The sequence below is a fragment of the Phoenix dactylifera genome, chromosome 11 (genome assembly GCF_009389715.1).
Source record: "Phoenix dactylifera cultivar Barhee BC4 chromosome 11, palm_55x_up_171113_PBpolish2nd_filt_p, whole genome shotgun sequence".
Classification (NCBI taxonomy): Eukaryota; Viridiplantae; Streptophyta; class Magnoliopsida; order Arecales; family Arecaceae; genus Phoenix; species Phoenix dactylifera.
In genome coordinates, this window is record NC_052402.1 from 26,812,135 (window position 1) to 26,870,957 (window position 58,823).

Here is a 58,823-nt window from a genome sequence, read left to right on the forward strand (position 1 = left end):
CTTGTCTCACTGCCCCAGGGACATAGATCCTCACGAAAATTGAAGGCTGAAGCTATCTACATCCTCCGCATTCGATGAAGGGCCCGACGACCAAGAGAGGCCAGAAGAAGTAGTGTCGCTTCTATTGAGACAGTGGTCACAACACTGAGGAGTACGTTCAGCTCAAGAATAAAATTGAAGCACTCATTCGACATAGGTGACTGGACCGATACGTGCGCCCTCTATAGGACCGAGAAGTGCTCGCTTTGGCCTCTGATTTGTTGCCCCTAGAGCCTAACGACAATTGCTCGACAGCAGGCGTCATCAACACCATCGCTGGCGGGCTTGTCAAGTATGGAATGGAGTATAAGGTGCTCATCATTAGACTTAAGCATTCAAAGGAACTCAAGATCCAATAACTAGAGGTCTTCAGCATGCAAGTTGGGGCACTTTAACGGCGCCCCAATCCAACGAACTTGAAACTCTGGCAACCCTCACACCCATCATTAGTGAGGTCCATTGTAGCCGAATTTATCTTTAATAAAAAAACTTCATCTCGTATTTCTCTTTCAAATTGGATGACGATGACAAACGTATTCAACTTGGGTCACCTTGGGGACACCTAGACCCCAACAAGGGAGACACCGGGGCCTCCTCAAGATTGAGCCTGCTCAGAATTTATCTAGGATAGTCTAGAGATGAGAAGACCGGCTCTCGTACCAAAGTCTTGGCATGCCACTCGACCTCCCCAGGTCGTAAATGGCCCAAGTAGAAGACTGGCCCCCGCGTCGAAGGCTTGGCATGCTACTCGACCTCTTTAGATTGTAAATGGCCCAAGTAGAAGATCATCCCCTGCACCAAAGGCTTGGCATGCCACTCGATCTCCTCAGGTCGTGAATGGCCCAAGCAGAAGACCGGCCCCCACTCCAAAAGCTTTGGCATGCTACTTGACCTCCTTAAGTCATATTTGGCCCAAGTTGAAGATTGGCCCTCGTGCTGAAGGCTTGGAATGCCACTCGACCTTCTTAGATCATAAATAGCCCAAGCAGAAAATCGGCCCCCATGCCAAAGGCTTGGCATGCCACTTGACCTCCTTAGGTTGTAAATGGCCCAAACAAAAGACTGGCTCCTGTGCTAAAGGCTTGGCATGCCACTTGACCTTCTGTAAAGGGGGTCACCCTTATATAGAGGTGCAGATGGCCCTAATCAAGGCATTGATTCAGCTACTCGAGCAGATTAGGCCATGTGTCAACATAGGGCATGACAGGGGGCGATCCACCGGATCATTGCATTAATAGCATCCGGAGTCGCCCCACAATGATGTTATCTTGGGATGGCCTAGATCTATTGATGCTTTGGGAAGACATATCAGCTCATTTATTGCCCATGACAAAAGTCTCACCCCCGATCGAAGTGACAACTTGACTTTCATCATTCGAACTAAGATGCGGCTCGGCTTCGGAAGTGGAGGGCAAATGTTGGGATAAATAGTGGATATCTCGACCTCGGGCCAAACCTTCCTCCTTGACCTTGGACATAAACCAAGGTTAACAACTCCGGCCATAATTGAGCAGCCAACTAACCTAGGTGAATGACTTCAGGCCAGACCGAGGAGCCGATCAACCTAAGAGCCATCAGTCAAGAAGAACAATTAACACATGTCAACAAGAACTGACATTTCTAACAACCGACTACCCTAATGGTCGGTAGTCGTGGCAGCACCACAGCTTGTGCCCCACTGGCACTATCTGCCGCCCACGCGGACTGGCACCCACGCTTTGGTCATACTACCAGCCATTGTCTGACCATCATTACATACCACGTCAGTTTAGGTAACGACAAAATGGGCTCCCCTATATAAAGGGCAGCCTGGGGGATCTCAGGTACATACGTTATATTACTCACAGAGACTGCACTCTACTGGAATTCTCTCTCTTCCACACTGTTGCATCTCTATTCTGACAGGTATCAGAGGGTTTTCTGCTGGAAACTCTTTGGTAAATGAACTTTTTGCAGACCATCTCTAGAGAAAATCCACCCCCCGCACCTCAACTGGCCTACTCAGCTCGTCTCCAGCCAACATTAGGGTCATCCGAGCTGCTCTCCAACCTCAGCCTGGATTTGGCGGCAACATGGCCATTTATTCATATAAACAAGTAATAGTTCTGATTTCTTGATTCTCATATTTTACAACATATTTTTGTTAGTTTACTTTTTGATAAATGTAATAGTTTGATGTAATAGTTTGGCTTGCTTGGTTATCAATTCTTTCCAAATCTCATGGCCATTTCATGTTTTCTTATATACTTGTTTGATCATTGTTGGATTCTTGGATTGTTTTAAGTGTTCAGTTGTTCTTGAGCAATGAATTATGTTCCTTCGATGTGCACATTTTTGGAAAAAGGAGCTGATCGACTACGCAGTTAAGGTCAGTGGCATTGAGACATCTTCATATCCAATTGAACCAGGCGAACCAGCTACATTCACTAACTCAGCATACACTGGTAAAAGCATATTCTTCTTCTATAGCTTGTTTATTCATTCGTTCCTCATCTTCTCTTTGCACATCCATAGTAATCTCGCTTTGCTTGTCATTCATTTTAATCCCTGCAATAAGCATAGCTAGTGAGCTTCATTTGAAAGGAGAATCAGGCATAATACTTGTTGGGGAAAAAATGGATCGCCCCGAAACACGTAACGCATCACCAGCACGTGACTAGAGGCGCCTGACCTAGAGACGCCCGACTTGGAGGTGCCTGACCCCGAGGCGTCTGACCTGGAGGTGTCTGACCTCGAGGTGCCCGACCTCGAGGTGCCCGACCTGGAGGTGCCCGACCTGGTGCCCGACCAGGCGTTCAACTTCGAGGCGTCCGACCTGGGCACCCGACCTCAGCATTCTTGACCTCGAAAGCCCGACCTTACCGTCCACCCGCTGCGGTCACATCCTTCTGTAGCTCAACCAGGGACCATGCCTTGCTACCGCTGTCAACAATTAATGCGCATGGCCTTCGCAGACCTCCGGCTCACTCAACAGTTAATGTGCATGGCCTCCGCAAATCTCTGGCTCACTCAACAATTAATGCGCATGCTATCCACGGATCTCAGGCCCTCCACAACAACCAGTTGACTCATTCAACTACGTCTGATCACCCACGACGACTTATTGGCTCCGCACTGATCTTCCACGGTAATGCATTAATTTACACGATCGTGCTCAATCATGACGGTAATTCATTTGCCCCGTCACATCATAGGTAACCCTGTACCCCCTATAAAAGGAAAACCTCTCCCTCTTAGAAGGGGTCCGAACTCTGAAAACTTCAGGAGATAATCTCTCTCCCTCTTCACAATAGTCCTCTCTGACTTAAGCATCGGAGGGCCGGCGCCGAAAATCCCGGCCACCAGCTTCTTGCAAGTTTCCCAGAGGACGCAGCCCGCCGACGGACCGCCACCCGCCACTCTTGCTGGAGCTCCTCCTTCTCAACCAGTGGTCGCCCCGGGATCCAATTTCCAGCAACAATTGGAGCTAGAGGAAGGGCCCGAGTCGCGGCCATGAAGCTCAGGAGCAAAGGAGCTTCCAACGCCTCCCAGCATTCTGCATTAAGTTTCGGACACCTAGTCCAGAATTCGCCGCCAAGACCTCCGGCGGACCTAGTCCCCCAAGTCCAACTGGAGCAATTCAATGTTCTGGTACAACAAGTTCAGACTTTGGCCACAGTAGTCCAAGGCCTGCAGTGTATGGAGGCTCTCCCTATGCCGCCTCCACAGGTCCAGGCCCAGCCGGTTCATCCTCCAGACGGATCAGTGGCCAACAATGGAGAACAGCACTGCTATCAAGGCTCAACCCGAGCGTCTCCCCGGAGAGAACCGCTAGGGAGGAGCCTAGACAAAAAGCCATAGCCCTCGGAGGCGAAATTAGCTCCAGGCGAACCAACGTCGGAGCAGACCACCGTGGCAGTCCCCCAAGGTAGGGAACTCGACAAGAATGTCGAGAGGCTCGAGCGGCAGATCAAGGCGCTCCACAATCAGAAGACAAGGTGCGAGGGTGACTTTGAGTTTTCCACCAGGTCACCTTTCTTCCGCCAGATTGAGGAGGAACCGGTCCCACCACGATTCAAAATACCCCAAGTAGAGCCCTACAATGGGACTACTGACCCTCTCGACCACCTGAAGAGCTATCAGGCCCTCATGGCACTCCAAGGGTCCTCAGAGGCCGTGCTCTGCAAGACCTTTTCCGCGACACTTCGAGGAACGTCTCGACTTTGGTTCTCCGGGCTGAAGCCGAGCACCATATCCTCCTTTGAACAGCTCGACAGGCAGTTTGCCACCAACTTTGCTGCTAGCCGACGTCAAACTCCCTCCTTGATATCAAGCAAAAGGAGGGAGAGTTCCTCAAAGACTATCTCGACCACTTTACCGCCGCAACCTGGGAGGTCCGCAAGCTCGACCAGTCAATAGTCATGTCAGCGCTAAAGACTAGAACTCAGTCCTACAGGTTCCTCTTCTCTATTGAGAAGAACTTTTCCGCCGACTTTACTGAGATATTGGCCCGAGCTCGAAAGTATGCGAAGGCCGAGGAGGTCATCGTCTCCAAGCGGGGTGCAGTCGAACAGGCCCCGAAGAGGCAGAAAAAGCGCCGCGAGGAACGTGGCCGTCCGAGAAGCCAGTCTCCTTGCCGAGACAAGAACTTTCCTCGGCTGAGAAGTCCACCTCGACAGTGGCCGCAACCCCGACCGAGGTCCCTACCTCGGCCGCGGGCACCCCCGGGGAAGTACGAGAATTACACATCCCTCAATACACCCCGGGCAGAGAACCTCATGGAGATAGAAGGACGAGACTACCTCCGACCTCCACCCCCGATGCGGAAGACGGAAGCTCGGCGCAACCCCAAAAAATATTGCCGCTTCCACCTAGACCACGGCCACAACATGGAGGAGTGCTTCCAGCTTTGAGATGAGATCAAGGCGCTCATTGCCTAGAGCATTCAACCAGTTTGTGCAGAACCGGCGCGAGGAATGGAGGCTGCTAGAAAATGCTGTACCGCCCGAAAATCAAAATGACAACAGACCCATCGCCGGCACCATCAACACCATTGTGAGAGGCCCGACCGAAGGAGGCTCGGTTGAAGAGCCAACCGGGGGAGAAACCCCTCTGAAGCTCCCACGTACTTCCGAATCTATGTCGTTCTCGGACGAGAACTTAGAAGGGATTGAGACTCCCCATGATGACGCTGTGGTCATCTCTATGATCTTGAACAAATTTGATGTAAAGCATGTCTTGGTTGATAATGGAAGCTCGGCAAATGTTTTGAATTATGATGCTTTCCAAAAAATGAGGATGACAGAAAGCCAGCTCTGGAGAATGAATGCTCCGCTGGTCGGATTCACCGAAGATTCGGTCCCGATTGAGGGCGAGATCAGCCTTCTTGTCACGGTCGGGCTCGCCCCTCGAGAAAGCACTATGAGGATGGATTTTCTTGTGGTCCGCCTGTCCTCGGCCTACAACGCCATTCTTGGACGGCCAGGGCTTAACGCCCTCCGAGCTGTGGTCTCGACCTACCACCTGCTCATGCGGTTTCCAATCGACCGAGGAGTAGGTGAGGTTTGTGGAGACCAGTCAATAGCTAAGCGATGCTATATGGCGACTCACAAAGCAAAGAAACCGGCTGAAGCACCAAGCCAAGTGGAGTAACCGGCCAAGGCGCCAACCCAAACGTTAGATCAGGCGCTGCCCATCGAAATCCTGGAAGTGCAGGACGCCCCCCGGAAAGAACGGGTAGAACCTGGTGAGCTTCTTACCCAAATCCCCTTAAAAGAAAACTGCCCAGAGCTAACCGTGCAGGTCGGCTCCGGCCTGAGCTCCCACGAAAGAGACCACCTGATCGAGTTCCTCCGGTCTAATATGGACGTCTTCGCCTAGTCACCCGTGGACATGCCGGGATAGACCCCAAGGTCATAGTTCACCGACTCCAGGTGAAACCGATCTGTAAACCTGTGAGGCAGAAGAAACGGGGCTCCGTGCCAGAAGAAGGAGTGGACAAACTTCTCGAGGCCGGCTTCATTCGGGAGGTTTCCTATCCAGATTGGCTCGCCAATATGGTCCTCATGAAGAAAGCTAACGAAAAATGGCGCATGTGCGTGGACTACACCGACTTGAACAAAGTCTGCCCAAAGAACAGCTTTTCTCTCCCCAGCATCGACTAGCACGTTGACTCCACCTCGGGACATCAGTTGCTGACCTTCATGGATGCCTTCTCAGGATATAATCAAATCTGAATGGTGCCGGAAGACGAGGAGAAGACGACCTTCATCACCGACAAGGGCCTTTATTGCTACAAAGTAATACCATTCGAGTTGAAGAATGCTAGAGCAACACATCAAAGGCTGGTCAGCCAGATCTTTAAAAATCAAATAGGTCGAAACATGGAGGTCTATGTGGACGATATGCTGGTGAAGAGCCGAACGGCAGAGCACCATGCAGCTGACCTCAATGAGACATTCTCCACACTCAGAAAGTATCAAATGAAGCTCAACCCCATCAAGTGCGCATTCGGAGTCACCTCGGATAAATTTTTCGGCTTCGTAGTAACCCAGCGTGGAATCGAAGCAAACCCTGAGAAGCTCCAAGCGCTGCAAGAGATGGTGCCACTAAAGACAGTTAAGAAGGTACAGCGGCTCATTGGGCGGGTCGCAGCTCTGAGAAGATTTATTTTCACATCGGTCGAGCGGTGCCTCCCATTCTTCAAAATCCTCAAGCGACCGAAGAACTTTCTATGGTCGGAGGAATGTCAGTAAGCTTTTGAAGAGCTTAGGCATGTTCTTGCTTCCCCTCCATTACTTACAAAACCCCAGTAGGATGAGCTCCTCTATTTGTACCTGGCCGTCTTCCCGGTCGCGGTAAGCTCGGCCAAGCTCGGATGCCCCAGCCAAGTTTGGGATGCTTTGCTACGCTGACGTCGAGCTCGATCTCGATCTTCCTCAAAGACCCCGACCAAGATTGGGATGCTCCGTTGTTCGATAGGTCGGGATGCCCTGCTGAGTCGACAGCGAGCCCAAGCTCCTTCGACCTCGAAAAGCGTCGCGGGGTCGATAGCGAGCCCAAGCTCCCTCGACCTCGTGCTTGGTCCCCCGACTAAGGTCGGGAAGCCCCGTTGTTCGATAGCAAGCCCAAGCTTCCTCGACCTCGGAAAGCATCGCGGGGTCAACAGCGAGCCCAAGCTCCCTCGACCTCGTGCTCGATCCTCCGACTAAGGTCGGAATGCCCCGCTGAGTCGACAGCGAGCCCAAGCTCTCTCAACCTCAAAAAGCGTCGCGAGGTCGACAGCGAGCCCAAGCTCCCTCGACCTTGTGCTCGATCCCTCGATTAAGGTCGGGATACCCCGTTGAGTCGACAACGAGCCCAAGCTCCCTCGACCTTGGGAAGCGTCGCGAGGTCGACAGCGAGCCCAAGCTCTCTTGACCTCGTGCTCGATCCTTCGACTAAGGTTGGGATATCCCACTGAGTCGACAGTGAGCCCAAGCTCCCTCGACCTCGAAAAGCGTCGCCGGGTCGACAGCGAGCCCAAGCTCCCTCGACCCCGGAAAACCCTGCCGAACAACGCCAAGTCGTCAGCAGACCAAGCCTCCCTCAACCTCGCGCATAATCTTCCGACCAAGCTCGGGGAGCTCCATACCACCAATCTCCAGCTCGATCTACACCTACTCCAGACTCCTCCGGACGAAGGCCCAGCTAAGTCCAAACATCGACTTAAGCCGAGACGGCCAGCAATGATGACCTCGAGCTCTGCCCGGTGATTCCCTGGCTGAGCTCGGAAATGCTAAGTCACTAGCCATGAGCTCAAGTTCTGCCTGATGACACTTCGACCGAGTTCGAAACCAAAGAGCATGAAAGCTCCAACGATAGCCCAACCTCAGCCTATGTTGTCATCGAGCCCAAGCTTGAAGCTTCAACAAGCACCTTCTGGAAGCCGAGCCCAAGGACTTGGCGAAATCTTTCCAGAGGATAGGCCTAAAGGCTAAGCAGGACTTCTTCGAAGCCCGAGCACAAGGACTTAGCGAATCCTCCTAAAATCTAGGCCTAGAGCCTTAGCATAATTCCTCCAGAAGCGGAGTTTGAAGATTTAGCGAATTCTACCGAATTCTACCAGAGTCTAGGTCTAAAAACTTAGTCGAGCTCGAAGATTTGGTAAAATGCGCCAGACGGAAATCCAACTCAAGCAGCCAAAATAAAAGTTTATCTACTATGCAAACAGAAGCAGGCATAAACACTCGCAGAGTCTGAAAAGAGGATATTTTCATTAATAAAAGCTCGAGGGCTGAATACAAAACTTGACCTTGCGGTCGACTCACCTGGCCGGACAGTGGCCGCAGAGGTCGACCTCGTTTACAAAAAAACAAAGAAAAAGAAAGAAAAAAAAGAGGCTAAGTCCTAAGGGGCAGCGGCTGCTTCAGCATCGACCTCGGGGTCGTCCACAATGATCACTTGGGGGTCCTCGGCAAAAACTGTCTCGAGACCATCTTCGACGGCCTCGGACTGGGCTTCGCCAGTGGCCTCGGGAGTGCCCCCAGTGGCTTCCCCAGAGGGAATCTCCTGCGCCGCTTGCTCGGTCGCATCAGCCTCGGCCTCAGTAGCCTCCTACTCAGCCTCGAGAATTGCGGGAACGTCGAAGGTCCAGTTGTCGGAGCTTCCAAGCTCGCTCCCTACGCCGACTCCCATTCTTGGCCGAATACCCTTGAGGTCGAGCTGGGGGCAAAACCGTTGCATTTACCTCCGAAAGTTCTCGAAGCCGCGGAGGAACCCGTCCACGGCCTCCTCCTCCATCAGATCGCGGAACTCTTCCGGCTTCTTAAAGAGTACCACCGCATCTTGGGCCTGCTCCAGCGCCCCCTTTTTCTCGAGCTTCGAGCTGCTCGACCTTCAGGCGGAGAACCCCGCCCTCATATTTGTAGCAGGCGGCCTCGGAGCTGACCTCGGCTAGACTCACTTCGGAGGCGCGCAACTCCGACCTCGCCAAAGTGTGCGAGGCTTTTTTCTCTTCGAGCTGGTCGACCACCGATCGCCGCTCAGCTTCGGCAGCCTCCATCCGCGCGACCTTAGAGTCGGCAAGCCTCTTCTCGGCTTCTTCTTGTTGCCTTTGGCTCCTTCGAGCCTTATTCTGGCACTCCGACGCGATGAGCACCAACATGTCGAGCTGATGAAGGTGCTGTAAAAAAAAGAAGAGAGGGAGAGCAAGGAGAAAATGAAAGTCAGTAAAGATCAACGAGATGTCAACGATCAAGACCAGAGAGCAAAAGCAACAAGTGTGGCTTACTCGAACCGCAATGCAGTAAGTCTGGTCGACAAGGCTCCCGGGATCGATGGCCTCGAACTTGGCCCGATCAGCTGGAAGCAACGTGCGGCGAAATACCCCGCACGCGACATCGCTATTATAAAGGGCCGAACCACCCTCATCTTTCGAGGACTCCGGACCCCCAGGCACCCTCTCGGAACGGCCTCCGACCGCGGACGAGCTTAGGACATTGGCCCTTGACGAGCTCGGCCTGCCCGAGCTTGGAGCTGCGAGACGAGAAGAGCTTGGGATCCCGAGACCACTACCCAGTTCGGGATCCGAATGCCGCAAGCGGATGATCGGGCGGCTCGACTGCTGGGAATTAGGGACCGGGCAAGGCGGGGTCGCCGAGTCCCTCGCCCCCTGGAACTCGGGCTCGTACGTTCGGCAGGAAGGGCTTCCCTCTGAACGACCTCGGAGGTCCTGGCCCCAGAAACCGCCGCCTCGGTGGAAGTAGAAGTAGAGGCCGACTTGGCCTTCTTCCTGGGCTCGGGATGAGCCCCACTGACCTCGGCGGAAGTAGAAGTAGAGGCCGACTTGGCCTTCTTCCTGGGCTCGGGATGAGCCATGCGAAGAGTACCATGTTGCTGGTCACCATGTTAGCAACGTCTGAAGAAAAAAAAATTTCAAGTGTCAGATTGGCACCAAAAAAAGAAGGAAAGAAACAAGTAAGACAAAAGACAGCAAAACAAAGAAAGAGCAGTGCGACTGCTCTTACCCTCGGGGCGCGCCGAGCTCAAGCCATCGTTCACCAAGGCCTCCTCGCTCAGGAGATCGGTCAGAAGGATATTTTTCCCGAGGCCATGCAGAGCGTTGAGAACCCTCTGATCGTCCGCCGAAAGCTGGGGGAGCCTATTAAGGGCCTTCAGCCGGGGGTGCCCCCACCTCGGGTCAAATCTGTTGAGAATTGTATCCTAAATGTCAATCGTCAGCATGTTGATGATTGAATTTTGTAAATAAATTGACAAATCAATAAAGTATTTTTTGGCATTATTCATCATTTTACATCTTCAAATGAACTCTTATATGATGAAGTCCTTAGAATTTATTAATGATAAAGAAGGATTTATCTTCGAGTCCTTAAACTAGTGCGCGACCAAATGATATGTTGTTACTAGGACGACAACATTATCAGGATTAGATCGTTGTGTGACATATACGTTGGTTGTCCTCTTAACCAAGGAGTGTGGAGACACTGGTATGCCACACAGGTGAAGTGTAGAAGTACATTTCACCGAACGTGACCAATTTCAGAACGCTCTACTGTCAACAGATGTTCCAAGTGGATATGGGTATAAGTTTGGCCCTCTGACCTGAGATCGCAACCTGTGACTAGCAAGCAACTCACTGTACTTTGGTACCGGACTACCTGAATTTCTAATTCAGTGATGGAAGGTCACTGGGTGCAGTCAGGTACTTGCGTAGTCAGTTGTGAGTCGAGATAGAATTGACCCCTCCTGAAAATAGGAGATAATGTCTTGTGATTAATTTAGCAAAACCTTGGCCAGGGTAATCCCAGTGAGGAGTCACGGAATATCTAAAGTTAATCACATAATAGATGTACTAATTATAGGGTTGACAGTGAGCTCTAAGTCATCATGGTATTAGGAGTCAAAGGGATTGAATTATACAGTAACCATAGTCCAGGGTTCCAGAATATTTGCTTCGCATATATTCGGCCTATCCGAACGTCGGGTACCATTGCTAGATGGTCACATCGATTAGTACAGGAAGACGTTCTTATACTACCGGCTTAGGTTCGAACCTATGAGGTCACACGCATAGAAGTTTCTAGGTTGATCAAATGGTTGATTGATGATTAAGAATCATTCAGGGATAATTTGGTCAATTCCATTGACAAATTATCCAAAACAAAAGTTACATTAAAATAATTACTAAATTATTAGAGGATTAATTAGCAATTAGATTACTAATGAACTCAATTTGATTGAGTAATTGGACTTAGGTTGAGCCAAATTGAATAGGATTCAATTTGGGCTGCATCAGGGTTTGATCTAATTGGATTGGGTTCAACCCAAGTAGATTGAGCTTGACCCAATTGATGAAACTTGACCCAATTGGATTGGGCTTGATCCAAATCAATTAGAAGACCTTATTTGATGAGGATTATGAGTCCAAATAATCAAAATTGGATAAGAAGAAGAATTCCTAAATTTTAGGAACCCATCCTTATCTTCTTGGAGAAAAATGATACCTTGATTTATTCCTAATATTTTTCATGCCTATCCTCCTTATTTTTGGCCAAAAATTGGCGTAAGAGGAGAGAGATGTGGGGCTATATTTTCTATAAAAATGGCGCCTGAAATCTTTCTAGAAAGATTTAGATGAATTTCCTAATTTGTAGGGATTGCATGGCGCATGAAATAGGGTGGTCTGCGGCTGAACTTTGGATGCATGAATTCCTATATTTTAGGGATCCAAAATGTATGAAATTTGGATATGTTTATCTCCTCTTAGCTGCCAAACCACCAAAAATTTTTGAGATTTTTATCAGCCAAATTAATTGGCTAAATTAGGTGTGATACATGGGGGGATCTTTTGGCTATAAAAGACCCCCATGCCTTGGGTTCAATATGTACCATATTTAGAGGTTTCAAAAAAATTTTGAAAAAAAATTCTGAGGGCCTCCATCCCTTCTCTCCTTCTTCCTCATATTAATCCTCCATCTCCTTGAAGAACAATCAAAGGTTGAGTGTTTAAAAGGAAAAAGCTTCAGCCATTGCAGCATTCCTGCGCGAGCTAGCACTTCCGCGGAAGACGATCTACCTAGGGCTTCACGTGTACTTCTCGTAGAGGCCATTCGTGTGCGTGGCTGCGAAGTCAAGAATCAAATCCACAAGTTTCTTCCATCATAAAAGGTATTAATTCTATATTAATCTTTTATTTTGGAGTCAGGGTCTCGGTCCGATTTCTCAAGGTTTTACCCTCCTTTGGGGCTCCTCATGGAGTTATCTCCAGAATCCATTCGATGGATATTCAGAGATTAATCGGAATAGAGTGTTTACCTTTCAGATCTGATAGTTAATCATGCATAAAGTTTTAGCATATTTATTTAAACGATTCCGGCATAATCCTATGTGTTCTTACAATGCTGATTTCTAAATTTGATCTTGTAAGCATGCACGAATTAAATTGTTTGATTCGATTTTTCCGCTGCATTTTTAAAACTTGAAAAGAACTACGTATGGCTTGATCCCCCTTATGAAGGGGTACGTAGGCAACCCAATCAGGTTCAGCCATGGTTTAAAAAAAAAAAAATCAGCATGCTGAACACCGAAGAACCTAGGATTCACTTTCAAAATCTCCACAAGAACTCGGAGAAAAGAAAGAAAAATTTCTCCTTCCACTCATGAATGGAGGAAGGGGTACCTCGGAAGAGTGGCCTACTGCCCTGAAAGGCAAGGTAGAGCCACTCTCTGTCCGCCAGGTTAGACTTCAACATGAAGCACCAGCAAAAGACGTTCACCGAGGTCGGTATCCCGTGCATAAGGCAAAGGGATAGAAACCCGATGATGGTCCTCCACGAGTTCAGAGCAAGTTGTGCTGGGACGAGCTGGTACGCCACCAGCAACTCGTTCACAAACTCGTATAGGGGAAACCTAATGCCGGCCTAAAGTGTCTCAATGTACACCCCGATCCGACCTGGAGGAGGTCTCATTACCCAGTCCTCCGATCCTGCAAGCTCGACACGAAACCCGGGCCGGAAGAAAAACCGAGAACGGACCAACTCCAGTTCCTCCTTGATCAGGCTAGACCCGACCTCACCTGGACCGTGACCCATTCCAAAAAGAAAGACGAGGAAGAAAACAAAGGATGAAGGAGGAAAAGAAGAAGAAGAAGAAGAAAAATCCCCCGAGCCAATGTGGGAAAGTGATCTACTGTGGAGTCGCCGGAAACCACCTCAGGGCACCACCAGGAAGACTCAGTCGCGATTGGGAAAGGAAGAAAGGAGACAAAGGAAGGAGAAGAGAGCAGCAGCTGCAGCGGCCAAATAAGAGCCTTCTAGGGCTAAGTCAGGGGTTTTATATAAACCTTCCCAACGGCCCAGATCGGCAAGACCGGATACCGCCTTCTGTCCAGATTGCGCCACGTGTCAGCTTCGAAAATCGAAGCGACATACCAACCTGGATCGACACCTCAGAAGCGGAATCGAGGCGGCGTCCCGTCGGATCCCGCAACCTCATCATGAGCCCACGGCATGAAACAACTTAGAAAGGCGAAAGGGCGTCGCCCCGTCCTCCCTCATTAAAGACGCTTCGAAGCATGCGAAACGCCGGAATAATTTAAAGCTACCTGGCCCCCACTAGTACAATAAAGGCAACTACTTCCCTTGCCCGAGTTCGTAAGCGGCTCGAACTCGAAAGTCAGGGGGTAGTGTTGGGGAAAAAATGAATCGTCCCGAAACACGTGAACGCATCACCAGCACGTGACTGGAGACGCCGACCTGAAGGCGCTTGACCCCGAGGCGCCCAACCTGGAGGCGCCCAACCTGGAGGCGCTCGACTTCGAGGCGTCCGACCTGGGCACCCGACCTCGGCATTCTTGATCTCAGAAGCCTGACTTTACCATCCACCCGCTGCGGTCACATCCTTCTGCAGCTCAATCGGGGACCATGCCCTGCTACCGCTGTCAACAATTAATGCGCATGGCCTCCGCAGACCTTCGACTCACTCAATAGTTAATGTGCATGGCCTCCGCAGATCTCCGGCTCACTCAACAATTAATGCGCATGCTATCCACGGATCTCAGGCCCTCCACGGCAACCAGTTGACTCACTCAACTACGTCTGATCACCCACGATGACTCATTGGCTCCGCCCTGATCTTCCACGGCAATGCATTAATTTACACGATCGTGCTCAATCATGACCGTAACTCATTTGCCCCGTCACATCACAGGTAATCCTGTACCCCCCTATAAAAGGAAAACCTCTTCCTCATAGAAGAGGTCCGAACTCTGAAAACTTCAGGAAGTAATCTCTCTCCTTCTTCACAATAGCTTCCTCTGACTTAAGCATCGGAGGGCCGGCACCGGAAATCCCGGCCACCGGCTTCTTGCAAGTTTTCCGGAGGATGCAGCCTGCCGACGGATCGCCACCTGCCACTCTTGCCGGAGCTCCTCCTTCTCAGCCAGTGGTCGCCCCCGGGTCCAATTTCTGCAACAATACTTTTAATGGATCAATTAAAATTGACATTCTTCTGATCAAAGATCTCACCAACACGGTAGTGAAGCCAGGAAGACTCACCAATCTTGGATTATTTCCGACTGATCTTAAGTTATATATAACAGCTTGCAGGCCAGCGTTGAGATTGAAGGTAGTTGTGTTTCAGTACGAGTCTATTTGACCAGCATTATACCGTCTCTGAAGCCTTTGGGGATAAATATGTACAAGGTGGCAATGGGTGAACTTGGGTTGAGTCCAACTCAACCGTCAACACTAAATAGCATGAGCTTGACCCACGAAAAAGTCACTTAGCAAGGAGCTGGTCATGGAGGTAATTGTCAATGATAAATTGGTCAATGCAAGTAAGTCAAAGTCCAGCATATGCTAGCCTTTTATCTAATCAAGAATCAATTTATAGGTGAATTTTGTCAACCAAATATAAGGACAAATACAAATGAATCAGGGTTGGGTGCAACAGTCTAGAAGACTATCCTAGTAAATGCCATCTTATATTAGTGGAACTATCCACCTAAGTTCGCAATTTCGGTACTGAATATCTTATTGGTACTTACCGAATAGGTATGGTACGGTACGATACACATTTGTATCGAAATAGCTCTCTAATTATTTTTCTCAATAATTATTTCAGTACGGATCGATATGCATCTCGTTATGTCTTAGTACAAATGGTACACTACGGTATGGGGTGGTACATCCCGGTATAGGCGGTACAAAGCTTGTATCGACTCGAAGTTAAATTTTGTACTTATTTTCTTTCAGTATAGTATGGTACGTATACCCGGCGGTATAGCAGACCATGCCACTCACCAATACCATCTAAGGTAACTGGCTAAGACCAAGCTAAAGTGTAGAGATCAGTGCATCAACATATCTCATTCTAGAGTTTAGATGGCGTGAAGTTGTTGCAATGAACTTTGGACCTCTTTCTCTCGGGCTTTTTTTGTTTTTTTACCATCCCAACGGTCAGAAAACAAGTAGCCTGATATGTTTTTGTCGCTGTACGCCGAAATTTCTAGGGAACAATTCTACCATTCCACAGGGACCTGCCATTGAGGCTTGGAATATTTATTGCTGGTATTCAAGAGCATTTAGTTTGGGACATTTATATACATCTGGATATTACAGAAAGATGCACTAGGATTGCTCAAAGACATTTTTTAAGTTAACTCGTCCATTATCTAAGTTAGTGAAATCTTTCTTTGGGGAGTGACTTGGTGAAGATTCCAGTTCATTGCCTTTCAGATCCACAGTTTTCACAATTAAATTTCTTCTTTGATGAAACCGTGATTTATGTTAGCATGTTATGGACGGTCTTGTGTCACTGCATCTATCCGTAGGGTGATTCTGAATTTGTTCCAAAATGAAGATAATTATTTCGTCAACATTCTTTAAAGTAATTGCCACCAAAATTTGCTCATCAAACAAGAACATTTTTTTAAGAAAAAAGTTATTAATAATTGGCTCCTTGTAAGTTGTTTAGCTTTCAGAACTTCGTGTTTGGTCCTGGAATATGTATTGCCTCTGCTTATGTTCTTGTGGCATTTTCTCTCTACTACTATCTCCAACGTGTGCCACAGACAGAAAATAAAACAAAATTAAGGGACAAAATTCAAGTCGGGAAGCCTGAAAGAATCTGAAATCCATAGAATCCATTTGTAGGAAAAACGCCAGTTTGGAAGAAACAGCATCCCCATCCATGAAGTCCAAATTCATGCCTCATCCTGCTAGCCAGTCAGCAGGAAAATTTGCTTCATTGAAAGCATCTTGGCATTGAACTACTCCAACGTAGATGAGAAGTGCAGAATATCCATCTGTAAAGGATTAAGATTGGAACAAGCTTTTCCTTGTGTCCAGCTTATAACTAGGCCAGAATCGCCTTCAAGTTATATTCTTCTGCATTTTAAAGTGAACATGGCCACAAGAAAACCTTCCCAAGCTGCTCTCAATTCGGCCGTAAATACAAGAGTCGACCATAATGGCCTCTGATAAAAAAACCAGCAGCACCATTATTACCTAACTGAGCCATCAAAATTGTCTTTCAGTAACTCATGGGGAGGGGGCACCCAAGTGAATCTGTAGTGGTGATAAAAAGAGGGGGCTAGTAGAGATGCAGGTGACCTGGTGCCATGACAAACTGAAACAGTGATCTGCTGAGGCTTCTACAAATTCAGATGCCAATATGACAAACTAGTATGTGACAAACCTAGAATTAGAAATAGCAGGCTGAAAAATTCTGTCATTCCTATGTCTTCAAGGCATGCATCCACCAAATTCTACAATAGCTTCCTGAAAAACTGAATTTCTGGCAAAGATGAGGCCCAACATTGAATAAGAATCATCAAAAGAGAATGAGACAAAGGTTAAGGCAGAGATATATTCCTGGGTCAGTCGGGCTATTGGGCAGCTAGAGAAGGCATGATCAATGTTTTCTTCAGCATCACAAGAATCACAGGAAACTACGTTAAGGTCCAAAGACTTCTCTTCGCTTCCTTTCGAGTTCTCCGGAGACGGGATGGATCGCAGAGAACGGCGCGCAGGGCTCTGGTCACGGGGAGGGGGACTGAGGAGACAGAAAGGGCGCGCGCCTCAACTCAAATGATAGGAGTTTCTCATCTACATCCTGCAACAAATAACAAGAAACCTACATTTTTCATAAATTTTGGCACATTTTTCATATTATAACAGATTTCCACCATTGCAAAAGATGTAAAATATTCTTTACATTCGTTAAGTGTGCCTTAAATTCCTTGATCCACCCCACTTCATGATTCAGTTCGACAAAGTTGGAAGGAAAAAAAACTGTTTGGGATTTTTTTATGAGGTCTGTGTGTTTTTCTTTTCTCTCTATCATCTTGAATCTCTTTGTTCTTCTCTAGTTCATCTAGATCTGTTCCAACAACATTTATGCCACTTTTTTTTTTTTTTTTTTTTGAGAACAATAGTGGGAATGACACCATCTGAATTCGAATATGGAATCTCTTCCAATCCATGCGTTGAGAATGCTTCCAACTCATGGACCTAAGTGCTGTGGCTATTGTCTTGTTTATTGTTATTGCGCTCGGTATGAGACGTTGATGGAAAAATTAACGGAATATAAGTCTGCCTTCTGTCTTTTAGTGGGGGAGGGATTAAAAATGGGATTTGGACAAACAGGTGAAACATAAATTGATGCTTTTAGTTTACTGTTTATGAAAGATTGGATAAGATAGAAAAACTCAGGTATTTATAGCTCTTCTTTCACATTAAGCATGATGGAGATATGGCATGATTCCTGACCTTGGTAACCTCACTCCTATCATTTGACTTGAGGCATGATCAATGTTCTCTGACAACAAATGCTGGTTTTTGTAGAAGGAAAAGGTCTAGTTTTCATGTACAACTGTCACACAGGCATATAAGCAGGAAGCATCTTGGCACTATGCTTTCTCTAGTCTTTTTGTACTTTTGATTGGTTCCTTTCTAAAGCTAATCTAGTATCTAGCATTCATCAGCGAGATGGTCAATCAAATCAACAAGCCTTGCCTAATCTGCCATGAAAGAAGAAAACCGCCTTGCCCTTTTGGACCCTTTTTCTGTTTGCTCCTTTGCTTTATTGTTTTTTCTTATCATTGGACACGTATGGAACATCACAGTCTTCGTAAAAGAAATAAAAAAAAAAAAAGAAGAGAATGCTATAAGCATCAGCTGCAACTTTATATGTTTTGTTCGTTGGCTTCGCTAAAAACTTTTAAATTTTTTGCATGGATATCCTTCTAAATATCGGATTTTGCATGAATACCCCTCTAAAATTGATATTTATATGTATACTCTTGTAAAACTCTGTTATTGTACAAATGCCCGTAATATAACAGTTGTTCTAATGGTGTTAAGAAAAATCATATTTATATTAATTAAAAATAAAATAAAATTTTAGAATTACGATATTGTCCCTGTCTTCTTTTTCTGCTATCAGGATCACAATCTATTTGTATGTCTACCCATTAAGGGTATTTTAGTTATTTTAATTTGAAACCATTTATTTTTTAACGTTAGATAGCATCGGTACATATACAAAAATAAAAATAAAAAAATGGTAGAATCGCAAAACAAGTGTTTTACGAGAGTATACATATAAATATAACTCTTGTTGAGAATGTTAGGCAGGAACATACATGTGGAGGCAAATTTCTCATCGACTCTTGTAAAAGGTTTGGCACTCCAATAATGGTCATTTTTTGATAAATTATACCCAACAGTCATTGCTTATATCGATTGGTGGCTCCTCATATTCTCTGAAATTCTTGACCCCACCAGACTGATAGCAGAAAGCCAGAAGGGTCCATCATGTACTCTCTCAATCAGTGGTTTCCACCCTCTCCCTACGATCAGTTGGATCAGGAAAGGGCCAGATCACAGGGCAAAAAAAGAAAAAGAAAAATTAATTCACAAAACAGAGTAGATTGATAATGGTGAGGATTGCCACCCTAGGAAGGAGGTACATGCTGAGTGGCATTAGTCCTTGAAATTTATGATGTAATTTTCTTGGATTGAATATGCACATCAGTTACCCTGATTAGTTCATCTATTTTACCTCAAATTAGATACCAGAAACTATAGACAATATTGGATAAATAAATAAAAAGAGCAATCCATCATTTATTAGAATAATGCAGATTCTCTGGAGCGTGCACATCGGAAGACTTGAAAAAATAGCCTTAAGTCAATTTTTCTTTCTTCCTTCTGCATTCTTCAATTTCCCTTAGAGTTCTTTTCGAAGAAACCTAAATTTCTCTTAGACCCGGTTGATAAAGGAACATAAACAAGTCATTTCCACTTCTTATGTCGCAGCCGCTCCAACAATCTTAACAGCTTATTTATTGGGATTTGGGAATGAACTACATCCCATTTGGGTTTAAATAAGGCAGGAATCATCAAGCAGGCAGCAGCCTGTTCAATTCAAGACAAAACATGCTACTTCAAACTGGAAACACATCTTCCTAAAAAAGAGAACAAATGCTGGTCGCTATTTAATATATGACCGCTATAAGTAATAACCTATAAAGCACGAGGAGCAAACCTGCTAAATGAAAAAACTTGCCAGCCAGGAAAGTGATCACAGTGATTTTAAGTCCAGTTTCATGTCATGCACGAAACCTGTAACACCCTACTGTGAAAAACAAAATACGTAGGTCTAGAATATTAAGTTCACTTGTTAGGGTAAATAGTATCAGAACATATTCCCAAAATTACATCCCAGTGGTGACAAAGAAGGTAGCACCAGTAGCACATACAGGAGATTCAAACAGGATACAACATTAGCTCTGAGCCAAATCCCATCACCAACTATATGTACAGATTAAGTCTAATTAAACAGAGAGTAACAGACTAAGAACCTAGCTTTTATGAGTTTCAGCAATTAACCGGGGAGGCCTGGGGCTGATGTTGCCCATCATCACAGGTCACAGAAGGTGCATCTTTGGGAACTGAAGCTTCATTATCCTTGTGGGTTCCATTCTCTGGCACCTTGCGGTCCATCTCTGTCTCAGCTGAGGCCTCTTCCTTCTTATCAGTTGCCGGAGGCAGTTTCTCAGCATCAACTAGTTTTTCCGTTTCAGGCTTCTCTTCCTTATCACCTTCCTCTGGCACTGCTGCAGCAGGATCAACCTTACTGCTTTCTTCCAACTCCTCGGATTTCCCTTCAGCTTTTTCTTTGACATCATCCAGTGGAGCTTGTCCGACAGCTCCCTCTTTCACTGCAATTTCTACAGAATTAACCTCTTCTTTGGACTTGTCCTCACCATCTTCAGCTTCTTTCATTTTTCCATCAAATGCACGTGTATCTTCAACTTTTGCATCCACAACATCACTATCTTTATCTTTATTTCCTCCTTTCTTTGAGCTTGATTTTCTCTCTCTCTTTTTCGGCTTTTCGCCTTCAGGGGTCGCTGTTGCCTTTGCCTTCTCACTAATTCTGGCAGAGCGCCTGGGGGTATCGCCTGTTTAATCCATGTCAGAAAAGAAGTGACAAAAGGAATCACATTTGCAAACATGTATGCAAAGCTTGTGCATAAGCATGGAAGAGGTGGAGGGTAGGTTAGCACGCGAGAGAGAGAGAGAGAGAGAGAGAGAGAGAGAGAGAGAGAGAGAGAGACCAGTTCCCCAGTCAAATTCAGAGGATGATGGATTTCCTGCGTGGGAACGCAGATAAATATCCAACTGTCTCTTGTTTTTAACCTCTTCGCCTGTTGGAGAAATAAAAACTATCTCATTCCTATGCGGTGTTCCACCCTTCTTGAGCATGAACTGCAAAACAGGAAAAGACATTATGTTACTAAGCCAAGAAAACAAAAATGTAAAGTGCTCTACACGTGCTCTCTATGTGTAACAAGTTATGAAAATTTCTACAAATATGACATCAAAGTGTTAGATTTTACTCCACTAGAAAATCCAGTAAAAAGAGATTGACACAGTTTCCAACTGAAACAGTTCTTTGTTGGAAAGAATATAATCAGGAATTTTAATTACCATAAAATAGAACTTCCCAAAACATTACCAGAAATGGAAAAAATGAACATCACATTTCCATGAACAATTCCAATGACAAAATGCTGCAGAAAAGAAACTTAACCCTTTTCCCTTATATTTAAGGAAGATAGGGTGGAGGTTCTGAACACATCCCAATTTGTACATCTCCAATATACGCATGTGTGTGTATCTACATATATACATATAAATGATGACAAATGCAGTACCTATGTAAGTTACTTAATTGGGGTTTTAACTATTATGATCCCAATTTTCAACTTAGGAAGCCCTCTAGTATTTGAGGTCTAAGAAGTATGTACACTTGATCACCTGAGCGCTAGTGTAGATATCTTCAAAACAAAACTTTTTAATATAGAAGCAAAAACATATATGTAACTTCTGCCTTTAACTATCATAATAGTGAATCATATTGAAGACTTTGTAATTTATAAAAAAATAAAACAATTTTCCACTTCAGAACTTGTTTGGGAATGATCCGCTGGTTCCTACAGGATCGGGAGGGGAAGAGAGCATAGGACGAGGAGAGAGGGAGGTAGCATGAGAAGGGAGAAGGAGATTCGTAGCGGCCGGGGGCCGGCGGATCTTTGATCAGTCCGTAGTGGGTGCTGAACTCAGAGCAGCATGGGAGGGCATCATCTATGCGAGGGATGTGCTAGGTGCAGACCACATTCTTCTGGAGGGAGACTCTGCCACTGTGATCGAGTGGATTCAGGGTCGGGGCTCGTGGCTAGTGGGATGTGGCTGCTCCACGACATCTGCAATATTCTGGGAGAGTGTGTATCCTATTGGGCTACACATGTCTATAGGAAGGCGAACATTGCTGCGAACTGGGTGGCATTTTATGCAGTCCATCATTCCAGTGGTTTTATTTGAGAGAACCACGTGTCTGTCCTTTCTCCGTTGCATGCTGTACTTTTTTCTGATTTCATGGGCCCCACTCCCGCAGTGTGTGAGTTCCCGCTGTACCACAAAAAAAGGGAAGAGATTGCCAAAGTAATGGGCCTGATCCCGGTGGAATTTTAAAATATTAAATTGAAAACCTTTACAGGTCTATTTTTTAATTCAATAGGGATTAAGGCCCTTGACCCCTTGCCCTCTCCCTCTATGCTCCCACCGCCTCCTCTCCCCTCTAGCAATCTCTTCCCCTTCCGATCCAGTTGGATCTAGCGGACCATTCCCAAACATGCCCTTAAGGAGAGAAATGGCATTGAGTCTACTGTATGATGGACATGCCATGGAGTGCTGTACAAAGATCCATGATAAAGCATTATTAAAAGTTACAAATCAACTATTCTAGTTCATGCAGCCTAAACTTCTAATAAAACTAAGGAAAACCCTTCCATATTTTAGGTTTCATGGACTTCCACGATTATAGAATAATGAACAGAAATGATTTCGTATTACCCACATGAAAAAAAAAATTATAATTATACATCGACCTCTCTTATTGCAAGGGGTATGTGCTTCTGGTAAAGAATAGGAAATAAGTAAATTTGCCGGTTCAAGGAGCCAACAACAAATGTTACTATTTAATGACATGACTACGACGCAATGCACAGATGTTCCTAGTACGTTTAAGATTGGTCAGATAGGCACATTCCCATGATAGTATAAAAGAACCATAAAATGTCAGAATAACAAGTCAAAATGTGGAAAACACCAAAAAGAAGAGAATGGAGAAGATAACCTGCTCAATCAACAGAAGAAGTAATAAATTTGATTATTTAAAAGCTTTCCATCCCATATGCCAATTCAGATGCATTGATTTATGCAATCTTAAGATTAATGAATTTGACTGCATAAACGCTTTGCATACCATATACCAATTCAGATACCTTGTGTACCACAGTCTTAAGATTGACTACCATAATCTTTGGTCAAGTACAAAGTGTCGATAACAAGATTGCAGTGAACGACCAAAATTTTAAAAATTAAATTGGACATCTTAGCCCAAAATGCTCAAACTATCATAAAGAAAGAAATGTTGCTTGTGAGGTTACAATAAAGCTTGTTTAGAAGGGTTTGTTTTATATGGAATCGGGTGTACAACTAAATTCATTAGACACTACCATCATTGCAGTTTCCTTTTGAGGATGTTGTTGGATTAACTATTTCCTGGACCAAAACAAATTAAATCAAAAAACTTTTCCAATTTCAGTCATAAGAATGGCCCCAAAATGCTTAAGACATGGCTTGATTAGTGAAGAATAGGGGTTCACAATTAGGGCCAGCAGAATCTTTGATGTTTACCTAGTAATGAAGCTAGGATAAAATTCTCTTTGTCCAGAACTGCTAGGAAACCAAAAGCTAATGAAAGAGCATGGTTGGGATTGTAAGATAAAACATACATTTTCCATTCAAAACCCTTTTTGGACAATATGTAAAAAAGAATAAAACCAAATAAGAGGATGTAAGAAAGGCTGATAGGTTGTTTAGGTCTTCAGTTTTTGCCATAAATGAGTGTAAGGTCACAACCAGTTATTTCGAAAATATTTTCAGGTTTTTTGTAGAACATATTGCAATAGGAAAGAGAAAAAATGTAGTCTAACGGGGATTTGACAAGCTAAAGTTCCTTTTTGGTTTAAAAGCTAGATGGAAGGTTATTAACGATATGAGGGCGGAGATATGCTGATTTGGTATAAATACTTGAAATAAAATCTAATAGTTGTTTGAAGTGGGGTGATGTCCTAAAAGCTATTTGCGTTTTAATACTAAGAATAACTGAGAAATCATATCGATCTCCTATCCACACAATCATATACAGTATAGGGTTATGTGTCACATATCGGCCATAGAGCTAGAAAAAGTTCACGAGTACTCCCGGGGTTTATCCAAGTGGACAGGGCATTATCTATAAGAAGGATTAGATAGTCCTATGTATTTGAAACTTGCTCATAGCTATGTGGGTGAGGTTGGGCATCGCACACAGTGACAGCATGGAGTTCCTCCACCAAGGTCAGACCTCACACTGACACTTGAGTGCAAGGTATGTTGTGTTGGTACCATAACTCAAAATGATTTTCCAACGGTATGGTACAATATGGTATAGTATCATTCCATTCCGAACCGTACCAACAAAGCTAGAGCCGTCGAGGGAGGGGGAGAGGGAGAAGGAAAGAGAGAAAAAGGCAACGGCATTAGTCGGCATCGCGGCATCAAAGAGAGGGGAGAGAGAGCAAGTAGGCGAGGTTATGGAGAGCCCTCTGGAAGGCTCTCAAAGACTTGAACCATCGAAACACGGGGGAGGGTGAGGGTTTTTATCAACTGAACCGTCCCAATTTGGTGTCGGTTCGGTTCGGTACGGGCTAAACCGTTCAATTCAGATAGGTGCGACGAACACTAAATTTTATACTTGCACGAGATTTGGCAAGGCATCAACAAGGAGAAGTGATTGAATTTTTGTCAAGGGTCAAGGAGGATAAGAAGATCTACGATAACAAGTGGAGCTTGAGGAAAATATTCGGGAAAGTTCGTTGTAGAGTTGATTGGGAAAGTAAGAATTCTTAACGCAACCTAAAATTTTTTTATTAGCATCATTATTATCACATGTGGAGAGCTACAATACTCATAGATGTATAAGAGCAACTGATAGAAGGATCAAAACACCTTTAGTTTCACTTATTTAAAGAAAATGGAAAAACCAAAGCCATACTGATTTATACATTGGTTAAATGACCAAACTACACCTCCATTTCCTTCTGTGCTAATAAACACAAATAGCATATAATTACCTCATTTCTACATGTGAGCATGCAAAAGACCCACATATACAACAGCGCTTACCTTAGAAATCCATGACAGACAATCTAGAAAGAGGATAGGGAACTAGGTTAACACGGAGGGGAATGATGAGTAAATTTAAGAAGGTTCAAATCAGCATCAAAGGTTACACTTCACAAGAATGACTGACAAATAAAAGATTTAGAATATCAATCCAAGTAGTCACTCACACCAAGAAGTCCACTAAATCATTGTATAGATGTCCATGCATATGAATTTAAGTGTCACTCATGCCACTCAACATGACACATGATGGATTGCGCTAGCACCTAATTGACAAGTGACAATGGCACAGTTCCATTCACATGCCAATGCCCGGAATGCCATGGTGCCAATGCATGCCATGCATGCCAAATACTAGCATGAAACTTGTCACTATATGGATCATGCCAATACCAGCCATGCAACACTTTCCGTGCTTTCTTACACATACGAACACATAGAGTGCCCTATGGACTTCAATATGGTCATGACATCCTCCTAGTTATTCCCTTCAAACCATAAGCTAAGAATCACATCTCCCAATTTAACAATAATTATCATCCAGTTTGATTCTTTTGCACATCGCTGTCATCCTTTACTTCCTCCATCAAGATTTCTGGGAGTTTTTGAAGAAATTTCGTTTTATTTATGTTCTAGTTTAGTTTTTGCCCAAGAGAGAATCCTAGAGAAAAAACTATGTAGTCCAATGCCTTAGCATGGTGAAGGCAAAGCACATATCCTTGAAACTCTTCATATTCCAAATAGCATTGGGATTAAATATGATTAAAAATAATAAAAAAAAATCCACTTGTTTCATCCATTTGCACATGCTATCATCCCTCATGCCTCATGGTTACACTAAGTAACATCTAACTAGAGGTGAAAATGGACCGAGTAGTATCCATGTTTCCATATCCATAAAGAATATAAATTTAGCTTCCAACCAATATTTATATCCGTAGTTTTATGCGTCAAAGAAAAGCATATAAACATATGCATACAGAAATATCCGATTGGTGATTCCTTTTGCACGTCCATTTAATTTTATATAGCCCTCATAAACTTTAAAGGGAAGTACAGGTTGAACATCAATGTCTCTAATTTACTTTTTCTTTTCATACAGCTATATCCTTGATTTGATGGTTTTCATCCTTAAAAGTCATCAATATGTCTTTAATTAACTTTCTTTTCATACTGCTGTATCTTTGACTTGGTATATTGCATCCTTAATAGTCATTTTCTAATCCAAAGAATATAACTTAGTAGAAGTATCAAGATCGACTAAAGAGTCAGGTGATTAAGGCCCTGTTTGGGGGAGATTTTGGAGGGCCAAAAAGCACTTTCTGGCCCTTTAAAAGTACTTTTAGATAAAAAAAATTGTGTTTGATAAAATTTTCGGAAAGTTATTTCAACTTTTGCGGAAAGCTGAAAACAGCTTTTGGGGAGAAGCTCCAATTTGGAGCTTTCCGAAAATGCTGTTTTCAGCTTTGTTGGGAAGCTGTTTTTTGGACCAAAATACCCCCATTTAAATCTCACTTTTTTTCCCAAAACCCTCATCCCACCTCTTCCTCTCTCACCCATCCTCTCCCTCTCCCTCTCTATCTTCTTCTTCCTCTCAACGCCGCCGCCTCTGTTCCTTCTTCCTCTTCTCTTTTTTTTTTTTTGTTTTGGGGGAGCTCGTGGCTGCCCACGGTGGCAGCCACCATGCCGGCCACCACCCATGGCCGGCGATCCTTCTATATTTGAATAAAATAAAATAATAAATAAATAAATAAATAACTAAATAAAATAAATAAAAAGAAAAATAATGAATGAGTGGCAAATAATCTGATCTAAATAAATAAATAAAAATATTAGTAATTATTTAACCAATTTTATCACCTAGCTAAAAAATTTGTTAAAGAGATAAATGGTCATTAGAAGAATGAAAAATTAATTTACACTAATAATTATAATATTTTATATATTTATTATTGTATTATACTATAAATATAATATTATATTACATTATATAATAGTACATTGATATGTTATGTAAAATAATTTAATATTATATTAAATTATTATTCTATAATACATAATGTTATAGTACTATATTATAATAATATTATATTACATTACATTAATATTATATTATATCATATATTTATGTATTAATATGTATTATATTTTATTATGCTCTGTTGTATAATACTGGTAATATCCTTTATGGTCATTTTGTCATACAAAAGTACTTTCTCAGTTTGTTTACCAAATACATGTTAAAGTGCCACAGCACTTTAGAAATGTAGTTACCAAACAGCAAACAGCTTTTTATAAACACTCTGCTTCAGACAGCTCTACTACTAACAGCTCCCCCAAACAGGGCCTAAAGGGATTTAGAAAGATATCTTTGTTAGTTCGATCATTTATTTGTTTTAGAAAAATATTAAGAGAAAGTCAGGAGGCCTATATATTTAATCTGAGTTAATAAAATGTAAAGTAGAAGAATATCTTACCCATAAAGTTTAACTAAGTTATGTCCTTATTTATAATCGTACTGTCAATATGCCTTATCTGTTTAACACAAATGTGGACATAAACTTTAGCATCCAATTAATATCCATATCTATATCTGTATTTGCCAAATAAAAATGATAAGCATATGGTACACTGCTACTCAATCAGTATACCATCTTTTTTTAGCCTCATATATAAGGATGCCACCACTGCCAAGAATTATTTCAATGCATTCATTTCTTGTTTCCATAAAGCACTCTTCAAAAAAAATAAATAAAAGTCACTAAAAAGGTCATAGACAAACTCTATCTTCCTCTCTCAAGTTGAAAACCCCATTAAAATGAAGTCCAAATATGGGATCAGCATGGTTGGATATTTAAAAAGAAAAAAACTATATTCAAATAACAAGCATCTTGTGATCCCAATGAGCTTGCTTGCTACAAGTAATGACAAATATATGTACTCAACAAAAACCGGATGCCATGACAAAGAAATGGTGAAAAAAGGAAATGTTAATGGAAACAAAAATATAATGACAATATCATCATCACATTGTTTTTTAGAGTATGTATCATCTAGTTGACTTGCAGAATATAGTATATACTCTAGGTACGTTTACAAAAATGATAAAGCTACAAATCATAAGATTTTTCTACTTTTGCCTGCTAATCCTCAGATAGACACTAGTCTCCACATGCCACATCCAGATATAGTGAACACCAAGTGTGCGCAATAGACTACCCAGGATAGTCTAGTCATTCATGATAGTTACCCCTTAATATGGCATTCATGATTTCCCTTATTGTGAATTTCAAATAGTCAATAACAACCAAGAGCAGATGTGCCTCACAGATTTTCCATGCCCTTCACATGGATTCACAACTAATCATTCTTACAACTTCAAGAAACCTTGGAACCCATTATGATACCATAAAATGGAGAGGAGAGCTGGTAGCCAAGTGAGTTACTAGATAAGCACTAGCACAAAATCCACCATGAGGAGAAAGAGTACAAGAACTTCTCAAGATAGATAACTTTCTTCAAATTTAAAATGGTAAGCGACCTTCATCATGCATGGCCTAGAGATTATATAGCATAGGAGGAACAAGTCTCTAACTCAGTGCATTTAATCAAAAACGAGTTTCCAAAATGCTCATCCCAAGGGACACAATATAGGTAACCATAGACAACTTTGAACTTGAAAATTAATGACAACTAATAATGACTTCAAATACAACCATAACCAATATATTTAAAAATCAAAAAATTCATGGAGCGTGCATCATGACATGGGCTTTCCTTGGGCATAAGCTAACTAAGTGCACCTACTGCAACCAAAATTTGGTTTGCCCCTTGGTAGGCTTCTTTAGGTTCATGAACCTCCAGTGTCATGCTCCTCTAATCAATAAGTTGCTGCTCTTGATTTCAACTCTTCAACAAGCACTTGGTGATGTAAATTCATGAATATTTTTTGTTGTGCTACTTGGATTGTTTTATTCATAAACTTCTCTTCCATAGCACTTCTCTTGTATCCAATTGTTTAATAATTATGAATGATCCTCTTCCAAGTAGGATCCTTGTATCATTTGAATAAGTGAGAGGAAAAGAAAAAAAGTGATTAAGCATTCTTCTTCGACTCCTTGGCAATGGTGGTTCTTCTTTTCCAACCAAAATCTTCGAGGGATCAAACCATTAGTTTTCATGAATAATTCGAGATATTTTTCTTCACTATGGATGCCTTCAACTCTTCCACATGATTGACAATCATAGTTAAGACCTACGTTCTTCAAAATGAACAAAAACATTGATGAAGAATTGGACATCACCCCCATCACAATTTCTCAACTTCATCAACAAAGATATGTTACCTTTGCTAAGATCAGAATCACTAGCAAAAATAAGTTCACGTGAATCATAGGAAACTTCATCTAAATAAATGTCAAAATTAGGAGCAAACCCAAGCAATAAGTTGTAGATCATAAATCTCACTATAGTAAAAAGATGATTTTCATCATTGCATTCCTTTGAAACATGAAAAGCATCCTCATGATATAAGACATCTTAACATGTACAAGGTCTTGCTGATGCTGCACTTGTCTCCTGAAGTCATCCATTTCGTTGTCCCACCAAATGGGTTTATGAACCGAAGTTTCATTGGTTCATCCATGTCCAGTCCATGCCTACAATGATGGGCCATTGCGATCAACCAATATCTGGTACCAACTTGACATGGGAACAAAAAGGAGAGGCAACACATGTGAGATGTCAGATAAGCATCAGCCCCTTATAGAATACACAAAGGGAGAAGCAAGAACAAGAACTCCCTAAAGAAAACTTTTACCTTCAACCTACATAGTACAAAGATTGTATAGCATAGGACAAAACAAGTATAAAGATTGTATACCCTAAGAAGGAACAAGTATCCATCTCTATGCATTAATTCGAAACAAGTTCCCAATATAGTCTCTCCGAGTTTCCAAGGGCAACAAAACAAGCAATCATAAACATGGTTTCCAAGTATCAGAAATTAGTTGCAACAACGAGCCATACCCTTAATATGAACCAACCAAAATATTCAACATCAAAAATAAGGACTTATGAAAGGTGCTTCATGACATGGGCTTCATTGCTAGGGCTTTGGGCTTCAACAACCAACTAATTGTTCCTACTTTAGCTGCTTTGGGCTTCCGAAGGTTGTCAAATGACCTATGCTATCCTACACGTCAACCCTTTTCAAATCCAGGGCAATAAATACACGGCTATTGCCGCCGATCTCGGGACATCGAGATGGACCACCTCCATAGACCTACGAGACAACAAACAAGGATAACAGCTCGTGGGTTTGGCTCCAACCGGGCCCTCCGATGCTTAAGTTAGAGACGATTTGCAGTGAGAATCAAGGAGCCAAAGAGAGAGACGTCTCCCCTGGTTAAGGTGATTTTGTCATTACCTTTTTTGGAGAGCCTTTGGACCTATTTGTAGCTAGAACCCCAAATCTTCTGGAATCGAATCCCAACAAACTTAGGGTTGTGCTGTAACAACCTACTGACGTGGCGTAATAGCTTTAAAGGCGTGCTATAACAACCTAGCACATGGTGAAATTGCAAGCTTTGAGGTGGAAGGACCGAACTGCTTCTTTTGCAGAGAAGGCTCTACTCGGTCCAGATCAGTTGCCGAGATCACTGAGTTGGGTCGGCCACTTCTGGTTTACTCGGCCTAGCCTTCGAGTCGGCCTGAAGAAGCCCAACCAGAATGCCTCGGAGAATTTTCAGGTGCGTTGGATCTACCACGAGTCATGAGCTAGACGAATCCTTGCACGCCACATCACGCTAGTCATTTATCGTCCCACCAGCAACAAAGTGGGTTCTTGATAAAACATATTCCTAAAAATTAATAAAATCATATGTTTTCATATACAGAGTCCTACATACATGCATGCATACATAAACACCAGCAGTAAGGTTGTCAACTATTTAAGTTATACAATAATAAAATTCTTTGGTTCAATTACTTTAGTTTTACTTAATAAGTTTTCAGTTAAGTGATTTAACGAATTTAAAAACTTCTTAGGAACATAACATGTTCAAGCATCAGCTAATATTTAAGGAAACATTTTATAAATGGACTCAACTTCTTTCTCTCTTGATATAAATATATTTTTTTACTTTAAGAGAAATAAGTCAAAAACACCAGCAGTATACATAAACACCAGCAGTATACATGCATGTACACATAAACACCAGCAGTAAGGTTGTCAACTATTTAAGTTACACAATAATAAAATTCTTTGGTTCAATTACTTTAATTTTACTTAATAAGTTTTCAGTTAAGTGATTTAACGAATTTAAAAACTTCTTAGGAACATAACATGTTCAAGTAAGGAAACATTTTATAAATGGACTCAACTTCTTTCTCTCTTGAAATAAATATATATTTTTTACTTGAAGAGAAATAAGTTAAAAAATGCAATGCCTTCAATAAGAAACCAACAAAATGCCAACCCAGAAAAAAAGCTGTCCTTAGGTCGCTAGGCACCTACTTAGGTGCTAAAATAGGCACTTAGGCAGCCACCTTGCTTGACGGCCTAGAAAGTGCTAGGTACCTAGGTGATTGAGTGGTCCAAACGCCTAAGCGACAACCTGTGACCACCTTGGAGTGTCCCTTAGTAGACTTCTTTAGGCTTGATCAATGGGCACCACTTATGTCGCAATACAAATTTAGTTAGAACATGGTTATGTTGCTTGAGTGAAGGACTATTTTCATTAGATATTTGGTGGTGTATTAAGCTCAATGGAATACATGGAGTTTATTGACTCATACAAGACTTTAAGAGAAAATTACCAACATGAAAGAAAGTATTAGCCAAACAATTGTTTTACCAGCTAATTATAATTCCAAATGGATGCAACATAAAATCTATAAAACATGCAACAAAAAAAAAATCCAAAGTTGCGGACATTATTGGCAGAAACAGAAGATGAGAGAACAGGTGCAATTATAATAGTCATGCGGCACCAACATGGTAAAAGTTAACGATGCAACAAGCAATAGGACATTACTATGTATCCTATATAAAACTTCATTATAAGCTGAAAAAAAATTAATTGTCCCATTTCTTTACAAAAAATGATTAATTAATTAACCCATTTTGAACATAATGTAAACTTAAATGACTATGCAATCTGCCTGACACTCCTGAAAATAGAAATATCAATAATCATTTATATATTGTCCATAAAATGAAACTCCCTATATAGACGAAGAGTTTTATGTTCTATTATGCTAAGAAAAAGGGCATCCTAGTGCACAAAGCTCCCACCACTCCATGGTCTAGAAAAGGTTAAATGTACGTAGCAAAGTTCGCCATCTCGGTACTGGATCCTGTACCCGTGCCACACTAGCACAGTATCGGTACGGTATAGTACAAAAAATTTTTGACTTACCGAGTGTCGGTACGCCACCCATATCGGGTACCAGCACCGAACCGGTATAGTACGCCCCGTACCGCTCGATTCGGGCCGATACAGCATACCATTTACGTAGTCTTACCCTCATGTGTAGAGAGGCTATTTTTGCATTTTGAACCCATGATACTCAAGTCACATGAAGCAACCTTACCATTGCACCAAGGCATGCCCACTTATATTTTGCTGACTCACCAAAAATTCCATCCTAAGAATAATTTAGCTCACTCTTATCTAAAAGAAAAAAGAATAATTTAGATTAAGTTTTGACAATATAGGCAGCATGTAACGAGATAAACAAGCCAATCTTGAGCAAGATAGGTCCAGCTCAAACTCCAATTGTTTCAACTCAAGCCAGCTCTTAGCTTGTTCTGGGTTGGATGAGACAGTAATGTAGTAGCTAAGATTGATGGAATAGTTAACCGAGATGTGGACGGAGTGGGATGGTTTCGAGTATCATGATGACAAGGTCGAAATGGGGGTAGAGAGGTAAAGAATGTACCAAAGAAATTTAACGTGGAGATTGACAGCTAGAGTAGGGACTATCTAGGACTAGGTTTAAATGTTACCACTACTTGTTATTGAAAAGAGAGCAAGAGGAGAAAAACATAAGTTTCTGAAAGAGAATCAATATGTCAAGAAAAAGCTAGGGTCAGTAATGGGTTTTTCCCCCTCTACATCTGATGCAGGACAACAAGGGAAGAGAAGAGAGAGAGAAAAGGAGAGAAGAGGAAGGAGAGAAGAGGGAAAAGAGAGGAAGGGGCGGAAGGGAGCTAGGGACACCTAGCTCTCGCTCATGGCTTCACACCATGGTAGAAAGAAAGAGACTCAATTTTTATTCATCATAGCATAAACCTAAACAATGTAGGTCCAACATATTTATAGACCCAGAAAATGCAAACAATCCCCTAAAAGAAACTAGTTTCATAAAAGACCTTCAAAATAACGAAATACCAAAATAAGCCCTAAAGGCTGTCAAATAACAAACTACCCTAATAAGCCCAAATAACATGAAATCAATCAAAAATAAAATCAAGCCGACTGAACTGGCTGGACCCTGTAGCGACCATAGACCCGAGTGATGGGTGACCTGGCACTAGTATCCGCACCAACTCTTTCCGGGTAGAAAGAAATCAACCTCGACGAAAGCGGCTCGGTGTAGCCCCTGTAGTACTCTAACAAGTTCAGATCAATCGGCTGAAGCTCCTCGCGTGTGAGCCAAGTGGAATCGAACGCTGATCGTCCTCGCCAACGAACCAAGAAGCATTGGATACCTCCATTACTGGTAAAAACTGGCCTAGCGGAAAGCGACGATCAAAGTGTGGCAATCTGTCTCGCCAAATGGCGCGAATCTGGTCTGATCACAGCAACTCGGCCGGTCTGACTGGCCTGCGAACTAGAAAGAGGGGAATAAACAGCCCTACAAGTTGTGGGCCTACAGATGAAGTGTTTTGGGAGCTCTGTGGGCCGGTGTGACAGTGGGTCTGTCGGGCCCGCAGACTACAAGAGGGAGGAAAGGGCTAGATGGCTGGTGCAGTTGGGCCTCCGGATTGGGCTCGGAAGTGGGCGAGCCCGAACAATGGCTCGGCTGCTTAGGGGGGGGTTGTGGGAGTTTGGGATGAATGGGCTGAAGGCCTTTTGTGGTGGCCTAATGAAAGGGTGGATGAACTGGACCGGTGGGCCGAAAAATAGAGGGGTTTGTACGGTTTGGGCCTGTTGGGCCCGAGGATTGAGAGGAGTGGGGGGTTCGTGGGCGGGAGGTGGTTTAGCGGTAGATTTGATGCCAAAACCCTCTGATTTCGAAAGGAGAGAGGGAAAGGGGGGAGAGAAGGCGGCAGTGGCGGGGTGAAGCGGCGCTCCACCTGGTTCCGAGTCGCAACCACCAGCTCCCATATTTCGTGGGCTTCGGCAGGGTCAAAGAGAGGGGGGGCAACAGGGCGGTGGGGTGCCGGCTTCCTAGTGTCAAAGAGGGGGAAAGAGGAGGGCAAGAAGGGGGAAGCGGAAAAGGGGGGTTCGGGATCAGGATCTAGAGCCAAGGGAGAAAAAGAGGGAGCCAAAAATGGGAGGGAGAGGGATTTTGGGGGGAAGAGGAAAGGGAGGCAACGGCGGGGTCGTCGACGTGGAGGGTGTGGAGACAAGGAGGTGGGCATGGAGGGTGCGGCGAAGGCAAAGTGGCATGGGCGGAGATGGAGCTCGGGCAGCAGAGCTCCGACGGCGGGGCGGTGAGGCTGGAGCGGCGTTCAAGGGCGGCGATGGCTCACAACACGGACGGAGGCGCAGCAGCAGCAATCGGCAAAGGGGAGGAGGGAAGCAACAGCATGTGGTGGCGATGGCGGAGAAATCGGCGGGAGGAAGAAGAAAAACAGGTATGTTTTTTTTTCCTCAACAGTCACGTGTCGTCACGTGCGAACGAGCACATGCGACGCACGTGCGGCTGAACACACGCAAGTCATGTGCGGCCTTTTTTTTTCCTTCTCCCAACCCTTCTAGGGTTTTGAGGGGAGGAAAAAGAGGGGATACCTTCCTACGGTGGTGGCCACAGGTGGCGTGCGGCGGCCACGGACACGGGAAGGGGCTCTCTCTCTCTCGAATCCAGCAAAGGACCATTCTGCAGTGGGGGGAAGGTGTTCTTCGCGACGGGGTTTTCCCTTTCTTTCTTCTCGATCAGAATCCACTGGTAGAAGAGAGCACACGGTGAAGAAAGCGCACGGGAGAAGAAGGCTTGGAAGGTGGAACCGTGGAGAAGACGTCCTGATTCCCCACGTGAAACACAACAGGAAGAGCCTTTTGGCTTGAGGAAGATGACTCCCATGAAGGAACCACGTGAAAGAAAGACGCCCATGGGAGTAACAGCGCGAAACATCGGACCGCAAGATCGAGGAGCTTTAGCGACGAAGGCAAAGCTCATGGCTCTGATACCAAACCTGATGCAGGGGAAGAGAAGAGAGAGAGAAAAGGAGAGAAGAGGGAAAAGAGATGAAGGGGAGGAAGGGAACTAGGCTTCACACCTAGCTCTTGCTCATAGATTCACACCAGGGCAGAAAGAAAGAGACTCGATTTTTATTCATCATAGCATAACCCTAAACAATGTAGGTCCAACATATTTATAGACCCAGGAAATGCAAACAACCCCCTAAAAGAAACTAGTCTCACAAAAGACCTTCAAAATAACAAAATACCAAAATAAGCCTTAAAGGCTATCAAATAACAAACTACCCTAATAAGCCCAAATAACATGAAATCAATCTAAAATAAAATCAAGCTGACTGAACTGGCTGGACCCTATAGCGACCGTAGACCCGAGTGACAGGTGACCTGGCACTGGTGTCCGCACCAACATTTCCATTAAAATATTACTTGATAGGAACTTGTCGAGTGGCATGCAAGATGACTAGAGTTTGAAGGACTAGAATAGTTAGTCTATTAATATACAAACAAAGCAAATGTTAAGAAAAGTAATTAAGTTGGAAGTTTATTAGGTATTTACATATTAAGTGACAAGAATAGCAGCTATTAAAGGAAATTAAAATTAGAATTAGATCTAACTTTGTTTTGAACTTGGAGACTTAGGAATTATTGGTCATAAGATGCTGATTGAGATGTGTTTTGATCTATAAGGATCGGATTGTCTCTTTCTTGAAAGAAAATTGAATGTCACGAACAAAGTAATGTTTGTACAAAAAAAGGCTGTGGAGACACAACAAATGGAGTTTTGATTGTTATAATTAAGAATTATTGAAAAGGGTTGAATTTAGTATTTGAAATTTATGATGATACTTTTGAGATCTAAAATGTGACCTCCAATATTTAGATTACATAAAGGACTTAAAGAATTGAATTTAGTATTTGAAATTTAAGATGGTAATTAAAATGTGACCTCCAATATTTAGAATGCATAACTTAAAGGTATTATGAACAAGATCTTTTTTTTTAGTAACTTGTACATGCAGTGAAGCTGTTATAGAATAATCATTCTAAGTGAATTAAAGTTATTTGAGATTCTCACACAACTGCAAAAGATCTGAAGAGTGATCGAGGCTATTTCATAAATAGACTTTCATGATCACAAGTATGGATCCAATATCAGGTTTTATGTGCCAAATAATTCAGTTATGCCTCATATTTTAGGCAACACAACATCTAGTCTTCGAGGTTAAACAAATAGTATTGCTTTTACCTTTAAATAGAGGATTGATTGAAGAAGGTTATTTAGATCTTGGAGAATATGTTTGTATCATTGATCTAAGGAGCTTAGGGGATCTCTTTGATGGAATTTGTTTATAATAATAATCATCACAAGCTACCATTCAAAGGACATCTTATAAGGCAATATGTGGCAGAAAATCTAGATATCTACTAGAATAATAATTGTTAAAGAAGGTTGTTGGCACCTAAAATTGTGCATTAAACAGTCGAAAGGATTTAGCAAATTGGAGAGTAGCTCCACATGGCTCGTAGTGCTTAAAAGACTGATGTTAGTGCAAGAAGGTGAAACCAAAGCTTTAAGTGAGTAATCATGCATTTCTAACAAAAATTTTTGAGGTCTGAGATTGGGGATGAATTGAGCCTTAGATTGTAGATTCAATTTGAGAAAATTGATGAAGATGCTTCCAGAGTTAATTTTTACCTACTTATAATGACTTCTATATATATTAACAGTGAGAAGGCAAGTGCCAAACCCTAGCTATGTTGTTAGGTACAAAACTTGCAGGTCAGGGAGAATTTCATACATCATAAGAACTCAAGGTAAATTATGCCATCTTCCCTAAATAAGGGATTGTAGAACAATCATTCTAAAAAGGAAGTCACATGGGAGTTAGAGATTAATAAGAGGCTCTAGTTATATAGTACACCCTGGTAGCACCAAAATGTATAGGGATCTAAAGGAAATCGTTTAGTAGAATAATATGTAAAATAGAAATTATACAAATTGCTGCACAATGTCTGGTGTGCTAGTAAGTGAAAGCTAAGCAACAAAGATCATGGGGACAATTGCAATCTCTACCTATTCCACAATGAAATTTGACCCTATGACTATTGTATCAGATCGGGATAGTAGATTTATATCTCAATTTTTGAAAGGTTTGCATGGGGTCTTAGGAACTAAACCTAATTTTAGTACCGCTTTATACCCTCAAATAGATGGACAATCAAAGAGGGTCATTCAAATATTGGAGGACATGTTGAGAGACTACATAATTGATATGAAAGATTCCTAGGAGGAGCATTTACCTTCGGTAGAATTTGCCTACAATAACAAATACCAGGCTAGCGTACAGATGGCACCTTATGAGGCATTATATGGAAGAAAATGTAGATCACCTATATGTTGGGATGATGTTGGTGAGAAAAGATTATTAGGACCCAAACTTGTGTAGCAGATAGTGGAAAAGATTCGATTAATTAGAGAGAATCTCTGCACAACCCAAAGTAGACGAAAAAGTTATACAAATGTTAAAGAGGCGAGAACTAAAGTTCCTAGTAGGTAACTATGTATTTTTTAAGGTATCCCCTACAAAAAAAATGTAAGATTTGGGATTCGAGGTAAGATAAGCCCTACATATCTGGATCCATTTGAAATACTAGAAAGGGTTGGTGAAGTGGCATATTTAATTACTAGGCTACCTCCACTTATTAGTGTACAAAATATTTTTTATGTGTCTATATTTAGAAAATATGTGCCAGACCCTAGTCATATTGTAGAATATGCACCCTTGCAACCCAAAGAGGATCTAACATAAGAGAAGTACCCTATGCAAATTGTCGATCGAAAAGACCGGGTATTATGGCGATGTTTTATTACATATGTTAAAATGCAATGGAGTAATCATATGTACAAGAGTCTACTTGGGAGTTGGAGAAAAAGATGAGGCAAAAATATCCTCAACTGTTTGAACATTCAGGTATGCAAATTTCGAGTATAAAAGTTAATTAAGGGGGAGAGTATGGAATACCTAGGCCCACAGCCCAAGCTTTCATCGGGCCTACCTGTGAGGTGGTACCCTTCTGCAGCTGAATGAGAAATATAGGGGACGAATTCCTTGTTCCTCTTTCTACTCGAGACACCCCACCTCGCCCTACCTCCACCAGCTCCTATTCACCACCTCCTGTCCACAACCTCCGTCCACCACCTCAAGACTAAAAATAAAAAAACAAGGAAGTCCCTTACTTACATGCGATTGACCCACTCCCACCACCTCAAGCCCTCCCTCCTAGCCTTGTGCATCCCTTCTTCCACTCTTCTGCTTCTCCACTTCTTAATCGAGCCATTATCTCTATCACTCTTATGTCTCCTCTCTCCCTAATGTTTCCCTTCCTTCTCTATCTCTCGACGGAATGAAGTCCCTTGCCACCATTGTCCTAGTCATCATCATCACCATTAAGCCCGGCATCGCCATCCACCACTGTTTGGTCCCTCTTAGGCTCCCTTCACATCACCCAACGAGTCTATGCCTGCGCCTTCCCTCAGCATTCAACGCCACCCCCATCCTTTCCTTTGCTCTCATCTCCTCCTCCACAAGTTTGGATCCCAACACCATGGTAGCCAATTCCCTAATACTATTGTACTTCAATGTGAGAGTCTCAAAGGTGTTAGATGAGCCTATAAGGAGTGTCACTTCTTGGAATGCACAAAATTTCGAAGTTGGTGAGTTCAAGGATGGCTTGGATAAGGAGGGAGTGCAGAAGCTCATGATTTTGATGCAAATGGAAGGAGTGAAGCTAGATGGTTTCTGGTCTCCACTATTTTATCTTTGCATGACTAGCTTGTGAGAGGGAGATCCATTGTTTATTGTGAGGAATGAATTGGATCTAGGCTTGGATTTCCATTTAGGGGGTTGCCTAATCGATATGTAAGCAAGCATGTGGGTTCCAAAAGGTAGGTTTTGATGAAATGACATCAAAGCATTTAATCACTTGAACAGCCATGATTGCGAGCTTTATTGGAAGTTAAAAACTAAAATATAAGATCCTCACAAGTTCTAGAGAAGATTGTATTGGAATAGAAAGGCTCTCTTGTTAGACTTAGCATTCTGTTAGTAACTTCTAAGTTCTTGGTAAATGAATTGAGAAAAATCAATTGAAAATTTGGAGGATTTTAGAAATTATTCTTAAATTTATATTGTTGTATCATGAGTTATTGGTCTAGAAGAGATTATTTTGGAATAGTTGGATTTAACTGTAGTCTGCATTCACAAGGTAAGTAACCTCAACCTAATCAAAATAATTTTAAATAGTATATTTATTTTCAAAATATATTTTGTAATATTTATTGTTAATTGCATTGATAATTGTATAATCTTCCTTGTATATTTGTAAATTAGATCAAACAGCAAATTATCATGTTATTGCATTCTTAAATATCCGTGACATCCATGTGCTTTCATAATCATGAGTTACTGCCATATTAATGAAAAATAATTGAATTATTGGAAACTTCTGCATGTACTTCTAGATTGTGTATTTTTGAAGTGTTTGAAATATTTATTTGAAATCATGCCTATATATTAATTATTTAAACTTTTAATATTTATGTATAATTGTGGATCTATAAATTATTGAGATATATTTGTACATTAAAAACATAAAATGTAATAATAATGACTAAATAATTGGATTTTATGTGTGTTGATTGGACTCTAATTCTAGCTACCTTTGGAACCTGTCAATAAGGATTATACGTTGGCATTTGATTGATTCGGGACTTGATTACTTCGGACCTACTCCATAGGGGTTATGTATCGTACGCTAGACCTATTCCCCCGAGGTTAAGTACAGTACTTTAGACCTACTCACCAGGAGTTAAGATGGTACTTTAGACTTACCCTGCGGGGGTTAAATGTCATACTTTGGGCCCTATAAAGAGATTGATATGTGGTTGTAGTTATATAGACTGATGATGTGATAAAATATTTTAGAAAATAACAATCATATGATACAGAAAATATTCGCAAAAGTAATCTTGGATTTGATATTGGTTTTCTAAAATGCTCTTTTAATCATATTTGAATTATTGATTTGGAAAATGACATATTTGCAACATTTTGGAATTATATGAATGACTTTGATTATGGAAATACTATTTTGCTAAATAAATTATTTGTATCACACACTCATTATGGTTTTATTTGTTATATTTGCTTGATCCCTTTGATTTATGGCTTTGGTTACTTATTGGGCTATTAGCTCACTCTTTTGATTTCCATGATTTACAAACTTTGAGCCGTAGGAGAGAAGAGTAGAGATTGGATTGTAGGATTAGAGTAAGGCACCAAATTTAGCTGTATCAAACCATCCTTTACTATTTTCTTTAGAACCCTCCTGAATACTGTTATATGTAAAATTATATGAATCTCTTAAAACTTTGTAAGTGGTTATGTTGTTAAGTTATAGTTTTACCTGAAAATGTAAACTGAGAATATTTTGGGAATTGGTTTGGTTAGTTTTGGAAATTGTATAAGATTTTGAACATTTGATAATTATCCTGCCTGTTTAGTGGATTATTGTTAGTTTGTTTATATTTGTTTAATTGATAGGCTGTTGCCTTGCATGTTTGTAAGGCCCAGCCCTATGTGTGTGTGCGGCAGATTGTCACATTCCTATACTTGAACTTGGTTTAGGGACATGACATATAAAGAACAAAAAAATTCACACGTGAAATTCAAATTACTGCATAACTCAAAAGGTATATATTGTACTATTGAAGTAGAATATCAAGGTTCAACTACCTTAAATCTCCTATGTTCTGTAACCAGATTTAAAACTTTCTATCAGACAAATGGAAAAGTGGGGGAAAAGCGTTTTCAGCAGGCACGAAAATGTAATTAGTGGAGAAAGAGCACAACCCTAGTAAGAGATTCGTGTTTAGCCATATTTCCATCCACACCGCTGGCATCAAAACATCAGAGGTCTTTACTCTTGCAGTCATATTTCCAGTATAGAATCAAAAAGATCAACGCAGGCCGAACAGTCTCATCAACTGGGACTACCTACCATCAGCAAACAAGTCATACCTAACCCTACATCGCCCCAACACCCAAGCACCTCATCTAGCCGGTTCAGGAAGGAAACACTACAATTCGCCGCGATCAAGCACGCACAGCCTCAAAATCTCCCTAACGCAACAAAAAACACAGCTTCAAAACCCTAATCCTAACCAAAACCGCACCAAAACCAATCTTGATCAAGAAACCACCGGAAACAGACAAGAAAAAAAGCTCGGAAACCCTAGTAGGAAAAGCAAGTACTCCAGAAAAGACAAACGGAACCAAGATCTCAGCTCAAAAGCATAAAAACAACCAGAGAACCAGAAATTAGGACAGGAGAAGAGAAGCACGCAAACCCAAACCAATCTTGATCAAGAACCCGCCAGAAACAGACACTAAAAACGCTCAGAAACCCTAGCAAGCAAAGAAAGACCTCCGCAAAAGGAAAACGGAACTAAGATCTCAAATAAGAAGCATAAAAACAACGGAAAACAAGAAATTAGGACAGAAGAAGAGAAGCACGAATCAGAGGTCCCAAAAAAGGATGGAAAGAATCGAAAGCGAACCTTTTTCCTCCAGCCCGGTGGCGCCGGAAGCTCCACGGAGACGACCTCCTCCGCGCCGCGCTCCTTCTCGGCTGGCGATTCCTCGACTGCCTTCTTCTCTCCGTAGTTGGCTGCCATCTGCTCTGTTTTCGAGTTTTCCTCGGACGAGTTCCCGCTCTCGGATGCGCGAATGAATCGGCATAAGCCGAGGGGTAAAACTATTTATAAATATTTATAGGAGGAAGACGGTTTTAAAAGCCCGCAGCGTCTCGCCCGGTGCCCCGCTCGCACCGACCCCGCAAACGGCGGTCGTGAAGGAATCCAGAGGCCGATTGGAACCGGCATGTTCGCATCCGTCCTGATCGCTTCCGTTTAGGCTCAGGTGGGCGCTCTATGGTACACGTGGCCGATGATGATCAGATATGGGGGTAGGCTCAGCTTTGGTACTGGAAAAAACACCCGCCTCATACAACGAGGCTAATCTCAAAGATGACACGTGCACTTATGCGAACGCTGTGAAACTAACGGCCTAGAAAGGAGGAGACAGGAACCGTTACAAAGAGTGTGGGATGAGGTTTATTGGCTATTATTGGCCATTATCGGCCATTCTTAGTTTCGCTGTCTCTCGAATAATTTAACTCTCGAAACTATCGGACAATATTTCAAAACTAAGCTTCATGTTTCACAAAATAAAATCTAGATTTCAGATACTAGATAATAATCCTTGGCAGTTTCAGCCTTGAAATATTATAATTTCATATGATAAATGGTAAGTTTAATTTCGAACAATAAAAACTTCAGCTTTCACATAAGAAGGTTTCAAAGGCAATGAATTTTCATGGTTTCAGGTCTGGTCTTGTTTTTAAAATATTAATTTAAGTTATAAATTAGTTAGCATAACTACTCTATATTAAATGGACGGAATTCACATTTAGAGGTGCGACAAGTAGCAAATCTGCTTAATTATCATTATCAAGGCATTTAACTATTAATGGACATAATTTGTAGTATATTTTTTTGTGTATTTTATATACATACATACATACATATATATATATATATAGACACACACATGTATGCATATATATATTATTTATATTATTTATCTATTGTAGGTACTTGTAATGCTCGACATGTTGTAAAAATAATAGATGGAAAGAAGGAAGAACTTATCAGTTAAGGCGTGATTTCACTGTCCTTAAGAATAAATCACGCTCCTCGGAGAATGAATCACGGTGTAGCAGGTAATGGTGGCCTATCCTCCAGGATACAACAATTGGATCACTCCAAGCGTACACTCGTAGATGCAGTGATTCTGTCGAACATCCCAGAACCGCTCAGAAAGATAGAATAGAGAAGAGTATTAAAAGACACGGCGTTTACCAAAAGACAAAACAAAATAGTTTTAAAAATTAAATGGCAAAAGGAAACCAGACTCAAGCCTACACCCCCCCCCCCGGGGGGCGGGGGGGCCTGCGCGCGATGATCGAGCGCGACGCGCCTGGTTAAACGTTTTCGGATCGAATTTGCCAATTTTGGCTTGGACCTCTATTCGGCTCGTGCACGCGTGGGCTACTTACTTTCTTTGCTTCACCAGGTTAAAAGATTGAATACTACATAAAGATCTTTTAAATTTTATCCCTTTCTAATGTAGGACTAAAGAAAGTACACTAGGCAAAAGGCAAAAGATAAAGAAGGGCAGACTTGGAATTTTGAAATATTCCAACAATCCCCCACATATTTTAAAATTCAATAATAAGTTAACGAGCGCGAGAGTTCAATGCATCAAAATGGTGTCTTTGAGACTATGAACCATTTTTAGGACTAGTAAGTATGACTTACAGAACTTTTGGTGAAATATGAAATTTCTATGAACCAAAAGTCCTTCACGTAAATCAGTGACCCATAGCCCACATTGACCTCTCAAGTTCTGGGCTTGTTCTAAACGGGTTGGTGCAAATAGGCCATATACCTTACCTAGATATTCATGATTGCTTTAGAGAACTGCCTAATTCTCATAGGAAGTGGCCCCACTCCCACACTCATATAGATGGATCTATCAAGTGTGTACTGCAGGTAGACACACCATCCTAAAGGACTATGGTATCCATTAAGAGCTTTACCTCATCCTTATCTACTGCAGTTTGCACTATCTACACCATAGGGAGGGAATTTCAAAATTAAATATGATAGTGTACTCACAGTCAACTAGCGACTTGTTATTACCCATATGAACATGCTTCATGGGATCTCCAATCACACATGTTGGGTTTCTGTCGTTATTGACTTTGATATAGGCATTGTCCCATCCCCCTCGATGTTTCACTCACTAGTTTTCTACCTAGTGGTTTTGTCAAAGGATCGGCCAAATTCAACTCTGACTTCACAAACTCAAGAGATATAATTCCATCATCAAGCAGCTGCCTTATAATATTATGTCTCAACCTTATGTGTCTATTCTTCCCATTATAAACTTTATTTTTAGCTCGATATATAGCAACTTGGTTATCACAAAGAATAGACACAGAAGGTGTTGGTTTATTCCATAATGGAATATCCCCTACAAGATTTCTAAGCCATTCAGCTTCAGAACCTACCTTTTCTAAGGCAATAAACTCGGACACCATCGTAGACCGAGCGATGCATGTTTGCTTGGATAATTTTTAAGATACTGCACCCCCACCAAGAGTAAAGATATATCCACTCGTGAATTTCACCTCATCTGAATCAGAGATCCAATTTGCATCACTATACCCTTCTAGTACAGCAGGAAATTCACGATATAACAAACTATAATTAATGGTTCCTTTCAAGTACCTTAGTACTCTATGAATAGCACTCCAATGATCCTTACTAGGATTATGAGTATACCTACTTAATCTTCCTACTGCATAAGCAATATCAGGACGAGTGCAGTTAACTAAAAACATTAAACTACCAATGATGTGAGCATATTCTATTTGTAAAATACCATTTTCTTTATTTTTTCTTAAATGTATACTAGCATCATATGGAGTAGATACGGGTTTACTATCATAATGCTCAAATTTTCTTAAAATTTTCTCAATATAGTGTTCTTGTGATAGCATAAGTCCATTAGAACTTCTTGTTATCTTAATCCCAAGAATTACATCAGCTTTACCTATATCTTTCATATCAAAATTAGAAGCCAAAAATTTTTTAGTATCTATAACTATATATTTAAATCAATTCCCATTATAAGCATATTATCAACATACAAATATATGATCACAACAACATTATTAACAACCTTACTATAAATGCACTTATCAGCCTCATTAATTAGAAAGCCATTAGATACTAATTTACAAACTTTGTGTTCATTATCAGGAACAACACAACCTTCTGGTTGTTCCATGTAAATTTTTTCATCTAATTCTTTATTCAATAATGCAGTTTTTACATCCATTTGGTGAATTACTAAATTATGAATGGATGCTAATGCAATAAGTACTCTAATAGATGAAATTCTAGAAACTGGTGCAAAGGTGTCAAAATAATCAATATCTTTTCTTTGTGAGTATCCTTTCGCCACTAATCTTGCTTTAAACTTATCAATTGAATTATCAGGTTTTAATTTTCTTTTAAAAATCTACTTACAACCAATTGATTTAGCACCTGGAGGCAAATCAACTAAGATCCATGTATGATTAGACATAATAGACTCTATTTCATTATTAATAGCCTCCTTCCAAAAAGGTGCATCAGCTGAAGTTATTGCTTCTTTATAAGTTTGAGGTTCATTATCAACAAGAAAAGTGTAAAAGTCATTTCCAAAATTTTTTTCTTTTCTAGTTCTTTTACTTCTTCTTAAATCAACTTCATAATTTTCATATGCCTCCTTTTCTTGTTTATTATGAGGCAGAGAGTCAATTTTTTTTTACCTAGTTTCATAGGAAAGATATGTTCAAAGAAATCAGCATTTTTAGATTCTACTATAGTATTGGGTTCCATAATATTAGATTCACATTTTAATACCAAGAATCTATAAGCAGTACTATTTAATGCATAACCAATAAATAAGCAATCAAAATTTTTAGGTCCCAACTTTCTTTTCTTTGGTTCAGGTAATAGAACTTTGGCCAAACACCCCCACACTTTAAGATATGTAAGGTTAGGTACATGACCTTCCCATAACTCATAGGGCTCGTTTGGTTCGCGGAAAGTATTTTCCTTCCTAGGAATATGATTCCTGGGAAACAAATTCCTAGGAAGAGGATGCCTAGGAAAGTACTTTTGGCATGTTTGGTTGACCATGGGAAAGTGACAAATTTCCAAGATGCTTATGTTTGGTTGGCCATCCACTTTCCTAGGAAAGTTATATATAATTCCTATTATGCCCTTAATAAAAATTAGGTTTTTAATGCCTCTTTAATGCTTCTTTAATGCTGAAGGGACTTTTTGGGAAAAAGTAAAAATTGAGTGATTTCCGCCTCATGGGAAAGTAACTTTCCCATGTTTCTCATGGGAAAGACTTTTCCATGAAATGTGGGAATCACATTCCCATGGGAATACAACTTTTCCTTCTCTCTCCTTTGAAAACTCCAACTAAACAAGAGGCATCTCATTACTTTTCCGTTGACCACACTTTCCCCCCTTCTTTTCCCGCGAACCAAACGAGCCCATAGGGTGTCTTACCAGATTTCTTATAAGATATTCTATTTTGAATGTGACAAGCAGAGAGAATAGCTTCCCCTCATAAATAAAGAGGTACTTCTGAGCTTATTAACATAGCATTCATCATTTCTTTTAGAGTTCTATTTTTACGTTCAGCAACTCCATTAGATTCAGGAGAATATGGTGGGGTAATCTCATGAATTATACCTTTATCTTCACAAAATTTATTGAAGAGATTATACTCATATTCTCCTCCTCTATCAGTCCTTATTCTTTTAATTTTCTTATTAAATTTATTTTCTACTTCAGTAACATATTGCTGAAATTTTTCAAAAGTTTCATCTTTTGTCCTAAGTAGATATATCTTAGTATATTTAGAATAATCATCAATAAAGGTTATGTAAAATCTTTTTCCTCCTCTAGTTGGAGTGTGTTTCAAATCTCCTAAATCAGATTGTATTAATCCAAGCAATTCAGTTTCTCTTTCTATTGACTTATGACTCTTTTTAGTAAATTTAGACTCGACACACACTTCACATTTATCATTCATATTTTCAATGGTAATGTTATTTAACAAGCCTAGGTCTTTCATTTTTTTGATATATGAAAAATTAACATGTCCTAATCTACCATGCCATACATCAACAGAATCAATCAAATAAGCAAAAGATGATGCATTTTCATTCATAGTTTCAGTTACATTCAAGACAAATAAACTCTGGTTACAATAACCCTTCCCAATAAAAACATTGTTCTTAGTCATTACAATTTTATCAGACTCAAAATACACTTTAACTCCAGCCTTTCCTAATAAAGAAACAGATACTAAGTTCCAACGGATATTAGAAACATGCATCACATCATTTAGGGAATGGACTTTTCCTGATGTTAGCTTGAGGAGTACTTTTTCTTTGCCAACCACTGGCGAGGGTCTCGAATCATCCATAAACACTTGTTCTTCGCCTTCATTCAACGGAGTGTAGGAAGTAAACGCACTCCTATTGCCACAAATATGTCTGGTAGCCCCAGAGTCTACCACTCAGTCCTTTGCTCCCATAACCATGTTAGTTTCAGACACAACTGCTGCAATAATATCTGTCTCCACCAAGTTAGCATTTGGTTTAGCAGATATATCATTTCTTTTTCTAAACCTACATTGATTAGCATAATGTCCAGGTTTTCCACAAACAAAACAAGTTCCTTTTCTTTTAAAACCAGGACCTTGGAATTTAGGTTTCTTATCATTTTTGAAATAAGGCTTCTTGGACTTTGAACGAGACCCACCTGGTTTGCTAACTATTATATTGGCTTTGAAGGTCATTTTCTTGGCCAATTGTTCTCGGTCTCTGACTCGATTTTGTTCTTCAATTCTAATATGAACAATAACATCTTCAAGACTCATATGTTTCCTTTTGTGCTTCATACTGTTTTTATAATTTTTTCAAGACTTAGGTAATTTTTCAATCAGACAGTCGGCTAGGAAAACTTCTTGAAGTATTATGTCTTTATTTTTAAGATCAGTGACCAGCCTATGAAAATCATGGATTTGGGATGACACATCCCTATCATCAGATATTTGAAAGTGCAAAAAAATTTTTATAGCATATTTCTATACCCTAGCATCTTCCAACACATATTTTTTATTCAGATTTTTCCAAATTTCTACAGCTTCTTTGTATGAACAGTAGACATTAAAAAGTTCATTGGATAGTGTACTCAGAATTGTGTGCCTACAGATCTTATTTCCATGTTTCCACTCTTTGAATTTAGTGTCAAAATCTTCAGACCCTTCTATCAGTTTTGACTGATTTAAATATCGAGCAAAATTAAGCATATCCAGTGCAGAATAAACACATTCTTGCCATCTCTTAAAATACATACAACTGGATCACTCCAAGCGTACACTCGCAGATGCAGTGATTCTGTCGAACAGCCCAGAACCGCTCAGGAAGACAGAACAGAGGAGAGTATCCTCTCGGGAACATAGAAAACAGAGAGAGGCTCTCGGGAACACAGAAAACAGAGAGAGGCCTCGGAAAATCAGAGAGAGGATAAGATTTCTCTTATCTTAATCCTCGGATCTGATAGGGTTTAAAAAGAAAGGAAGAGGCGTTTTTAAAAGACACGGCATTTTACCAAAGAGACAAAACAAAACAGTTTTAAAATTTAAATGGCAAAAAGAAATCAGACTCAAGCCTACACCTGCGCGTGGGGGGGGGGTCCCCCCTGCGCGCGATGCGCCCGGTCAAATATTTCCGGATCGAATTCGCCAATTTTGGCTTGGACCTCTATTGGGCTCGTGCGCGCGTAGGCTACTTACTTGCTTTGCTTCACCAGGTTAAAAGGTTGAATACTATATAAAGATCTTTTGAGTTTTATCCCTTTCCAATGTGGGACTAAAGAAAGTATACTAGACAAAAGGCAAAAGATAAAGAAGGGCAGACTTGGAATTTTGAAATATTCCAACACGACATAGAAAAAAAAAATAAATTACTTAATTATAGGACAAGATCACCCAAATAGGTGAAGCAAGTTCTTTTTTCTTTGAGGATGGAACCCAACCAAGTTCTACTTATGTGATACCCAAGCCAAATTTGTATATTTCTTAAGTTACAAATATTATGTTTGTATTATATGCTATGCTATTTAATTATTTTCTTGTGATGCGCTTTCGATAATTGTATTATGATATTTTATATTATATTGGGACCCCCCTCAATGGGAAGTTATTTGCAAATTATTTAATGTTGGGGATTTAAGTAAAAAGCCCTAATTTTTGGAGGCATAATAAGTTAATAACATGTTGTGTAACCTCTTGACTCAATATCTGGAAGAGAGAGAGAGAGAGAGAGGAAGGACATCCGAAGAAAAAATGATGATTCTAAGGCTCCATCATTCAATCAAGGTAAGTTTCATGGAATTGCTTTATAATCTTGTTGATGTTGGCATGACTTTATGCATATTGGAATAGATTCATATAGGATATAGGTTTATAAACTCTAGAAATTTCTATCATTTCCATTGCCATTTCAATGGCTTTCAAGTGGTGAGTTTGGAACCAATAAAATGTTCTCTTCACAAGTTTTCCAACTGTTCAAGAATCGTGTCCTTTGGATTTGTAGATTGAAACACATAGGGATTCGAAGTTTGGGGGTTTGTTGGTAAACCATGATGAATTGCTAATTTTAAGATGTCAGAGAACCCCTTGTCATCGATGTTTTCGATCAACGAATGGATGCTTTGAAAAGTTTGACGCACAAAATTTCTATTAGAACAAAAATCACCTTCATATGATGTTTGGATTGTGAGATATAAGCTTGGAAATTTAGCATCATGAAACTATCGAGCTGAACGGAATTTGAAAATTTTGAGGGTGGATTTGGCCTTCTCAAGCCACCAATACTAGAGATTTTTGAGGAGTTTTGTGAATAATTTTATGTACTTTCTTGTATATTTTTTTAAAAAATTATTATTCAAAAAATAATTATTATTAATTAATCTCAAAAAAATTACTACAAAAAGCCATGCGTTGCATGTGGGGGCACCTGCACGACTTCTGGGTATCCTTTTGTTTTGAAAATAATTATATTTTGTATTATTTTTATTTTATGGGTGGTGTACACTAATAGCTAATGTCTACATTCTTTTTGAATTTTTTAATTATATTTTCATGTATTAAAAATTGGAATTTGTTAATAATATTAAGTTTTGGGGTGAGTGAAAGCCTACCTATTGCCTAAGGACCCTAGGACAATGCATTAGCAAGCATGGCATAAATCTACACTCAAGCTTTGCATGTGATTTTGATTTTTTTTGCATAATTTTTGATAATAGGTGATGAGCGTATTCTTGTATTTCTATTGAATTGGATTGATTGTGTGTATCAAGCAACCCAATATTTCTTAGTGTTTTCTGTTCACAATTTCATAAAAAAGTGAATTTAGGAAGATTCCAACTAGTCTGTTTACAACATTGCTTACTATTTTGATAAATAAGTCAAGTATGTTATCCTTACTATTCTAGTTATTTTGTCCATGAAAAAAATACAAGAATGTTGTATGTATTTTGAGACTCTTGAATATTAGTTATTTTGGACACGACCTATTTTGAGTAATGAATTTGGAAACTTAACTGCATAGTTTATCGATTTGCATTTCTATATATTCACTATATGGCTATGATTTGACCTATTTTGAGTAATCAACCATTTCAAAGTCAGTCAGTAGTTACACAGGAGAATGTAGCAGGAAATCAAGATTGGGTGCTTAAGTTGATTAAGGAATATGTAGGATTGTCATGCTAGTAGACAGAGCAACCACAACAACCCTCACATGTAGTGCAATAGGATGCTAAGCATAGGAAAGGTATTGCAGAGTTCAAAACTCCCCCAGCCTCTAAGGGCACCACTAAACTCCATGAGGCTGATGCTTAGATTGATGAAATGGGAAAAGCCTTTTAGAGCAATAGAGTGTATTGATGTGGAGAAGGTTAGATTTGTCACCTGTATGCTTTAAGATCAAACACATCATTGGTGGAAGTCTATGGAGCTCACATAGCTAAGGAAGTTGAGCCCTTTACCTGGTAAAGGTTTTACATAGCCCTTTGTTCTAAGTACTTTCCTTCTAATTGACCGAGAGGCTGGAGAGAGAATTTCTTGATTTGGTTAAGGGTAGTATGATTGTGGATGAATATGAGGTTAAGTTTGACATATTGTCCCAGTTTGCTTCCACCCTAGTTATGAATGCTGGGTCTAGAATGAGGAGGTTTTCGGAGGGATCTTGCTACAGCACTCTCAGCAAAATTTGATGCTTTGGTAGACAGAGCCAAGAACATGGAGGTAATTTGGAAGGAATCCCAATATACAAAAGGAGGGAAGCAAAGAAAAAGGGTTAGAGATTCTGATGCTTGTAGCAGGAAGAGTGGATATACTCCCTAAATGTTTCTACATACCCCAACCTAGTAAGAGAGTTCTATAGAAATGTAAAGTTTGGGGTAGAAAACTTGAAGTCCATAGTCAAAAGGATTCACGTTCTTCTGGATATACCGAGTTTGGGAAAGATTCTACATATGTTGATTGTTGGACCTTCAAAAGACTACCTTGAAGGGTGTCGGATAGGACTGTAGCTTATTTTGGATAAAGAAGAAGTTGATGAAATGGAAGAAGTCAGAGCAAGCCAATTTTCTATGGAGATGAGACTTCTTCATCATATGATCAACAGGATCTTCTTTTCTAAGATGGAAAAGATTTGATTTTATTTCTGAAAGAGATATTATGGTGATGTATTATGTGCTCAAGGTGAGTCCCCTGAATCTGCTCTCACTTATGTTCCACCACATGGTGTTGTGCTTGAAAAAAAAATTTTAAGAGCACTGCTACACACCGACACCTACAATGACCGCTTCCTGCATCAAATGGGATATTCCAAGATAGACGATCATTGGGTGCGACATGGTGGTACTGGGAGACATGATGAACCTAGAGAAGATGAGCCTACAGAGGCTGGACCTAGTGAGTCTGTAGCCTCCACTGATGAGCATACCGAGCCACCTGCCCCCATGGAGATGCATTCAATAGAGGAGCATAGACATGAGGACTTCGTGGAATCATTTGACTTTTAGCCTCTACATCCAGAGAGCAGCTCGAATCACACTGTCAGATTGGATGAGGAGCAGATGATGTCCATTGTTGAGAGGGTAATTGCCAGACTAATGGCATCTAGGGTTATTAGTTAGGGGGAGCAGCAAGCCCTTGCGTCACCACATGGTGCACTTTCTATGGATCAAAGATTAGAGCCTCATATTTCTTTGTTGACCTAAATGGTTGTTGAATTGATGCATGACATCTCTGACATTCGGTTCTTGGTGACTAGTCAGTTTAGAAGGACTGCAGATATTGAGGGGGAGACAAGAAACTTGCGGGCTTCTATGAAGAAAGAAATCAATGAATTCACTGCAAGTGCACAAAAGATTGCGAGCAGATTCTAGATATGCTTAAGGAGGTTCGGGATGAATCAAGGCATCTCACAGAATCGCTTATTTTGGAGCTAGAAGATCCAGCAGCTATCGCCCTTGCTATAGCTCACCCTCATCCTCATCATCCTTATGCTCTTGTTTTGTATGGATTCCTAAGTTTACCTGAATTGTATCTAATTCTTGTACTTCATGCTAATACAATTTGAAAGAACCATACTTGTGTTAAATCTTTGTTACTTAATAAAAATTTATAGTTTTAGTTCATATTAAGTGACATGTGTTTATCCATCCATTTTGTAATGTGCTTCAATGTTGCAATTTTCTTTAGTGTATGGTTATATTAGTACGAATGTTTAAGTGTTTCTTTATGTTTATCTTGTGAAATGTTCCTCTCTTATGTTTTCTTTTTTATCATAGCAAAAAGGAGGAGAAAAATTAAACCAAAAAAACAATAAATCGAAAACAAGAGTAAAATTATAGAATTAAAAAATAGCGTACATCAAATGAGAGAATTTCTTATGGAGATATGGAAGCAAGAGAAGTAAATATAAAATCTCTAAAAATGATAATTTGAAACCCATTTTGAAAGATTCTATATATACATCAAAAAGGGGGAGAACTACTTATAAAGCCAACTTTGTGGTAGAAGTAAATTCAATCAAGAATGCAAGTGAATTTTGCCCGGAGAACTACTTATAAAGCTAACTTTGTTGTAGAAATAAATTCAAACAAGAATAAAAGTGAATTTTGCAAATATTAACTCAGTTTCAAAAGGTGTTATCTTTGTTTATACTATTCTCTTTTAGAACTCAAAAATTTTGTCATCATCAAAAAGGAAGAGATTGTTAATCCTAAAGATTTGATGTTGATAATCCAAAATATTTAAGTAAAAAGTTCATTAATTAGTTGCCTTTTTTTTTTTTAGCAGTCACACCTTGCGGGTGTGGTTGCAGCCAACAAAATCTGAAAATACCATAGCAGAACAAGAGCCTGGCACTATATCACTCTTCCTCCACATGAACCCCCCAGAGTAGTGGCCCGCATAGGAGGTAGCCCAATCAGCTGCGCCATTTGCTTTTCTGTACACGTGTGTGGCCTGGTGGGCATCACACTCCTGTAGTAGTCTTCTAATGTCAAGTAGCAGCGGTCTACCCTCACCTCCCCGACCCTGACCCCGAATCCAATCAATCACTGTGGCCGAGTCGCCCTTGAGGATGAGTCTGTCCGTACCAAGTGTCCGTCGGGCTTAGAAGATACCCTTCCAAGCAGCTCTGAGCTCCATACACACCATCGAGGAATCCACGATCCGCTGACCCCCCGCCGCCACTAGTCTGGCTTTATGATCTCTGATGATGAAACCAACGCCTTCGCCGCTTCCATCATCGGTCATGCTGCCATCAAAGTTCACCTTCAGAAAATTAGGAGGCAGGGGCACCCAAGATACGTTCACATATCTAGGCGCTACAATAGCAGTATGGATGCCCCAGATGTCCCTAGTCAACTCAGTAGGTGAAGCCTTCGCTAAGCTAATAAACTCCTCCGCATGCAATAAAGCTCTGGCCGCCACCACCCCCAGGCTTTAGTATGCTTGAATGTTTATAGAAAGCCAAGAAGAAAGACTTTAGTAATTCTCAAATGAAGATTAATTATCCAAAGCTCTACACAAAGAAACTCAACTCCAACAAGGCCATGAAGCAACCCTTGAATGCTCACATGCAAATACAAAAAATTATGACTTGGGCTATCTTAAGAGTCGACCCTTAGATTGCAATGAGTTGACCCAGCACACTGATACAGACTGATACACGCTTAGGAGTCGACTCCAACAGATCACGAGTTGACCCCAAAATAATCTCAGAAGGCAGACAGAAAGCTGTAAATTGCACCATATTGGCAAGTCAACCCATGAAGAACACAAGCCGACTCTTGTCAAAAGCCCTAAAAGCAAGTGAGTCGATCCTTGAACGACCATAGAAAAAAGATAGAGAGCAGTACAACTCAGTCTATTAAAGAGTTGACCCCATAAAGATAACAAGTCGACCCCTATCACTATACGAGTCAACTCCTAAACTAAAAGAGTCAACTCTATAATGGTCACAAGAAAAAGACATAACGCAGCAAAAATAACAGTAAATTTGAGTCAACCCCTGAAGATCACGAGTCAACTCCTGAAGAATATGAGTTGATCTCTAAAAATGTCGAGTCGACTCTTCTGCGCATAACTATAATAATGACTATTTTTTTATAAATCAGAATGGTTATTTTTATCTCACAATGGCTCTTTCGACCTGTCTAATGGCTAGAATTGTCTTCCAACCACTCTTAAGCGGTTTAAATATATGAGAACACCAAAAGCAAGCATATAAATGAGAAAGAGAATGAATTGAAAAGCCAAAAAAAAAAGAGGAGCTTCAAAAAAAAATAAATTCAAGTGTATTCATTGAGAGCTGAAATTTTACATCCTCTACAATTGGAAGAGATGGTGAAGTGCATTCAAGTTCAATCAAGGCCAACCATATTCAAAGCTCTATTTATTCGTTGTATTTATCTTTAAGGAGCAGTATTTTATTATTTACATATTATTCTTTACATGTTGCTGTTACAAGTTTTAGAGACTGAAACTTAGGAAAAGGTCCTTCCAAATTTTGAATTGGATTGTATTGAGCCTCGGAATAGGCTCGGTGGTGGTTTTGATTGATTTCTAGTAAAAATCAACTAGGTTAATTGTGAACCTAGATAAAATAATTAGACTATAATCTTGGAAAGATTATAGTAAAAATTTCTAAGAAGGTTGCCTTGGAGAGTGGACGTATGTGCAGGGTTGGCACTGAACTACTATAAATTTTATTATATTTGTGTTGCATGAATTGTCTACTTGGATCACTTGTATATTTACTTTTGTTATTACTTGTTGTAACTCATGTTCACTCTTTGAGTTTTATTCTGTTGCATTTTACTTAAAGTTTTTGGAGAGCCCAATGCATCCTCCTCTTGGGCTGGGCAACACCTAGAGAGAGTAGAGAGAGAAAACTCATGTAGACAAAGAAATAAGAGAGAAAGTGGGGGAAGAGAGAGAAAAGAGAGAAAAAGAGAAGGGAGAGAAATGAAACCCTTTCATCTCCTTTTTTTTTTTTTTTGGCTTCTTGGCAAAAATAGAGGACTCACACTCCCCCGTTTCTAAACAAAGAAAACCTCAAAGTTAGTCGTGGTTGTGGCCAACAATGGTGTTGGCCACGATGGGGTAGTCGAAGGTCTTGTAATCGGTGATTGGTGGTGATGGAAGAAGCTGAAAATGGTTACCAAAATAAGACTTTGACTCTTTAAGCCGTGAAACAATGGTATCCAGTGATCGAGGCTCCAGCTACAGCTATAAGCCGTTGAGAGGAACCAAATGAAGGAGAAAAACAACCGAAAAAAGAAGAAGATGGGCTGATTTTTTCAAAAATAGAGGAAACATGGCACCGCCATTATTAACCAAAAATCTAGTGATCACTGGCCGAAATCAAGGCTCCATAAACTCAAAAAAAAAAGCGGAGGAGGATTAATCGAAGGATCTCAGCTCTCACATGGCCTTCGGCAATGTTTTGACTACGGTTACAATGCTGGTGGCGGCCAACGATTGGGGACGAAACTGAAGAAGAATGTGGCGACGAACTTTGATCAAGGATTGGGGTCACCAGGGAAGACTGAAAGGAGGCTGGAAGGCTCTAAATAGAGCTCAAAGGATGTTGGAATCTACCCTAGAATTGGATTCTATTCAACAAACTCTGGAGGAAGAAGACTCCAAGTCTTCTCTCATCGCACATGTGCTTTTTTTTTTTTCAGGCTAAATTCTTATTTTTGGGCTGGTCAAGTGGACCGAGCCTAGCTCTTTGATTGTGCTAGATATTACACCTAGCATCTATAGGATGCTTTTAAGTTCCTTCTTGATGCTGATCGCTAGCATTTGTTTCTTTTGCTTATTAGTTTGTCTTCAGTTTGCATCACATAGTATTATCTTAAACACTGTGAATACAAGTACCATTGGGAGGTTAAATAAACCCAACAAAGATAAACACAAATAGTCCCATAGGCAAAAGATTAGAGAAGAGACAAGGTGAAGTGCTAAAACCTACATGCATTTGTAGGCTTATCTCATCTACATGCATTGTAGTCTGGACACGTGTTCGATTAACCATCTGACCGTCTAAACTGGTCAAGAGTAATTGGTCGCGACATCTTCTTCATATTACATATCTTTTTCTTCTTGTTTTCTCTGGGCACTATGGCCGTCATCAACAACATCGTTGCCATCTTTGGTCAAGGCGGCAATTATAATTAGCCATCAACATCTCAATAAGTGGGACAATTCAACACTCCAATATATGGTACTTCTTTGATGGCGTGCTAATATTCCTCCATCTATCCCCTTTGCTGTGCATATCCAAAACTACATCCACATAAATTTTGTTCTCCACCATAAACAGCACTTGGGATCAGTTGTACGCAAAGATAACTTTTGGAATATGTTATGCTTACTCTTTATCCCCTAACCTTTGGTCAACAAGCATAAAGAGTTATTAATTACCCAAAAGACCAAAAAGCAAACAAAAGAGAAAAAATTATGAAAGAAGGAACAACTTCTGATAGAAATCATATGGAACATGGCGACTGGTGTTGGTAGTTCATAAGGAGGTAGTCACTGGAGAATCCCCACCCTTACCACTACCAGATAAGGTCGAGTTATGATCAGAATGCAATAAAATTGAACTACCTCAATCAGACAGGAACGTCTTCAACTAGTAGCTCTTTCTTCTTCTTCTCTTCTTCTTAACTCTTCATTTTAGAGAGTCAAATGTTTGTTAGGCCTATAACATGTACATGTAGAAGAGATCTACATGTGATGTAGGCATAATACTCCTCAAAGAAAAATGTAAGTATAATTGTAGCAGTACCTTGCTAATTGAACTTTGGGGAGGAAGAGAAAAGGGGAGAGATTATCGAAGGGCCTAGGAGAAAGAGACACAGAAAAGGGAAAGAGTATGGGAGACAGGAGTGAGTAGAAAAAAGAAGAGAGAGAGGAAGAGAAAGAGAAGGAGAATAGAGAATGGGACGGACGACCAAAGAGGAAAGAAAAAAAAATAGATTTCTACATATAAGGGAACAGGGTGATGACATAGTTCTTTTCCCTCCATGTTGGAGGAAGGAAGGAGCAAAGAGCAGGAAACACCCATTTCTTTCTTAGAAATGTGGATTGATTCAGTGGTTGGGAGGCAACCAAAGACCTAAGGCTAGTCTGTCTCTCTCTAACCATCCAGCCATATGCATGGATGAACGTTTGTCTGTATGTATGTATATTTCAACTTGGGACTTGTTCAGGCTGAATAGGATGGATATGGGTTTGAAATGGTTGGAAGTTAGGTTTGAGTCAATATAATGTTACAATTTTTATTGACAACCATAATATAAATATATTGTCAAATTAATGAAGATTAGAAAAAAAAATAGACTGTATTTGTGTTCCTGTACACAAAATAGTTGAAATCAAGGTTCGCCGTACCGGTACCGAACTCCGTACCGGTGCCGCACTAGTATAGGCGTACCGAGTGTCGGTATGGTACGGTATGCGGTACGCCAGGCGTACCGATATTGGTGTACCGATACCGGTACCCATCGGTACGGGTACGGTACGCTCGGTACCGATCGATACCGATCGGTACAGCGAACCTTGGTTGAAACTAGTAATTATTGGATCATTATCCCTTTCTATTGCATTCTATCTTGTCGTACCCAAATGATGGAATGGAGATTGTTGCCGCCGATATTCAGATTGTTGGTGTAGATTGCCTCTATCGATATGCAAAATAGCAACAGATTAGAGAACTTGCTAAAGCTGGCTTTTGGCTAAGGTCTTCGATGCTTAAGTTAGAGAGAATTTGGTAATATGGGATGAAAGAAGAAATCTCCTAGCAGAATTGGAGGGGATAGAATCTTGTACTGTTTGTGCAGAAGATCCAGATCTATTTATAGCCATGGAATTCAGAGTCTCTTGGAGTCGCTTTCTAACCATCTGAGATCATACTGTAACTGATCAAGATTGTGCAATAACCATCGAGAGACGTGTTGTAACCATCCAGAGTTGCGCTGTAATCACTTAAGGATGTATTGTAACCGTTTAAGGATGCGCTGTAACTGTCTAGGTTTGTTATTATAAGCTTTAACTTTCAGCTCAATGGAAGGAGCACATTTCGTATGAAGCGCTTTGATCACTGCTTGGGGTAAAAAAAGCTCAAGTTGGGGCGCAACATGGCTCTCGAGTTGAATGGTTATTTGGTTAAGCTGTGAGATATTGTCATTTGGCATATCAGGCGATGTGTGACCTTGGAGATCTACTGCTTTTAGACTGCTCGGCCAGACTTTTAGATCGATCGGAGTTGAATT

At 41.1% G+C, this 58,823-nt stretch overlaps 1 protein-coding gene across 1 annotated transcript; it reads right to left on the reverse strand.

The window, feature by feature from the left end:
* Positions 1-19,662: 19,662 nt before the first annotated feature.
* Positions 19,663-42,065, reverse strand: LOC103724346 (methyl-CpG-binding domain-containing protein 11-like). The gene is made up of 3 exons (XM_008815573.4): positions 41,814-42,065; positions 20,645-20,795; positions 19,663-20,488 (listed from the first exon to the last, which is right to left on the reverse strand). Exons 1-3 carry the CDS (start codon positions 41,928-41,930, stop codon positions 19,902-19,904), a joined length of 855 nt encoding a protein of 284 aa, XP_008813795.1. The 5' UTR covers positions 41,931-42,065; the 3' UTR covers positions 19,663-19,901.
* Between the last annotated feature and the right edge of the window lie 16,758 nt (positions 42,066-58,823).

Excerpts from the sequence above, each read along its gene's own strand:
- LOC103724346 (XM_008815573.4), bottom strand. The coding sequence starts at position 41,930 with ATGGCAGCCAACTACGGAGAGAAGAAGGCAGTCGAGGAATCGCCAGCC. Across the intron at positions 20,796-41,813 it reads CACCGGGCTGGAGGAAAAAG|TTCATGCTCAAGAAGGGTGG; the intron begins GTTCGCTTTCGA and ends CCTGTTTTGCAG. Across the intron at positions 20,489-20,644 it reads TGAATTTGACTGGGGAACTG|GCGATACCCCCAGGCGCTCT; the intron begins GTCTCTCTCTCT and ends TGGATTAAACAG.